This window comes from Pinus tabuliformis, chromosome J, assembly GCF_031772625.1.
Source record: "Pinus tabuliformis cultivar Carrire ecotype Pingquan chromosome J, CPIR1, whole genome shotgun sequence".
In the NCBI taxonomy this organism is placed as follows: Eukaryota; Viridiplantae; Streptophyta; class Pinopsida; order Pinales; family Pinaceae; genus Pinus; species Pinus tabuliformis.
The window spans coordinates 762,228,566-762,300,654 of NC_142295.1; the positions used below are offsets into that span (position 1 = coordinate 762,228,566).

Consider the following 72,089-nt stretch of genomic DNA (forward strand, 5'->3'; position numbering starts at 1 on the left):
GGTTCATAATCACCAAGAAATTTATGAAATGCTATCAGAAAAGCTTCGAGTTTGGAACACTTTTTCCATCGCACATCTCAAACAAATGTTTAAATTGCATTATAGACTGACATAAACGTATCACCATGATCTGTGCTCATTTGTCAGCATTAGTTCTAGACAAAATTGAGACAACGAATGCAAAATAGTTTCTGCCTCTTAAAAACATTTTTGCAAGTGCTTCTAAACGCAAGTGCATATCCTTCATATACATATAAGCATATCTTTACCACTAAGTTTACACGTCTACATGTCAATTTTTGTCATGATTTTTACTATGTCATGACTTTGACAACAAAAGGAAATCTACTCCAATGCAAAGCGATGTTATAGATAATAATCACGGGCAAGGAATGTACCAGGAGCCCGGGAACCAGCCTGCGAGGGGAAGCAATCGGCGGTTGAACAGAGCTCTTGCGTTTCGTCCAGGCGGGTTGCAGAGGCAGAGTATTTTCGAACGGGAGTCCGGATGGCGAAAATACCATTTTGGCGCGAGGTCGCTGTTGTCAAAGGCAAGACGGGGCGGGCTCGCGGTTGGTGGGTCCCGCGTTCGTTGCCGGAAACGCAAAGGTGGCCGCCGGAGTTACAATGCATGGAGATGGATGCGCCCCCATGACCCGCTCGACATCCATAGATGGGCCAGCCTCCATAGGGGCATTTAATACCCTATGGTAGGCTGGTTAGCTCTTGCCGACCAACCTATCCACAAAGCACCCACATGCAAAGCCGTTGCAGATCTGGTCAGTGTCAGGGATTTTGAACAACTCGTGCCACGATAGGGTAGTTACCATGCAACAGAGATATAACCAAGTCAACAGTTTATCCAGGCATGGATTCAATGCATGGAGCCAAGGTGGCTATGTCAGCAAACAGGTGGATTCAACAGAACGAGGCTACGTGCATCATCCAAAGTCTTATCACCGGCACGAAACTTGAAAACATAATTATATTAAGGTTCTGATTCGAACTATGATGCAGGCAGATAAGTCAACCAACAATGTGGCTTCAATCATTAATGTATTTCGAAAATCATGGTACTGTTACAATTCGAAATATTTTGAAGCTAAGGTCTAAAAACATACAATTTAGATAAATTTAATGCATTTCGAAAGTCATGGTATTATTTGCCATTTGGAATAATTTTGAAGTTAAGGTTTAAAACTATAGGAGATAGTTTTGCGCTATATTGATATTTATGATAAAGTTTGTTGAAACTAAATTCATAATGTATCAGCACCGAGATTTCTAATTGGACCACAAAGAATTTGTTAAAAAACTCCAAAGTTAGCTTTGGATTTTCATATAAAAGGAGGTGAAAGTCCAACCTTTATACAAGTGAATTCAAGGAAGTAGAGTTCTTTGAAGATAGGTTTTAGAAGCCTTTGGAGGAGGCAGAGATTTGTAGAAGGCAAATCCAAGGGTTCACATTTGTGAAGTGGAGATCACATTTTCAGTGTGAGAGCACTTTTTGAAGCCTTGGCAAGAAGAGAAGAGAGGCGTTTCAGAAGTCCATCAAGTCTTTTCCATTTCCAGAGGCGAAACTCTTCAAGAAGGAGGTTGCGCTTCATTTTTCAAGCAATAGTTCAGTGAAAGAAGCTTCAGAGTTAGAGTTTCGACATTTGTCTGCAGATTCTCTTTTGAGCGTTTCCTAGCCATCCTTGGGTCTATTCAGGAACGGAGATAGGCGATGGAAATCTGTTGCGGACGAATTTCTTTCTACAGTGACCAATAGTGCCTTCAAGCATAGATCAATTGGTAAAATCACATGTAAAGAAACTCTTGAAGCACTTATAATAGAATAGTCGCACATTTTGAAGTAGACCTGGAGACGTAGTCCAAGAGGGACGAGCTCTGCCACCAAATTATTATTGAGTTTGCATCTTTGATCATTGTTTCTTATGCGTCATTTACTTTTGATGTTAAAAGCTTACCGTCTATTTATGTTGAACTAAATCAACTGCCTGGCAGTTCCATTTAGACTTGCATTTGTAGAGAGAAGACGATCTAACTTCCGCATTTCAGATCACCTAGACTTTATGACTTGATGACAAAACCTAAAGGCTCACAATGGGAGCCTTTACTAAAATAAAATTCCTTGCTCATGAAACTCATGAGTCAAACATTAAAAAAAATAATTTTATTTCTTCTTCTTTACATCAATTACATAAAATCATAATTACATATGTCATTATGAAGACCAAACCTAGTTACCTTTTCAACAAGTGGAGATAGTGATTCTCTTGATACTTGCCTTAGGGCTGAAAGATCACCCTTAAAGAGAGATCATACCCTTGGATCAGGAAAACCTTCACTAAAGCTTGGTTCACGTAGTGGTATTAGTCATTGTGGTGCTTACTGTGTGATGTAGTTGATAAATCACGTGGACAATGAACTCCCTCTCTGATATGGTTGACTTGTTATCAATGTGAAATTCCCTTCAGCAAATAACCCCCCTAGCTCTTAATCCAGCTCGGGGATGGTCCATTGCAAGAAATATTTCAATGTAGCTAGCCTATGGTTGGGTGGGAGAGTTGAAGTCCCTCCCTTAGTTGTTAGTCATTCAAGTTAATCTGATAAGTGTTTTACTCCTATATGTACTTGTGCCATGGATGAATAATGATGTTTAATATGTAATATGAAAGTGTGTGAATTTATACTCACAATGGAGGAATGCTACATACTTTGCCACATATTTTAATGCTATCTAGTTAATAGATATGAGTACTGCAATTAACCTAGAAAAGCTTGATTTTGATATAATTAAATGGGTCCCCATATGTGTGTGTGTGTGTGTGTATATATATATATATATATATATATATAAGCTTCAAAGACGATGTGTTATATTTTTCCACCTAACAAAGTTTGTGTTTACATTTGTTTTGTACATCACCGTCAAATAGACAAAGGTCATCGACTGAAGGAATAATGGTTATACACACACACACACACACACAACCCCTTCGGTATTAAACCATCGTTGGCCTAGACTGGGGTTACTGGCCGACTCTATGTGGCATATTTTTTACATATGTATATAACTCCATCCATGTACACACACACACATAGCCCCTTCGGTATTAAACCATCGTTGGCCTAGATTAGTGTTACTGGCCGATTCTATGTGGCATATTTGTTACATATGTATATAACTCCATCCATGTAGGGTAGGGGTTTCTAAAGTGTAAGGGACATATCCATCGTTTTTGACCCAAACTGAGGCTACGAGGCCAGTGGTTGATTATATGTGTTAAATTTATCAATCGTCGGCCCAAACACACTAAATTGTTGTTGTCCACGACAAAGGTCTCGAATGGCCATGTTATGCTGACTCTTGTCATCTTGATCATGGTCGACCCTAATGCACTAAAACACTAACTTGTGGAAAAGTAGATTTAAGTGAAGTTACTTGGGACCCATGAAGGGGAGTGAGGTAGTGGATGCCACTATAGCTATTATAGTTGCGTGATAGCTCCGTGGGCTTCACAATATGCCTCATGGGAATAGAGGATCCAAAGATCCAGGCGGTTTGTGGGTGTGAGAAATATTGCACTATGGAAAAAGTTGTGCGCCCAAAATTTTCCTTTGAAATTAGATATAAAGAGTAGCAACGCAAGAATTGCAAGATCGGGTCTGGTGGGACCGATGGCCCTGAGCCTATGTGGACTCCATGAGGTAGTGTGGTGTTAATGTGGCGACATGTGATTGATCGAACTTTGAACACATATATCTTTCAATCCGAGAGTCAAATTGAGATAAAGTTTCTATTGCCTAAAAGCTCTCGATGAGCTGAATATGTTGGTGATATCAGAAATTCATTCCATAAGCTTTGGAGAAGGAAGATTTTGTAACCCCATATTCATAGTGAGACCATGGAGGCCAGGTAATTAAAATTAACACCTCCCATCAGCCCAGCATGGTTCGAGGGGGGGAGAGAGAGCATTACAAATAGAAATAAACAAAGACAAATATGTCTCAATAATACATTTGATTAATCTTGATTATATATAAAGCTTGGTTTACAAAGATTTACATTTGTAATCAGAAATAAAAGAGCTAGAAAATGAGAAGCTTAAACTCAAAAATAAAGAAGAATAGGGATCTATGAATGAGAAGTGAATCTCTGGAAGGTTTTACTGATCTTTAAATCACAAACAACCTCTGCCACAACATAACCTCTTGTTGCCAACCAAAAAATCTACCTCTTCCTCCCCTCTTTTCCTCTTCAACCTCTGTCTTTATCTTGATCAGATATTGATTTGGTGCCTTGAACTTTGGAACTGAACACTAAAATTAGATTGATGATAAGGCTATTAGAGAAAATTTTTGCACCAAAAAGAGATTCTCTGCTCCACACTTGTCTCATAATATCTTCCTTTACTGGAATTTTGGGGCCAAAATCATTTTATGTGGAAGGCAATTTCTTGTTAATATTTTAGTAAATTTTATTTATTTTTATTTTCACTTACTCAAAACCTCTACATTCTATTTCACAAATTAATATTATATTTTTAACAGTTAATATTATGTTTTTACTGTCTATTAACTTTTGACCTTTATTTAGATATATTATAAACTATTTTACACAACTCAACACTCTAGTATTAAAATATTAATATGTTAATGAACCCCTGTGCCTTGTTTCATTATTAAACATTTTAAAGGTCCATGCCTTTCAACAACTATGATTAATTTCTGGGAGGGAGAGGGAGGTCTGAAGTAAAACAATGGTGGTGAATCACCTGGGTAATGTGGGTGTTCCCAAGGATTACACACCCTTCCCCCAAACCACCGGGTCCAGAAATAGAAACCATAATGTACCCCTGTCTTTAGGGTTCAAATCCTCACTCTTTCATAGTTGTAATCTAGAATGGAGTTTCTACCCCATAAAAAGAATGAAGAATCCATAATTTGGGTCTTTCATGGCAAATAAAGTTGAATGCATTTCTTCGTTGTGGAGAAAGTTGAATGCACCTATTTTACAAATTCATTTGCAAGTGATCAGTGCGTTCATCAACAACTATAAGGAAAATGTATTAATCTATACATTTTGGCCATCATATACAACTATCATTAAAGGGATAGACACCAACTTAGATTGTAAGTCTATACCCTAAAGTTATTATTGTTATAATTCAAAAACCCAAAAGATTGTACAAGGCCATGGATGTGAATTGTAGTTGTTTCTTCTTCCAATCATGGCTTCCTAGATCAAACCTACCCAAGATCCATTTCTTCAACTCTACCTCAATGTTCATTTCATTAATGCTAATTTGAGTGATTGTTGAATCTTTCCCTCCACTCGTTGGAAGAGGAAAGCCGAAAAAATTGAAAAGTCTTTGAGAAAATTTATTAAGATAGATCCAAGCCAAGTGGATAAGCGTGGATTTTTTTCTTTTTAATCCCATGTAAGAGTTTGCATAGAACTTAACATGAATAAAGCTTTATTAGAAAATATCGTAATAGAGTGTGAAGATTTTAAATGGACATAAGGGATGGCTTACAAGAATACGATATTTGAGTATAAAATTTGTCTAAAAGCATACCATCCGAGGAAGTTTGCTTAAGAGCCAAAGTCCCTTATGCAAAAGAAAAGAAGGATAACAAACTTAAAGGATGGGATGACTTGGTGATGAATGACAACCAAACCCTTTAACTAAGCTAGATAATGCAATGCAAATAATGTTACTAAATACAATTTCAAATTAATTGTTCAAATAGATAGAAATAATGAAGAAAGAAATAGAAAAAAAAGAAGTCTATTAATGTGTAAGATCCTTGGCCACGAGATTTAAAAGTACATCTCTCTTTGAAATTGGAAACAATCGAGTTATCATTTAACCTCTTACATACAAAAATTGTAAGTAGTCTTTTTAAACATGGAGAAAGGGTGAAAAGATGAATGTCTTAACCCTAATTTAGAGTTTAGTTGGGGTCAAAATGTTGAATATCAAATTCTAGAAGGGTAAATCATATTGCAAAATTTTTCCACTAGCAAAATATAAATTTTATCTATAAAAAAGCGCACACAGAAATCATACAATCTCACACAGTTAACAACCACAAACCATAATTGACTCGGAAGGCATGACATTGTCAATGCTAGTGCTAGTGCTAGAGTGAGGAAGGATCCACACTAGAAAGCAACTCCAAATCAATAAAGCTTTTTGTTGTAGGCAATGCCTTATACATCCTTCCACTCTCACCACTATGATGTATATGAGATTATTCATAACACACACAATTAGAAAAAGAATGTTAATGTGGGAATAAATCTCAAGATAATGGAAATATGCAACCATGAGGCATAATATTCATTAAAAGAAAAATACTTTATAAAACATGACATCAACAATTTTAATATTAAAGTGAAAAAATATGTTATTATACCGAGTAAAGAGTTTACTGTATTAAAATATAACATTATGGTATCTATTGCTAATATTAAGGGTTTGAGTGGGCCTAATGGCTAAAAGCATATTTTTCCTCCAAAAAAGTCACAGGTTCAAAACTAGACAAATAAAATATATATACCTTGAATCCTTCGTAGAAAAAAAACATTTGACTTCACAAAACTTTTTTATAATTTGGTATAGTGACCCTTGTAGAAGAAAAACATTTTACTTCACAAAACTTATTCATAACCAAAAAAAACATTTTTATTCATAACAAATCAAGGTGTACTTACCTTGCAGAAGGAAAACATTTTACTCCACAAAACTTTTTGACGAAAGGTGAACATTTTACTTCACAAAATTAAAAAGAGATAATGAATGTGTTATACCAACTAACAAATCAACGAAACTCAGCTCATGTTTTAATTTGTTAGGGTGGACGAGAAATAATACACGTATATGCATCACGGCACGGACACGAGCGAGCGAGAGTTTTCCAATCTCTTAATGGCTGATGCCGATACAGCAAGCGGCCAAAGAAATGGGACCTCCACCGTCTGAATATGGTTTAAATTGTTTTGTTTTGTGGTCCCTTTACTCTGCGTCTCGTGCACGTCATTACAACCCATTCATTCAATCTCCCACGTGACCTCGCTCATTCATTCCATCTCCCACGTGATCTCGCTCTCAGTGAGCAAGTTATACTCTCGTTAGTCTCAAGTGATCAGGGATACGTTTTAGCCAAAACTCTATCTATAATAAAATTAGTGAGTAGAAGAAAGAGATAAACCTGTTTATAACTCTGCTAAAAGGCAAGTAGGGTTTAGACCCAAATATTTCACAGTTGATCATTGCATAACTTTAAAGCACATTTTGAGAGAAAAAGGAAGAAGTCTTTTGTTGCTTTGTTGATTTCAGAAAAGCATTTGACTCAGTTCCTAGGGATAAACTTTGGCAAAAAATGGAGGAACTTGGGGTTCCTAAACATTTGAGAGCAGCGGTGCATAAGTTGTATGAAGAGGGGAAAGTCAAAATTAAAACTTTAGCAGGCATTTCTGAAAGTTTTAGAAGTGATATCGGGGTCAAGTAAGGTTGTCCACTGTCTCCTACCCTTTTTGGTTTATATATCGACAAGCTTGAGGAGTGGTTAAATTCGCAAGGGGGTGATGGTATCTATTTGTGCAAGTTTGTTATAAGGTTTCTTTTGTATGCAGATGACCTTATTCTGATTGCTAAATCGGCCCTTGGTTTGCAAGAGCACTTACTATCCCTTGAGCATTTTTGTAGAAGTGTGGGGATGAAAAGTCAATATCAACAAAACGAAAGTAGTGGTCTTCTCTAAAAAAAGAAAACATAACCAGCGTAAGTTCTACTTTGAAGGCAACATTCTAGAAGAAGTTGCGGATTACAAATACCTCGAAATTGACTTGAACAAAAATCTAAGCTAGAATGGTTGTAGAAAGAAAAAAACTTTGGGAGGTTGGAAAGCGTTTTATGCTTTTCAAAATAGGTGTAGAGACGCAGAGTTACGGCACTGGAAGACCATTCAAACTCTTTTTGGGCTTCTAGTGATTCCGGTGATTCTCTATGGTTGTGAACTGTGGGCTAGCAGTACCTCCGACATGCAGTGGAGACAAATTGAGAAAATTCAGAAGCGTTTGATTACAAACAAATTTAAGATTAAAAGTGCAATTCCTTATGATATCTTGTTAAGTGAAACAGGGACTGCCCCTATTGAAGCAATTGCTATGGTGCGAGTCAAAAGGTATTTAAAAAAAAATTGAGCAAATCGAAGATGGTAGATGACCTAAGGTTGTTTTTAATGATAGATTGTGCAAGAGCAAAAAAACTTGGATGCAACAAAATAACAAATGGTTTAGTAAATGTGGTATTTGCTTGAACACGTGTTTCATAAACAACAAAGAGATAAATGCTTTTGTTATGGAAAAGTTCTACAAACGTACTTGGGATAAGGAGCTAGGAAGAAAGAAAAATTACTATATTGAAGTGTTTAATCCCACTCATAATCATCAACCAAAAGCATACATAGAGGCCAATATCTTTTGGAGAGCCAAAATTATTATTGCTCATTTAAGGACTAATTTTCATCAACTCCGTTGTGACACAGGGCGCTGGAAAAGGCCAAAGGATGTGTGAGAGGAAAGGGTATGCATTTTTTGTTCTTCCGGAAAGGTAGAAACAGAAAAACATTTCATTTTTCATTTTAGAATATGAAGCCTTCAAAGACAACAGATAAAATTATGCAGATACGCTGGCAACTAGCGCTTGGGATAATCTATTTAACGAGAAGTTGGGAACATTTATTGTGAAGCGTCACAGAAAAAGGACCAAATACATCAATCACATGAAGAAGCAATCTGTCCCATAAACTACCATAAACTATCTTTAACGTTATACACATTAAAATAATTGCTGTCTTTCTATATATCACAACAACAATTACAATTACAAACTGCATTCTTTCACTCTCCTCAATGGCGCTCTGCACATTTCCAGTGATATGCAAGGCTGCTGTATTGCACGACTTCTTATCCCTGCATTCCACACCTCTTAAGAATGGCCTCTGTATCGACCCAATTCCCCGTGGACCTGCGCAATTCTCTACATTGACGATGAATAACACTGCGTGGGGCCTTCTCAAATACAAAGCCATGGCTCAAAACGGCCAGCCTAATCGAAACTCCGCTGTCCTCGCCACTTCTACAAGAACGGAGATTGTTCTGTCACCGCGTTCTGCATCGGAGGTTGTGAGGGAGTTCTATTCTAGGATCAATAGCCATGAACCGGAGCTTGTTGGGGAGCTCATAGCAGAGAATTGCGTATATGATGATCTCGTTTTCCCGCAGCCATTTGTCGGCCGAAAGGTATGTCTCTCAGCTTACAGTCAACCCATTCACGAAGTTCAGTGGAAGAATATGAAATCATGAATTGGGTTCGACTATATTAAAATTGGAGGTCCTCTTGCGGCAATTGACTAGTCTGGTTTTTTGTTCATGTGGGAACCAGACCTATTCCCGTGTTCTTTTTCTTCTTGTAGTTATGAGAAAACAAATTATATTACCGAATTGCAAAAATAGATGATGTGCAGGTCGGAGATTGGTTCCCACATGCTCACTAGGTGCCCCATAGATTCCGAGACCCTACCATAGTTTAAAAGGACACGATCTTTGGCATCTATTTGAAATGCTGAGGCTTACGATCCTTCTACCTACTTTCGGCCATGCTTGCGGGGCAAACCTGCCACTTATATGAGTTTTGAATTCTGGCGGGGGTAAAACAATACCCTGCTTTAACCGACCCTGTTAACCTCTCGTGGCCACCCCAAGAACCTCTAAAAGACCTCCTTGCTACCTTCAAAAGTACATTTACAACAATTAAACAGAAGAAAAAAGACTCTTCCATCTAAAAACAGAGAAAAAACGCTGAAAGGCTGCAGCAAATAAAGCTGATTCACCAAGAAGAACTGCCCTCCACTGGGCAGGGCAAAAATGGAGGGAGATGCCAACAAGGACTCAGCAAATCCATAGTCCCAAAATATATGCTTGATGTGTTGCTGTCTCCCATACTGCACACAAAAAATTGTCCTGATAACTTGTCTTCATTAGGAAAAGCTTGAATAAGGACGAACCATCCAGTTACTCCGAGTATAAAGTCACTCATACATCTGCATATACATTGACTATTTTTAGTCACCGATCTTCTTCGTCATTTAATTTCCATCGGTGATTTACTTGGTCAGCAATTGAATGTCGCCTGATCTACCAATGAAGTGCATGCATATGATGTTGTAATTGGATTTGCTATTAGGCTGCATGCTTTCTTTCCAGCTGGCATCTTTACCATTTGAAGCTACCTTAAATCTATCTCATGGGTCAAAACTGAGACAATGTCTACGATAAGAGTTATTAGTTTACTACCTTGATAGATTCCCCCAATGGAAGCAATCGCCTCTCTGCTGGTCCCAAATATCTTAGCGTAAAAGCACACCCTTTGGCAATGTCTACGATAAGACTTATCAGTTTACTACCTAGATAGATTCCCCCAATGTAACCAATCTCATCTCTGTAGGTCCCAAATATCTTAGCGTAAAAGCACACCTTTTCTAGGAAGAAACTTTCCTTTGGTCTTAAATCCCTCCAGAAGATTTGAATCCCAAAATTAATATTAGAAAGGCATTTCTATAAAGATCTTGCTTAACACCCGTGCTCAACAATCGTTGGAGAAGATGACGAAATTTAGCACAAATTTGTGTTGCTAATGTATGCATAAAGCATCAAACGTCTATGAATACCCATGGCTCATCAGTCGTTGGAGATGTATAATGCTACTAAACTTCTCCTATGAAATTCTGGTCAAATCTCTCGCCTTGGATTTAAGCATGTCCTGCCTAAGATAGTGTGTCCAGAAAAACATGCTTCATCCAAGGTTGCTTCATTTTGGATAATGCATGTTACAGAACCATACCCAAAGGGCAGCAATCTGTTCCAAAAGCACGTTCCCTTGGGGTTTGTTTTAGCAGTGGTCCAGGGTGCATGCTCCCAAAATGATTCTGTCTTTTGAGTGTTCCTGGAAGACCGCTCCCAATGCTTTAAAAATCATCTATGTTCATTGTCCGAACTTCGATCGGGAACATACTCCCCCATGCTCCTACCTCACTCTCGGCCTTGCTGTCAAATGCTCCTGGTCACATTCCCTCAATGCTTCCGAATGCTCTCAGAGAATCCAAAAGATTTTCCCTTTTTTGCTTTTTTGTTTTTTAAAGACATTATGGGGCCTACGGGAAGGCCCAATTGGCACTTGAGGTCAGGGCAAAAGCTGAGGAAGTGTTAAACCCCTTCTTCGTCATGTTTGTTATTCCATTTCATCATTCCATGTATACAAGGCTCTAGGGTTCTGACAGAGGAGCTTGCTGGTTTCTGAGCAAAGCATATTGGTGAGAGCTTGGAAGAGATCGAAGGCTGCTATATTCACATTCCACTATTCTTAACAGTTAGAGAGTTGAAGAGGTGAGCTGAAACCCCATTATTTGGATTTTATTTTTATTTCTTTGTGTTGGTTTTTTTTTTTTTTTTTATGGATATGTTCTCTTCTATTCTTTACCATTTCTTCTTCTCCCTCATCCTATTGCAGGTTTGTCATCCAAGACTTGAAGAAAATGTTCTTCATTTGGTGTATGCTTCCATTTTTTATGCTTATGGTGTTAGTAGGGAATAGGCATGATAAGAAAGAATAGGATGATGTTCAGAATGACCGGACCCATTCTTTAAAAATGGTGAAGGTTTGGAAGGGGATGAAGGAAATGAAGGTCAAAGTGAGGATGAAGTTACAAACAAACTTGATTCAACAGCCTTATGGAAGTATGTGACAAAACTTGGTAAAGGAAAGAGGGCGAAACTACAAAATTTATGTACAAAAGTGATTGTCATGAGGGCAAACCTTGCACTGGTTCATATGCTTGCCTGGGGATGTATCTTTGTGGGACATCGCTGGCTGACAAGGCCACTGTTGGCGTAATTAAAGTTTGCCCCCTAATATCAAATGAAGAGAATATATCAAGGAAGGGGAAGCACACAAAATGTGTCCTAAAAGATAAATATTTCAATTTGATGCCACATAGGGAGTGTTTGACCATTCTAAATTTGCCACATTTAGTTCCCTTGATGCTAGTCACTAGTGGGGCCAAGGGCTCACATGTGGAGGAGGGAAGTACAAGTAGAACCATATCAAATCTCCTCGATGTTGATGGTAGGGATGATGTGGATGCAAAAGTCATAACTTTACCCTATTTATTTGGTATACCATTTAATGTTCTTCTCTCCCTCTATGCACATGCTATGGTTAAAGCCATCTGTAATGGCCTTAAAGAATACAATAGTTGTGGATATGAGAAAGATGGAACTATATTGCTAGATAAGGAAAAAGCTAAAGTCTAGAGAACTCTAGGGAGTGGATGGATAGCAAGGTTTTTGTTGTATTCGACGTTTGGACCAATGTTAAAAGGCAACATTTAATAAATGTTCTTGGTGCGTCGTTAGTGGTGCAATGTTCCTTGCAACCCATGACTCCTCATCATTTGTTGCATCTTATAAATTTGGAGACCTCCTATTAAAAATCATGGGTCATCCAATGTGATTCAAGTAATTACTGATAATGTAACCGATTGTAAGTGAGTTGGAAAAAATTATTGAGTAGGTACATCCTCACCTTTTTAGGTCTTGTTGTTTGGTTCACACGTTGAATTTTTTGATGCATGATACTGTGAAGCATAAATAGTGTGATTGGATCAATGCCTTGTAGGCTAATAATGTGGTGAATGATTCATAGGAGTAGTTGAGGATGCATAATACATCAGACGGAGATAGTGCTTCTATGGTGCAAGCTACCATTCTTGAATCCTCATTTTTGGTCACAAGTTAAGCATGTTTTGCATTTCACCAAGCCAATTCTTAACATGATTAGATTTTTTTTGTATTCAGGGTTATGTGATCCATAATCAATTAAGCAAAGTCTTTCGGTAGAAATCACATAAGAGAAATTTTTGGCCGATGATGAACCACACTTCTTGTTTCGAAAAGTTGGCCAAAAATTTCTCTTATGTGATTTCTACCCAAAGACTTTGCTTAAATGTTTAGATTTGCAGATTTAGATCAACTAATGATTATTAGCATATGAAGCCTTAAATAATCATGAAGTCAGAGAACAATACTTTATGAGTTGTAACTTGTCATCCTTATCCTTGATGATGTGTCATCCCTATTCTTGATGAGGAGTCATCCTTATCTTTTTATGAGTTGTCAATGTCTTGGCACTCAATGTGATTACATCCATGTACTATATATTGATATCATTGAATGAATATATTGTTGGGATGGCTAAAGCTTTTTTCCATCAGTTCTTGTGTCATGTCTCATTGAATAGTTTAACATGGTATCAAAGCCTCTTGAGTTTCAAAGGCCCGATAACTCCATGGTGGCAATTCATGGAAGGTGAGGTATGTAGCTCCTCGTGGTAGTGATCCATGAGAAATGTAACTTACGGTAAAGAGCATGCTAGTGCTGTTCTATGTAATGAGCTACAGTGGCTATAGTGATGACGTCGCAATGAGAATGATGGATATTGACTGTTATGGGCCTATTGAATAAGGGCAATAGTGAAGAAGAGAGAACCAACGTTGAAATACACACAATCCAAGGAGAACACGTTATTAAAGGGGAAATTCACTATTTTTGGAGTGTTTGTTGGTAAAATTAAGATTTCTCTTTCATTTTTATTTGTTTTCAGTGATTTTAGTTGCATTGGAAAATAGATTCAAAAGAGTACAGAAAAGTATTTTTATAATTTTCAAGATTCATTTTCGATTTCTAGATATTCATCTCGTAAAAACTGGATTATATGCAATCATTGGATATATAGTCATTAAATGTAGATTATAGTCATTATACACAACCAAATTAAGCATACTATGTAGCATTGGAAAGGTCTTTTAGAAATCTATCAAAGCCCTTTAAAGATTGACTAAAAAATCAACTCTAATGGAGAAAATCTCGCTGAAACAATTCACCCAAAATAGAAAAATGAACGTTACAAATGCAAATTGTGTTTTCCTTACTGTAGAACTATCTCTTTTTGAGATAACAATTATGGATAGGATGTTCAAGTGATTATTCAAATGGGTATTTTTCATTTTTTCAACTGAAGTCTTGATTAGTGAGATCATATCAATGAAATTTTGATGGTCTGCCAAAGCTATAGTAAAATAATTTCATGATTTGTAGATTGTATATAGATACGAGGCGATGTGAAGGTGTCTTTAAGATAGTGTCATTGAGATGTCTAATGGGTTATCTTTGTTAATTTTAGTCATTTGACTAAAAACAATTCAGGAAGGTTTTTGACAAAATCATTTGTTGTGTGTGTTTTTTTTTGTAAAATGAGTACAAAGAATTCCTGTAAAAGAAGGGAATCTTGCAAAATAGTTGAAGGCTTGGTTGCCAAACAATGTAAAATGTTTTGAAAAACAAAATTGTAAGTTTTTCGGTAAAAAATGTACGTGTCTTAAATATGCAATTAGATTCAAAGACAAAGGTTGCATAGCCTTATTGAAAAGGGGAAAAGAAGCCTAGTTGAGAGCTTTGCGTGTTACATATTTTAATGAAAAGTATCATTTTCTGGTGGTAGATATGTCCTAGATCTGTCCTATCATTGGAATAAAGGTGTTTAGGACATTTGTGCTTGTGTATGGTGCATGATTTTCTTGGATGCTTATTATGTTTTGTGTGTAGTATTTGACACTCAACTTTACTTTGGCAAACAAAACAAGCATACAATTGAAATTTGCATGCCCTCATTATGTGGATAAACAACAATGGTGCATATAATAGTTAAAAATATTTAAGTTCTCGCAAATTTAACGCTTTTGTGAATTTAAAAACGATTCGGTGACACATCTGTATTATGTGAAAATTGTAGTTCAAAGTTTCTCTTTAGTGAAGGTTGAGTCATTCATTTGTAATAAAGGTGGGAGTTGCAGAGGCTTTCAAAGTAAAATATCAGTTGTGACTAGTCAAAAAGACCCACCTCAAATTGAATAAGGAGGTCTTTTTTATCAAAGTCTAATCATATTAAAAGTACACCTTGGGGTGCATGATTGGTAGTACTCGACACCTTACAGTTTTTTGGTGACAGGTACAAGTAAGAATGACACTAACAAGTGAGTGTGACAATCACAAATTTAAAATGAGTAAAGAATGAAAGCATTTGCAAAATGACAATAATGAAATTAAAGAACTATAAGACTCCTTACATGATTTGTATAATTGGGTTATTGATCTTCACAAGAAAATTGATTTGAAGGATAAACTATTCAAATCACCTCACTAAAAGTAATTGAAAAGGAGCAGGAAATGTTAACAATGTGAATTGAGGACACGGTTGATGCAAATTGTGACATAAATGACCTAATGTAAATGGTTAATGCTGTTTTTGACACAAATGACCTAATGCAAATGGGTGATATAAATGCAACAAATATATGATTGATGATTCTTTAACTGGTTATGAGATGGAATCATTCATTAACAATGAATTGATGAAGAGAAGTATTGTTGAGATGAGTCACTAGCAGAATATGTCAAAGCATAGAGTGATATCAAAAGAAAATATAAGTGAATGCGAACTTGATTTCTTCGTGACGTCACAAAAAAAAACGTTCATGAACATCAACAAGCACAAAATGATCTCTCCAAACTTACTGTTAGACTTCGGGAAAATTGTAATTAAGTAGGAATCGACATGGTTTAGAATATGAAAAAGACATCAACTTTTATATTGTCGATTACTCTAAACCAATTCAGTTTGTGAGTGCCGGGACTCTTGCTAAAGATTCAGATTTTTTTGATGCAAGAGTTAATGGTTAATGATATAGTTAAGGATAAACACATTTGGGAAAGTCTTGAGTGCTAGCATTGTCATCGAGCTGGCCTTATGGAGACAGAGTGTTTTGATCTCCATCCTTGTCTTCATTGTGGGAACACAAATAATCTTTTAGATAAACGTTCAAAGAAGAAGAAAGTTAAAAAGCAAACAATTCATTATGGTTGGATAAGTTCTTAGTGATGGAATCTGTTGAGAAATATAGGGCAACATAGTTAGGGCTTCTTATTAAATTGATTTCTCTTTCACTTGACAATTTCTTGTGATTAGTTCTTATTTCTTCTTCGTTATTATTATGTTTATCATCAAGACAATTGCCAAAACTTCAAAGACAACGAGAGAACACAAGATGTAGGCACTCAGGCAGGGCAAAACCCCTAAGGAAGGGAAAACCTAGTCAAACTCTTCCTTAGTAGAATCAAAATCAAATTGAGACCATCCTAGACCCTTGACCTAAACCTCTCTCCATCCATCAAGTCAAGCCTTTTAGTTGGAGTAGTCTTCTTCCAAAACAGCTCTTCAAGAACAAGGGTTTCGACCCTTTATGTCATCTCTTATTTTTGTCTCCTGCAATCATAGAAACTTCGGCCCTGCACTACCTTTATTCCTCTTCATAGGTATTTCTTCTTTATTGCTTATACAAACTTCTTTTTTCAATAGAATTGTAGATTGAATGGTGCCTGTTACCGCTCAAACTAGCAGGGGACCTAAGGGGGATCCCTAAAGGGAAAATGCTAGGCCAAGGGCAACATATGGAGACTTGGCCCACTGTCACCTTAGCTAAGGCTCCCTTCTATTTACGGACTTTCACCGATGGGAGGAGATTCGATATGTATGGAGTCACTAATGAATGATAAGTCAATGGACATGAGTGACCCAAACCCTTTCCCAAAAAGTTTGAAGCATAGAGCTTGCTTGCTTTCTAAGCAAGGTACTATGTATTTCTAAAGAAAGGAAGAGAGGTTTTTGAGGGCTAGGTTTATGGGAATAGGCTTGTGAAGGAGTTCCCCAATCACTAAAATGCTTGTTAGAATTGGTATCTTGGATGGTTCTTGAAGAATACTCTTTTGAACAGTGTTACTTGGGAGCGGGAGCGAAAGCGGGGAGCGGGAGTGAAAACGGGAGCGGGAGCGACATTTTCAGAAGCTCCCGGTTTGGGAGCGAATCCCGGAGCGTTTTTTATATAATATATATATTTTTTATATTTTGATACATATATGTCAACAAAAACATGTAGATAATGAATTAGATATAAAAAACATATAAAAAAAAAAAAAAAAAACATAGATTGAACCATACAACAACAATCATCATCTAGAAGTTATAATCTTCATCAACCACGTCCACAAGTTAGTAACATAGTAACATACAACATATTGAGTCTCATGATTCATCAATCTTAAAGTTTCAGGCTTTCAAAATTCAATATATAACATTTATTATCATTGATCACCAATGTTGTACTTGTAAGCTAAGTGTAACCATTACAACAAATAATATCTAACATGAAATGAAATGTTATAAAATGAAATGAAATAAAACAACTTTCAACTTTCATGAAGCATCATATTCATAATTCATTACTAATGAGTTATAATTGCCAACTTCAAACTTAAATTGTCATATATTGTTTAAAAAAATATCATAATAATTATGAAAGAGTCAATAGTTATAAAAGCTACTAGAAACTAGAAAAGAGAAGTAAATCTATTATCTATTTCTTATGCTTGGGCCTGTTGCCACCACGAGAAATGTCTAATTTTTTAGTCTTGTTGGAAAATTAGGATCTTCGTCATTAATATCACCCTCTAAGCATTAATATCCAGAGGTATCTTTGTCATTACCTCTGTCTCTGTATAGGGATCTTTGTCATTAATATCACCCTCTAAGCATTAACATAAGATAGAACAAGCATAGCATGTCAAGTCAAGATTTTGTTTGAGTGATGCATACATTTTTAGGAGGTTCATGATAGAGGAGTTCGACAACCAATGTCACTAACATCAAGGTACATAGAGGGATTGGTGCTCTTGATTAAATACGAGTTCCATACCCTAATACATGACAAAATTCAATGGAAACATTGCAATCCCCCAATCCTGAAATTCTGAAAAACTGAGAAGTCTTGGATTTTGAATGAAATCTAAATTTCTACTTTCTCTATATGAAATCCAATGAGGCCGGAACCACTCTCAAACATCCTGAGTCATTTCATGGTAATGTTAAAAATTTAAGTAAAAGGATGAAAATGAATATTAAGGAGAATAGCATATCAATACTAGGGCCTAGACTTGATCATTAAACTGCCCCACTCAAAAATTATTTGTTTCTTTAAAAAAAAATTGCATTTCAAACATTACTACAAAAAAAAATTGCAAAAAAGGCAGGGAGCGAATTTTTTTTTAGGGAGCGCGCTTCCGACCTGCTCCCGAGTCACTCCCGCCCGGTGCGCGGATTGGGAGCGGGATCGAGGGGGGGGGCGCTCCCCCGCAACACTGCTTTTGAAGGAGCGGGACCACACGGGGCCAAGTGGACCTGGTCTAGGATATGAGGAAGGTATGAAGCAACCAATGATATTCTTACCCTAGACAAAGTGGGGAGAGGATCAAGAAAATAATTTCACTAGAAGAGGTTGTCTTGACCCTATGAGGTACTAGCCTTGGGGATGCCAGGGCAAGTTTTGATCCCGAAGCTAGGGCTTGACTTTTCTTCAGCTCCACAGTCAGAATGGCTTCAAAATTGGAGGAGGGGTAGAGGAAAGGCTAGTGTAGGAGACCCTAGGAGATAGAAATTTTTTGATGGCTAGCTTGCTGGGAAATTGATACCCTCGTCACCTCAATATGGCTAGTCTCGGAAGGATGTGAGAAAATGTAGATTTTAGTGACCACCCTTGGTAGATCAGTGCCTTAATATTTGGGAGAATGGAGTCTATGTTGAGTAAGAGTAGGATTTCTTGGTTCCCAGTCAAGGAGGCCTCAAGATCACTTCATTTGCCTTCTAGGTCAAGAAGAAGCAACCTTGCAACTTTTATACTTCGATGTGCAAGAGAAATGGCTTGTCAAGGTCAAATTTTACCCCTAGGAGATTTCGCTCCTATTACATGGCCATACATTGAAGGAAATGCTATAATAGAGACAAATTCTACAATATTAAGCAGTAAATGCATGCAACAATTATGCCCTAGAACAACGAAAATCCCAGTCCAACATATATGACAAAAGTAAACAAGAATAACATCAAAAGCATGTACTTACATGTAATAGAGTATATCCAGCCATTCACAATTGACAATAAAGAAGCTCCAAGAGAAGATAGACCAATATCCATACATCAAAACTCATCCATAAATCTCCAATTCATCCTTAGAAAAAGTGCGAAAATCTCAAGAGAGATAAGAGATCCAAACCAAAGTGATGATGAGAAAATGAGCTCATCTCACTTATATTTATATACAACTTAGGAGTTCGAATTAGCCTCCTTGGCTTACATAAGCCCCAAAAATAAAATATGTTCTAATAATTCAACTTTTGGTGACAAGCCCACCAAACTAGCTCAAAAATGAAAAAGCAAGCCTCTCAAGAGGTCAAATAATAATATATGCATGTCGTAGGGCCCTCTAAGAGGCCTAATGAGGTCCATGGGTGCCACAATGAAGAATAGGACCCTCAAAAGCAGTGGACAAGGGGTTGGCCCCTTGTAATAACTTGTGGTGCTCTAAATGACATGTGAGGGCACATAAGTGTCCTCATGGGTCTCCAAACAAATCGAAGATGCCTATAGATCGCCTGCAAGGGCTAGGATGATGGTGTAGGTGATGCCACATCATCGTGCAAGTCCTGGATCATCTGCCAAGTGTATGGTGTAGATCTAGGGCCAACTGGGCATGATGGATCAGGTGCATCCTCTTCGTCCATGCAGTGAACCATGAGTGATCTCTGAATGACCGTGGGGATCCATGGAGTGCAATTTGCTGCTATGGAGGCCCATGGCTCTCAACGCTCACCTTACATGTGCTAATGTAGCCCTCTGGAGGATTAGGACCCCATATAGGGAGACCAAACCCAAGATGGAAACCATCTGCAATCCTGCATAAGATCCAATGCATCCCCTAGTCTTCCAGTACAACAAGTCATTAGAGAAATCGAGTAAATGAGCTTACCAAATCATGGACCACAGGTGGGGACTTCATAATGGCGTGCCCTTCCATAATGGGTTGCGGGATGTGGCAATGTTTCTTAAACTCCAAATGCAGTTAACCAAGAACCCTATTAGGTGGTTTCTACTTCTAAAGGGGATAATATGTTCAAGGTACATCCTTCAAAAGGTGGTGGCATGTGACAGATAGGTGAATGAAGTAGGGGATGAGAAGGGGCAGCCCTGGGTCACATGCTAGGGTACAAGGATAGCTAATAAGAGGGAAGCCCATACTTGGGTCTATAATGTATAGGAGGGAGCAATCGTGGTACATGAGGTGTCCCGACCTTGATTTTTCCACCCTCCTTTTTATGCCTTTTGCCTTTTTATGATTTTCTTTGATTAACTGCTCGGGGCTCAAGAGGTTAGAGCATGATGTATAAGATATAGCAGTGAATCCCCCTTTTAAGGTGGGACAGTTCAACACCCACCAAGGGTTGGGACAATCATGGGCTCCTATATGATGAAGAAGGCTCATAGAACTTGTAGGAACTAGGGTGATGGCCATGATGATGGGGTAGAGCTCATGTTTTGGCTTTTGCCCACATGCTAAATGTATTTGTCTCGACCATCTTTTGCATTATGTGGTACATTTTCCTGTTGAATGTGGCCATATATGCTTTTATCTTTCTTTTCAGCTGCATCAACCTCCAGGCTTCATTCCAAGCCATGACCGAAGTTGTGGGCAAGGGGAAGGGGAAAGCTAACCCTATGCAGACCCAATGGAGAAATGTGGACCCAGGCAGGAGAAATGATGAATGAGGTAATAATGAATGGAAAGGGGGGTAATATAAGCAGATAACGGAGCGGGATTACGCAACCAAAATCAGGGTTTCCCGTGAAATACCATCGTTGGAACTAAATTGTCAGTAAAAGAGATCCCATAGGACTAGAATCCAAGGTTAATTCTTAAAAGGGGGCTAGGGGACAAAAGCATAGACCTAGCCCATTCTTTCGCCGAATCCCCCCATTAATCCATGCCCAGAAGTGTCCATGATAAGTAAACTACAATACTCAATTTCCAAATGACAAGGCATACCTTTAGATTCGGGAGGCCCACCTTCAAACATACGATCATGGCAGATGGGTGAGGGGCCACATGGCTGGCTCAGGGAGTGGAGAAATGGCACAATGAACTAGCTGGTGGTTGCAAGGGGCTGCTGGTTGTCTGTCGAGGACCGTCTCGGAGAAAAAATTCTCCTAGGGATATTACCCACAAAATGGTGGGTAACGTCTGGCTCCAATTGGGATGTGATCTCTCGAAGAAGTGGGGAAGCTACTCGAACGGGAGGTCACAAGAACTCTAGCAATCTCTTGGTTATCGTAGACCTATCACCTGCACATATAATAGATGGGAAAACACGGGGCAACATGCTTTCGCGACGTCTCATGATTGCACATGCTATATCTTAGGCCGTAAAACCAACATAAAATAAAATATGCATATTTTAATTCAGATGCATCTAATCTACCATGAGAAATATCATATGATCTCAGTTCTAATGTGAAAATAAACTTGCAATGAATCCTACCCTAACATGCATATAGTAAGGCTAATACTAAGTGTAATCATAAAGCAATGCAACCAACATATCATCACATCAATATACATATGCCCGCCAGTATGATTACTCATGTAGCAACCCCCAAATCGAATGTGGGCATAGTCACATGGCAGATGAAGTGGGAAAATATGATCTCCATCTAAGGCAAAGGGAAGTCCTAGGAGAAAGAAAATTGGTCAATCTAGAGGTCCCAGGGTTTCCTTCTAGGTACACAATGGTGGAATGAATGATCACTCTCAAAAACTCCTCATCACAACCATTGTTTGTAATATCATGCTTTGAGGATGTCACACGGTTGTGATGAGAAGGGAACGAAGGGTGAGAGAAAGAAGGAGTGCAACAAATAGGTCTCTCCATGTGATGGTCACGTCGGAGAAGGGAGGTCGCAGAGTGATCATAATCTTGAGGATGGGTCAAAGGGGATAAAGTATATTCAATGAAGAGTTCTTTCTTGACAACATATTCAGAAGGGGTAAAAGGGGCATGGTCACTCGAGGTCATATCAAAAGAGATGAGGGAATTACTTGAGAAAGACTCAAGGTGATGAACAAGAGGGAAAGGCAAAGGGGAGGGCGAAGTATCATATTCAACAGGATTTGCTTCCCCACAATCTAAAGGCTCAAGTGATTTGAATACATAGTCACAAGGTGGGTAGGTGGGAGCCTCATTACTTTCCTCATTATAAGCATCAAAGATTGGGCTTTTGTTAAAAGGAGAATCAATCACTTCCAATTGTCTTTCATGCAAGGGAAAATAATAAATCTCCTTCCCAAAGGTATTGATGGATATGTCATCGCAAGTAATGTCTGGGATAAAGGAAAAACAAATCTTAATCTCAGCTTCCTCGTCAGTATCATAAATGGAAGCACAATCAAATTGGGGCCCAACAATCTCCCATTTCTCCTTTTCAATGCAGAAATAATCTCCAATGTCATTTTCCAAGGAGCTCACGGGATAACCTTCCTCAAGGTTCTCAAAAGGAGAGTCACCAGGACTGATATCCTTTAGAAAGGTAAGGTCAGTCTCGACCTTACTTTCCATAACTTCATTTTCCTCAACACATGTGCTCTCAAAATCATCCTGCCTGTCCTGCAGCCCCAATGAGGACTCATCTTCCAGCTCATCATCGAGATCCATAGACCAATATCCATACATCAAAACTCATCCATAAATATCCAATTCATCCTTGGAAAAAGTGCGAAATTCTCAAGAGAGATAAGATATCCAAACCAAAGTGATGATGAGCAAATGAGCTCATCTCACTTGTATTTATATGCAACTTAGGAGTTTGAATTAGCCTCCTTGGCCTACATAAGCCCAAAAAATAAAATAATGTTCTAATAATTCAACTTTTGGTGACAAGCCCACCAAACTAGCTCAACAATGAAAAAGTAAGCCTCTCAAGAGGTCAAATAATAATCTATGCATGTCGTAGGGCCCTCTAAGAGGCGTAATGAGGTCTATGGGTGTCACAATGAAGAATACGACCCTCAAAAGCAGTGGACAAGGGGTTAGCCCCTTGTAATAACCTGTGGTGCTCCAAATGACATGTGGGGGCACACAAGTGTCCTCATGGGTCTCCAAACAAATCGAAGATGTGTGTATATCGCCTGCAAGGGCTAGGATGGTGGTGTAGGTGATGCCACATCATCGTGCAAGTCCTAGATCATTTACCAAGTGTATGGTGTAGATCTGGGGCCAACTGGGCATGATGGATTAGGTGCATCCTCCTCGTCCAATAAGTGAACCACGAGTGATCTTTGAATGGCTGTGGGGATCCATGGAGTGCAATCTGCTGCTGTGGAGGCACATGGCTTTCAATGCTCACCCTACATGTGCCAATGTAGCCCTCTAGAGGATTATGACCCCGTATAAGGAGATCAAACCCAAGATGGAAACCATCTGCAATCTTGCATAAGATCCAATGCGTCCCCCAACCTTCTAGTACAACAAGTTATTAGAGAAATTGAGTAAATGAGCTTATCAAATCATGGAACACAAGTGGGGACTTCATAATGGCCTACCCTTCCATAATAGGCTTTGGGATGTGCCAATGTCTCCTAAACTCCAAATGGGGTTAACCAAGTACCCTATTAGGTGGTTTCTACTTCTAAAGGGGAAGGTACATCCTTCAAAAGGTGGTGGCATGTGACAGATAGGTGAATGAAGTAGGCGATGAGAAGGGGCAGCCCCGGATCACATGCAGGGGTACAAGGGTAGCTAATAAGAGGGAAGCCCATACTTGGGTCTATAATGTATAGGAGGGAGCAATCGTGGTACATGAGGTGTCTCGACCTTGATTTTTCCACCCTTCTTTTTATGCCTTTTGCCCTTTTATGATTTTCTTTGATTAATTGCTTGGGGCTCAAGGGGTTAGAGCATGATGTATAAGATATAGTAGTGAATTTCCCCTTTTAAGGTGGGGCAGTTCATCGCCCATTAGGGGTTGGGACAATCATGGGCTCCTATATGATGAAGAAGGCTCATAGAACCTGTAGGAACCAGGGTGATGGCCATGATGATGGGGTAGAGCTCATGTATTGGCTTTTTCCCATGTGCTAAATGTATTTGTCCCGACCATCTTTTGCATTTTGTTGTACATTTTCTTGTTGAATGTGGTCATATATGCTTTTATCTTTCTTTTCAGCTACATTAACCTCCGGGCTTCATTATAGGCCATGACCCAAGTTGTGGGCAAGGGGGTGGGGCAAGCTAACCCTATGCAGACCCAGTGGAAGAATGTGGACCCAGGGGGGAGAAATGATGAATAGGGTAATAATGAATGGAAAGGCGGGTAATATAAGCGGATAAGGAAGGGGGACACGCGACCAAAATCGGGGTTTCGCGTGAAATACCATCTATGGAACCAAATATTCAGTAAAAGAGATCCCACGGGACTGGAATCCAATGTTAATTCCTAAAAGGGGGCTAGGGGACAAAAGCACAAACCTAGCCCATTCTTTCTGCAGAATCCCGCCATTAATCCATGCCCAGAAGTGTCCATGATAAGCAAACTACAATACTCAATTTCTAAATGACAAGGCATACCTTTAGATTCGGGAGGCCCACCTTCAAATATACGATCATGGAAGATGGGAGAGGGACCACATGGCTGGCTCAGGTGGCGGAGAAATGGCACAATGAACTAGCTGGTGGCTGCAAGGGGTTGGTGGCTAACAACTGAGGACGGACTCAGAGAAATTTTTTTCTTAGGGATATTACCCACAAAATTGTGGGTAATAATGGCGTCTTCAAGGTTGAATGCTTCTTTATATATAGTCTTCATAAGGTGGATGTGTCCCTTCATGAGGCCAACTAGACAACTGCTTGTGGCCGACTTCTTGTGTTTGATGTCGACTTCTTGTGATTGAGGTTGACTTGATGGTGGAGGGGTTAACATGACTAAAATAAATTTCTTTCTTTAATACAATGAACCCAAGAAGGGTCTTATACATCATGACATTGATTTTTGACATAAGACACAAACCCTAGAGCACACAATGGGTGCTTTTGACCTATTGACCATTGACCCAAGCATGAAACCCATGCTTTAATAAGTCAATAAAAACAATTCTTTTATAAATATATTTTTTTTTTCATGACTCAAATACAATTATGAAGACCGACACTAGATACATTCTTCAACACTCCCTCTTGACTAGGGAGGTATTCATAATTACATATATATAGAGGTACATGGAAGATCTCAAAATAGTATACTCTACGAAGAGTCACAACACATACAATGCTACAGATTAGATACTTAACCGAGGTATCTAATCTGGTTGACCAAGCTTCAACCACTCTAGGTACTATTAAACTTCCACTTTAACACCAACCCACGGATCTAGGTGCGTATCCAAGGTCAAAGCTCTAAGACCAACGCCACCCACCCTACTTTGGGATCTAGATATCATCACAGGCCGACTAGATGTCCCCCCAAGCATCTTGTCGCCCCAAGATGCTTCATCTCTCCTTATCAACTAAACCAGATATATCCACCAATCCAAGCATGCTTCAAACTTTTAACCTCTTACAAAGAGATCCTGCATAATCACAACCTGAATCAATAATAAACTTTCAATATATATACATATATGTTTAGCACAAACCTTTGGGGTTTTTGGTTATTTCGATGCTGCTTAAATCATCATCTTAATTCATCTCGTTGGAAGCTTCCTTTTTCAATTTTCCAACAACACCAAACTTAGCCTCAACACTTTTTAATGTAACCAAGTTTTTGTTTGCAACTTCACCAATCATAAACAACCTGTCTGTAGTGCTTTAGCTATTCTTCGATCTCAAACGTCCTCATGGCCTTTTCTCCTCAGGGCTCAGGCTCCCTCTCAACTAGGGAGATAACTAGGGGGAGCCAATGCTACAACCTGGGAAACTCTACTAGTAGGGAGCCAATGCTCCCACCCGAGAAATTTTGCCAACGGGGAGCCAATGCTACAACTCGGGAAACTCTGCTAGTGGGGAGCCAATGCTACGACTCAAGAAACTCTTCCAACAGGGAGTCAATGCTACAACAGGGGAAACTCTGTCAGTAGACCCAACATGACCCAGAAGAGTCAAGTGGTAGACCACTTGCATCTCTAGCTTGAGTGGGATGCCACTTACCATAAATAGTAAGGATCGTGCCTAACTCAAGTAGCTAGCACCCATTAGCCAGATGGGTGGGAAAGACAGATGCCAACTGGGGTATACTTTGCATAGACCAAGATAGGGGAACAACATCTCCGACCCTATGGGTGACAGATAGGGGTGACATCCTAATGTCCAGAGATCCCTCAACCCCAGGAGCTTTACATCTCAATTCCTCACCCTGGGAGCTCAGACAGGGGGGAAGAGCCAACTCAGTGTCCTCTATCAGCCCAAACCCTTGTTTGAAAGGGTCACATCAATCCATGATGCAATCTGCTCATCAATCTAAGTATGACGAAATCTGGTGTATCCATATAGACTCATATCTCTCTAAGTATATCTCGGACCACAATCCATACTATGCTTAATCACCTGAGGCCTGCTACATGTCAGGAATAGATCATCAATATATAAAGTCAAAGTCAAATTCATACCTTGGACCAATTTGCTTCTTGAGATATTAAGCTTCAACAAGTAGTTGTCAATACGGGGGTAGGCTAGGGGTGCTTGCTTTAAACTGCTAATAAGAAACTTCTTGCCCTGCACATCAAACCTTTGAGATTGATCGATACATACTTCCTACTTGTACCTTTCAAAGCTAATGTCCCAAACATTTTTCTTCATAATTGATTCTTTGGCCATAGTATCCTTCCAAACCTGTTCTCTCATTGCTCCAATATCCTGTTCGGAATTATCAGCAGACTTGATCCTGATAGAGGGGAATGGTCGCCAAGACTTCCTTTTATTTCGGTGCCATATCTTACTCTGATGATTGGTGTCATGGATCTTTGCTAAAAGAGGTATTCCAATGATTCTATACAGTCCTCCCATTCTAAATCCCAAAGTAAAGGAATCTTTCATACGAGATCCCTTCAGCCAGGAGAGAACCTTTCCATTAATGAAGGCTATTCTCATTCCATTATTTTCCAAGGCAGAAATAGATATCAGGTTCTTCTTTAATTCCGAAACATACATTACTTCATGAAGAATAATAGATTTCCATAGTCCAAATCAAATCTGACAGTACCAAAGCCCATCACTGAATATGTAGAGTTGTCCCCGAGAATAATCTTCAAACTAGTCTCCCTCTCAACCAGATTTGAGAGAACTTCCTTATACCCGGTGAGGTGTCTAGAAGCCCCACTATCAACCAGCCAGCTATTGTATGAATCTGGAGGAGAAGAACTAGAGAGGGCTGAAATAAGAATGTATTCAGATTGGATAGTAGCTACATTACTTTCATACCTGGAGTTTCTTGACTTCTTTTGAGGACGAGGACTTTCTTCACGATCATTTGGAGTATCTCTTCTTCTTCGATCATCTCTCTCTCTTCTATCATCTCACCTTCTTTTATCATCACTTCTTCTTCGATCATTGCTTCTTCTTATATCATCATACCTGTTGTTGTACTAGCTTCGATTAGATCTTGGAGAATCTTTCTTTTTTGGATAGTCTCGGGCATAGTGACCATGCTTGTGACAATTGAAACATTCGACATCCCTTAGTCTTCTATAAGAGTCCCTTGAATCGGGAGAGGACCTTTTCGAACTAGATGATCTTCCGTTTCCCCTTTTTTTTTTTATCTTGAGTAGCAAATGTGACGGGTTCTTCTCCATATGATTTTGAATTCTCCCTCATGAAATCATCTTGGATTCTTCTTGAGTGAGCTTTCCAACAAGTTCATCAAATGACGGAAAATTGTTGTTGTTGCTAATGGTAGTAATGAAGGTTTCCCAAATAGAAGGGAGATCTCTAAGAGTCACAATAACCAATTCCTTGTCAGGTACAGTTTCTCCAACTCTTTGCAATTGATCTTCAAGATGAGAGATCCTCATGATATAGGATTGCATAGTCTCTCCTTTATTCATTTTTGTGTCTTTCAGTTGATTTTCAAGGTGATGATTTTGTTCAAATTGTTGACTTCATACAAGCCGACCAACTTATCATACATATCCTTAGACTTATTCAAATTCCTGTTGACCCCTACTGGTCAACTTCCCATGCAGTGCACCCCGTCTTTTCTTGACAAGAAGAAGCAGCACCTGATCAGCATGTCCGTGCCATGCCATCATCAGCAGTTTGATCTTTCTGATTGTAAACCCAGTCTGCATGTATTAACTGTAAATAATCTTAGCAGACATGAAGTCATGTATGTAATTTGCCTAGGTGGACCTAACTTTCTGATGATAATCTACGTCCCGGAAGGTTTTTTGTCTCACCGATCCACGGATCGGCAGAGTTTTCCTTCAAACCTGACCCCAAAGCCGGGATTGATTTTGTCATTAGAACTTTAGGAGAATCCTAGTGTGTTGATCTGCTAGATTATCGTTGTGTCGCAGAGCTGGGTGTTTTGTGAGGGTCTGTATTAAATGGGTTTGTCCCTTAAGATGTAATTTTGTAAAAGTCATGATGTAATGTGTCCTGAGGGTCGAGAAATGTTGTAAATCCCCTCATGAGTCCTAGGTCCTAGGTGCTAGGTGATGTTTCCGAAGGTTTAGTTCAGTGATCCATTTTAAAATGAATTAAAATATTAAAAAATGAATAAAAATAATAAAATAATGAAAAATAATAAAAAATTAAAAAATCAAGCAAAAACCCTAACTAATAAAATAATAATATTTTAAGTGAATAAATCGACGGATGAGATCAAGAGATGTCTTGATCCTCATCAGCGGTCGAGATCATTTCTACATGGATCACTCGAACTAGCCGTTAGGATCATTTCCTTTATATAGGGTCTTAGGGGGTCATTTCAATTCATTCGATCTGTGAGTCTAAGACTGAAGAAGCTCTCTTGTAAATCTGTTTCTGGTTAATAAAGAAGACTTTGGGGTCCATATCTTGCTGGTGTTACTCTCTTAAATGCTGTGAGATTGTTTTAGTTTCTGCATATTTTACTTTCAGTCATCGATAATAGCTTTTTTTTAAGAGTATTGTGAGCACAGGTATCTTGTTCACCTGCTAGGGTTTGGGTGCTGTTAGGGTCTTTGAAATAATGGCAGGTATCTCCATTATTTCCTGAGATCTAGCAGCATTCTCTCTCTCTTTGCTGATGGCTGCTTGAGATGTGCAGGAAAACCTTTTAGTGAAGAAGATTTGGTGGGCGTTAGGGGAAGTTCTCGGCTGAACCAGCCAACTCCCACAAGCGTTTTTTGTTGAGCCCAGCTGGATTTGATCCTGGGTCTATCATTCGGTTTTATGTTTTAGTTTGCATGAGAAAATTTCTGAAGTTTCTCACAGTGACAATCTGAAATTTCTTATCTTTAAAAATTTTCCTGTTCTTATTGTTAAATCTGGCTGTTAAAGGGGCCAAATCTGTAAATTTATTAGCTGATCTAGGGTTTCAAATTTTAAATTTCTACTTTTCATAAATTTTTTATTAGGGTTTGTTTTCTTTTGTTTTTTGCAGGTACAGGTTTTCTCTTCAGGGGTTTATGAGCAGAAAGTTTTATGATCACATCCCTGTCCGCCAAAACAATCCACTGTATATTGGCCAGAAATTTTCAATAACTGCAATACGTCCGTCATCCTCACCATCGGGCCAGGATTTTCTGCGGCAAGCAGTGGCTGTGGTTTCACAAGATACTGTCTTGTTTAATGACACAATTTTCCACAACATATTGTATGGCCTACCTACAGCTTCAGAGGCGGATGTAATAAGGACTGCTAGGCAAGCACATCAACATGAAGCAGTGCTGCAAATGCCTAAAGGATATATGACTGTTGTTAATGAGCGTGGTCTAAAGTGGAGGAGAAAAACAACGAGTCGCAAGAGCATTTCTCAAAGGATCACGGTTTTTAATTTGCGATGAGGCTACTAGCGCATTAGATTCATCCACAGAGGCATTGATCTTCATCCTTCTATGCATGGGCATGATTGAGTGTGATGCCAGGACAACGTCAAACCGATTCAAGTTCCTTTCTGTCCACCATCACAGAAAATACGCCAGCAAAATCCGTGTTTTGAGCTGCGTCCTTCCACATTCACGCAGGCCTGCAAACACCGTGATATTTCATTGGAATAGTGTGTGGGTTCGATTCAGGTTCGTATTTTTTATAGAGAAGACCGTGGCCCCTTGCTGCAGACGAGATACCTACAAAACAACGAGAGAAGAATTAGCTCCAATCCTCATACACGCCAGAGCATTTCGAAACAAGTTTCAAATCGTCTTTGCTCATTCACCATTGACTGCGTAAGCTCAGGTACGCGTTTTCATCGTCTGCTTGACAATCTGGTTCACGTTTCTGACCTGGGCATTTGCATTCTTCATTTTTTCAATCTTTCGTTCAGGGCTACGATTTTATCATAGTGTTTTGTCCTCCTTCGATTTGTGCCATTGACGCCCAGGCTCAGCGAATAGTCGTTTTGCTGTTCTGCGTGGTTATTTTTATGACGGCCAGGGTTTCCATACGATACCTGTGCCCTCACTCGAAATTTTTCTGAAGCGATTCCGTTTTGGGCATATCGTTTTCGATTTATACGTGGTTATGTATGCGGCTAGGGTTCACTGTGAGACTCGTTGGCATTTTGATTTCATGCGTTCCGCTTTTTGTTTTTTTTTTTTGTGTTTGTGATATGCATATCGTTGTTTAGACTTAGGTTTAAGTTTCCATATAGTTTTGTTTAGATTTTAATCTTAGCTTTAGGTTTAGCTTTAAATTTGTATAGTTTTATGTTATTTTTAGATTTAACGTAGATTTTAATTTATGTTTAGTTTAAGATTGTTGTAGTTAGATTTTAATATTTAGTTCTTTTTATATCTTATGTTTTAGATTTTATTTATTTATTTATTTTTTTTTAAATAATAAAAAATAAAAAAGATTTTATTAGGTTCATCTTTTTGTATAGTTAATTTTTAGATTTTTTAGAATAGATTTTAAAATTTTAATTTTTTTAGATTTTTAGATTTTCATTTTTATAATAAAAATTAAAAAAAAAAAAAAAAAAAAAAAAAAACTTTGAAAAAATAAAAATTTTTGTGGAAAATTATTTTGCGAGATTCAGTTATTATCATGCTATATCTTTCATGCTGAATATTCTGAGTCGAGATACGAAATTGATATCTGGTTTCTCTGTTGTTTGAAGCAATTTATTTCTTTTAAGTTGCTGGATATCGTTATTTGAAGAGCTTTGTGGTTTACTAGATATTTAAAGCGTTGCTCTCTTTATCTGATGATTGCTGTCTGTGGCTCTCGTTCTTATATCATCCAGCTAGTAATCATTTAGATCTTCTTAGGCACTGGTCTATCAAATAAATAAAACCATTTTAGTGCATCTCTTCTCCCTGCCCAGCTGTTGTGGCAGTTGGCCTTTATCTTTCCTCAGGGCCTACCCCCCTTAGCCGTGGGAGACAGGCTTAAACGGAGAGACCGGGGATCAGAGTGACAGCCCCTGGTCTGAGCGTTGTCGTGTCAGTTTGCGCGACAACAATTCCCAACATAAGAAAGTAAATGATCTTTTAAACCATCAACAATAATTTGTTTTTCTTTTAACTCACCTTTCTTGTGCTTGTTCTTGACAACAGCAGAAGCATTCTTCGGGGGCTGAGGTACTTTTCCTTGCATGAATTCCAAAACATCATTGTTATTAGCTATGGTTTCGAACCTGACCTTCCATGCATCAAGGTTTGATGAGTCGCCCAACTTCTCATGTTCCTTGAAGAATGAGGAAGACATATTGACTTGATTAGATAGGCTCCTTCAACTTTCCAAAGATGATTGCTTCAACTCTTGTCTCCTTATGCGCTTGTCCTTCAGCTTAGCTCTGATACCATGTATATTTTTACACTGCTCTATTCTGTATCAATTACTTTAGCCCAATTCAATTCTTCAATTAACAATCTTTTCAACAGTAATTAATTCTTCCATTCATCAACAGTGATTGAAGATAGAACAGTAAATGCAATGACAAATAGGAGACAATCAACACATCAACAAGAGACATCAGTTTGGTCAAAGACCAAGGAAAAACCCCACAAGGGGGAAAACCCTTTGTAATTCTTCTTCTATTAGATTGTCATAAAATGTTCAGCAGAGAGTACAATGAGCAATATCTATCAACAAGAGTCAAAGTCAAAGGCTTTGACTATCAACCAAGTCAACCAACTATAAATACAATATACCAATGATGAAAAGTCAAATCTGGTCAACTGTCTCAAATCTGAAATTCTGTCCAAGTCAACAGCAGTCAAAGTCTGCCCTAACCAGTCCACAACAGTCAACGGTCAACCCTCCAATTAACTTGGTCAAAGCAGCAATAAATGCGGCCTTGAATGCTGGTCAAGTTTAGCCCAAAACAGTCAAAGATATCCCTGTCAAAATCGGTCAAAAGAGAGAGAAAACTGCTGTCACAGTCTGCAATTTCCTGCAGTCAAAGTCTGTGGTCAACACTTGGTAAAACTGCCCAAATTTTCTCGGTCTTAGTGCCAGTCAACTTGGCCTCTGAAAAACGAAATTTTCACACTCAAAGCAAGTCAAAACATGAAGGCAAACACGGTCAAACTATGGTCAAAATCTGCAATTTCCTACGGTCAAAGTCTGCAATAGGTCTGTGGTCAAAGTGCCCAGACTTCCTCAGTTTTTATGCCAAAAATTGCGGCCTACCAAGACAGAAATTCCCTCAAAAGATCGAACCAAAATTTAGCCCAGAATGTCAAAGTCAATGTTGGTCAAAGTTGCAGTCTGCTTCAGATTGTGTCCATCCTAAATTTCGTCCTTCTTTTCCAGCCCACACGTGTGAAGAGACCCTGCACTTTGTACAAAACAATGAGGAGAGGAGAGATGAGAAGTTGTAATGATGTGTTTCCAAATGAGTTGGAGGTCACTTGTATTTATAGGCATTGGAGGAGGGCTAATTAGTCTCTCTAGGCCAACTTGCCAATTTGTGCAACTGTGGGCTTCACTTAAAATGCCCAATTTCCCTTGTCCAAATCAAGTGCTTCAAAAGTCAAAATTGGTCCTCTCGAAAAGAGGAATCTAGTCCTATGGTTGGAATTTGTCTCTAAGCTGCCAAAAATTAACACACCGTCTCAACTAGGGGGAAATTCCAACTGCATCATTTTATCATTGTAAGTACCCTGTCATCTCATCTCTGCTCGACTCCATCTGCTAAAACATTCTCAAATATAAAGAAGAAAAATCATAGGAGAGCTTCAACTACCACCCTCTATCCATCAGGGAGCCACTTTCTACCACCCAGAATCATTGCCAACGGAGAGCCAGTGCTATGACCCGGGAAACTTCTATTAGCGGGGAGCCAATGCTACGACCTGGGAAACTCTGCCAGCGGGGAGTCAATGCTACAACCTGGGAAACTCTGCTAGTGGGGAGCTAATGCTACCACCTGGGAAACTCTGTTAGTGGGGACCCAATGCTACAACCCAGGAAACTCTGCCAACGGGGAGCCAATGCTACGACCCGAGAAACTTTGCGAGCGGGAGCCAATGCTACAACCATGGAAACTCTGCGAGCGGTCCCAACATGACCTAGAAGAGTCAAGTGGTAGAACACTTGCATCTCTAGCTTGAGCGGGATGCCACTTACCATAAATAGTAAGGATCGCGCCTAACTCAAGCAACCAACACCCATTGGCCAAATGGGTGGGAAAGACAGATGCCAACTGGGGTATACTCTGCATAGACCAAGATAGGGGAGCAACATATTCGACCCTATGGGTAACAGATAGGGGTGACACCCTATTGTCCAAAGATCCCTCAACCCCAGGAGCTCTACATCTCAATTCCTCACCCTGGGAGCTCAGACAGGGGGGAAGAGCCAACTCAGTGTCCTCAGTCAGCCCATAACCTTGTTTGGAAGGGTCACATCAATCCATGCTGCAATCTTCTCATCAATCGAAGTATGATGAAATCTAGTGTATCCATATAGACTCATATCTCTGTAAGTATATCTCAGACCACAATCCTTACTATGCTTAATCGCCTGAGGCTTTCTACCTGTCAGGAATAGATTGTCAATATATAAAGGCAAAGTCAAATTCATACCTTAGACCAGTTTGCTTCTTGAGATATTAAGCTTCACCAAGTAATTGTCAATATAGGCATAGGCTCGGGGTGCTTGCTTCAAATTGCTAATGAGAGACTTCCTGTCCTGTACATCAAACCTTTGAGATTGATCGATACATACTTCCTCCTTGTACCTTTCAAAGCTAATATCCCAAACATCTTTCTTCATAATTGATTCTTCGGCTATAGTATCCTTCCAAACCTGTTCTCGCACTGCGCCAAAATCTTGTTGGAATTATCATTGGACTTGATCATAATAGAGGGGACTGGTCCACTGTACTTCCTTTTATTTCAGTGCCATATCTTACTCCGATGATTGGTGTTGTGGATCTTTGCTAAAAGAGGTCTTCCAATGACTCTATATAGTCCTCCCATTCTAGATCCCAAAGTAAAGGAATATTCATACAGGATCCCTTTGGCTAGGAGAGAACCTTTCCATTAATGAAGGCTATTCTCATTCCATTATTTTCCAAGGCAGAAATAGATATCAGGTTCTTCTTTAATTCCAGAACATGCATTACTTCATGAAGAATAATAGATTTTCCATGGTCCAAATCAAATATGACAGTACGAAAGCCCATCATTGAATATGTAGAGTTGTCCCCGAGAATAATCTTCAAACTAGTCTCCCTCTCAACCAGATTTGAGAGAACTTCCTTATACCTGTTGAGGTGTCTAGAAGCCCCACTATCAATCAGCCAACTATTGTATGAATCCGGAAGAGATGAAATAGAGAGGGATGAAATAAGAATGTATTTAGATTGGATAGTAGCTATGTTACTTTCATACCTGGAGTTTCTTGACTTCTTTTGAGGACGAGGACTTTCTTCACGATCATCCAGAGTATCTCTTCTTCTTCAATCATCTCTCTCTCTTCTATCATCTCACCTTCTTTTATCATCACTTCTTCTTCTATCATCGCTTCTTCTTCTATCATCATACCTGTTGTTGTAGTAGCTTCAATCGGATCTTGGAGAATCTTTCTTTTTTGGATAGTCTCGAGCATAGTGACCACACTTGTGACAATTGAAACATTCAACATCCCTTAGTCTTCTATAAGAGTCCCTTGAAACGAGAGAGGACCTTTTCGAACTAAATGATCTTCCTTTTCCCCTTTTCCTTTCATCTTCAGTAGCAAATGTGGCAGGTTATTCTTCTCCATATGCTTTTGAATTCTCCCTCTTTAAATCATCTTGGATTCTTCTTGAGTGAGCTTTCCAACAAGTTCAGCAAATGACGGAAAATTGTTGTTGCTGCTAATGGTAGTATTGAAGGTTTCCCAAACAGGGGGGAGACCACTGAGAGTCACAATAGCCAATTCCTTGTTAGGTACCGTTTCTCCAACTCTCTGCAATTGACCTTTAAGACGAGAGATCCTCATGATATAGGATTGCACAATCTCTCCTTTATTCATTTTGTGTCTTTCAATTGATCTTTCAAGGTGATGATTTCATTCAAATTGTTGACTTCATACAAGCCGACCAACTTATCATACATATCCTTAGACTTATTCAAATTCCCAACATAAGTAAGTAAATGATCTTGTAAACCATCAACAATAATTTGTTTTTCTTTTAACTCACCTTTCTTGTGCTTGTTCTTGACAGCGGTAGAAGCATTCTCCGGAGGCTCAGGTACTTCTCCTTGAATGAATTCAAAAACATCATTGTTATTAGCTATGATTTCGAACCTGACCTTCCATGCAAAAAAGTTCAATGAGTCACCCAACTTCTCATGTTCCTTGAAGAATGAGGAAGACATCTTGACTTGATTAGATAGGCTCCTTCAACTTTCCAAAGATGATTGCTTCAACTCTTGTCTCCTTATGGGCTTGTCGTTTAGCTTAGCTTCGATATCCTGTTAATTTTTATGCTGCTCTATTCTATATCAATTACTTTAGCCCAATTCAGTTCTTCAATTAGAAATCTTTTCAACAGTAATTAATTCTTCCATTCATCAACAGTAAATGCAATGACAAATAGGAGACAATCAACACATCAACAAGAGACACCGGTATGGTCAAAGACTAGGGAAAAACCCCACAAGGGGGAAAACCCTTTGTAATTCTTCTTCTATTAGATTGTCATAAAATGCTCAGCAGAGAGTACAACGAGCAATATATATTAACAAGAGTCAAAGTCAAAGGATTTGACTATCAACCAATTCAACCAACCATAAATCCAATGTACTAATGATGAAAAGTCATATCTGGTCAACTGTCTCAAATTTGCGATTCTGTCCGAGTCAACAATAGTCAAAGTCTACCCTAACCAGTCCACAAAAGTGAACGGTCAACCCTCCAATTAACTTGGTCAAAGCAACAATAGGTGTGGCCTTGAACGCTGATCATGTTTAGGCCAAAAAAGTCAAAGATATCCCTGTCAAAATCGGTCAAAGGAGAGAAAGTTGTTGTCACAGTCTGCAATTTCTTGCGGTGAAAGTTTGCGGTCAACACTTGGCCAAACTGCCCAGATTTTCTCGGTCTTAGTGCCAGTCAACTCGGCCTCTGAAAAACGAAATTTTCACACTCAAAGTAAGTCAAAACATGAAGGCAAACTCGGTCAAACTGTGGTCATAATCTGCAATTTCTTGCGGTAAAAGTCTGCAATAGGTCTATGGTCAAAGTGCCTAGACTTCTTTGGTTTTTATGCCAAACATTGTGGCCTACCAAGACAGAAATACCCTCAAAGGATCGAACCAAAATTTAGCCTAGAGTGTCTAAGTCAACACTGGTCAAAGTTGGTCAAAGTTGTACTTTGCTTTAGATTTTGTCGATTTGAAATTTCGTCCTTCTTTTCCAGCCCACGCGTGTGAAGAGACCCTGCAATTCATACGAACTAATGAGGAGAAGAGAGATGAGAAGTGAGCCGATGTCTTTCCAAATGAGTTGGAGGTCACTTGTATTTATAGGCGTTGGAGGAGGGCTAATTAGTCTCTCTAGGCTGACTTGACATTTTGTGCAATTGTGGACTTCACTTCAAAAATCCAATTTCCCTTGTCCAAATCAAGTGCTTCAAAAGTCAAAATTGGTCTTCTCGAAAAGAGGAATCTAGTCTTATGGTTGGAATTTGTCACTGAGCTACCAAAAATTAACACCTCCATGAAAGGGTGAAACACCAAGTGAAAGCGAATGATAGGGCAAGTAGAGGATGACGATGGAATGAGGAAGCCAAGGCTCATCATGCAAAAATAGGCTGATAGAATGTGAGAATCACGAGGGATAGAGCGTAGAATCCTCCTGGGGTAAGGCTAGAAATATGACAAAGAAGAGGACATGAGGCTCAAATTCCAGGTCATGGTGGGTCAGAAGGAGGGATTTTGAAAGAGAATAAAAACGACTGCATGGATACCAAGACGACAAAAATATGCTAAACTAGGGTAGCTATATACAGGTAGGCTCTACTATCAAATTACGACATGCATAGAAGAGGGCGGCTAATGTTGCAACTTGATGGGGTCGGACTTACGACACAATGATGGCACTGACAGTGAATAATGTTACGGTGATGGCGATATGTGACCTACCCCTATATGCCAAGTTTAAGAGAAACACACCTAAGGTCCAATGGATGTCGCAATAAAAATTCCACCCTATCCTGTAAAAACCATCTAGAAAGACTAGACCCATGGTTAAATCACATAATGAAAGAAATAAAACATGGATGAGGTAAAAACATGACCATATATATTTTTTGTTTTTTGGATTTTATGATTTTTTTGGATTTTTTGGCATATATGATCTACTAGGAAAATATGTGCATCACACACCAAACCAAAAGAGGGATAAAAATATCACACGCACTCCTATGTACAATATGTACAAGCGTAACTCAGGCTAATAGGTCACGTATAGGTGTGCTCGCTACCAGGCACAAGCCAAGGATTCCTATACATGAACACATGGATTGGAGGTATAATACGGCACACCATGATGGGGCCATGCCATAGAAAGTTGAACTGCCCAATTCCTAAAGGTTGATGATGCCAGGGAACACCTAGAACCATAGCATTATCAGGAATGACCCGAGGACATACAAGGTGAGTGGTCTCGTGAGCTAGTGGAGCTCCTTGACAAGGACTATCAAGACATAAAGTGGGTACAAGACACTTGTCGATAGGCAAAGAGGAGTTGGACAATTCATTGGCAAGTTCAGCGTTAGAAACACAAGACTTGACTCAGTCCAAGGGTGGCACTTCCAAAGAGGGCCGAGGAGATGCCCCCTGGGTCGATTCAAGATTTTGTTTGCCAATCTCTACCTTTTCCAAAGCGGGGGGACTGGAGGCATCAAGAGGCATAATCTTCGTAGGAATATGAATGGGCAAATCCATGACATCCAAGATGACTTGTTGAGAAAGCTTGTCATCAAGGGAGTCATGTGGAAGATGTGGAGTGACTACCCGTGTGGGCAAAGGATCCTGATCATATTCCATATTGGGATGGAGTTTTTGACCAACGTCAGGAGGTACTAACGGCACTGCCAAGGAGGCAATCTCTTCCACTAAAGGCGATTTATGCTCACCATGCCGATCTACATTTATAGAAGAAGACACCTCCCAAGGGTTAGGAGACCTATGGGGCCCATAGGTGACAGAAGAGACCATGTTCATGGGAACACTAGTAGAGGAAGAAGGAATGTCAGGTGGGGGTAAAGGAAAGACACCAATAAGGGATGAGCTTTTGAATAAACCCACACCAACACTCTCATAACTCCCAGGGTTATCTCCAACAAGTGGGACAAAATTCTTCATAGCGGTAAGCTGGGTCAACGGTACACAATAGTCCAACTGATCGATCATGACTATCTTGCCTTCATGGGGAAAGAAAAGAACACAAAATACCGAAGACACGACAACGCACATAGCATAAAACCAACTACAACCAAGGAGTATGTTATAGTCCAAGGGAGCGTCGACGACTTCAACATCAATGTAGGTAGTCTTGCCCCCTAGCTCGATGGAAAACTTAGGAAGAACCCCCTGAGGTACAAAATGGTGTCCATCAAATGCCTGAAGAGTGGTAGTAGACTTAGTGAGTGCTGGCGAACTGCGAGCTTTCCAGCATGATGCTAACATAACATAGGTAGAAGAGCCTTCATCCACCAGAGTTCAATGAATATCTGTATGAAAGATTCACACATAAATCTAGAAGGAAACTTGGTGGGAAAGCCTATAACCAGGAGCATCAACATTAAAAGTAATGAGATTAGACTCTGAGATATCTACCCCCCCCCGATTGCAGTCAGCAAGGCTTTGCGTTGCTGAGGGTAGCTCTGCAAAACCTCCAAGGCAGACAGGGCACAAGGAGCATGGGCTAAATCCTTGACAATATTGTAGTGTTGGGCTGGCTGTGCAGATGGATTATGTGTTGACTTGCGAACAACACCCTTAGGTGAGCGATAGACGGGCTCCATAGGCTTATCTAGCGTGAGAGGTTAAGTGAAAGTAGTTAGGGTGGTTGAGCCCTTAGATGAAGAACTTGACTCAAGAGTATCATAAGACTTATCACACGTAGTCACATTAACTTTCTCTTGGCACATAAGGACAAACACATTATTGGCAGGATGAAAATATGGCCCCTCATTGCCCCCTTGTGGAGGTTGAGGAGCTTGGGCAACCATTTGTTGTTGAGGCTGTGCAGGGAATGGATGAGTCAAGACAGTTGGCTGTTGAGTAGTAGGTGGTGGTGCAAGAAGTTGGTGGACTTCATCCATTCGAGGGCACTCGTGAGTCAAATGCTCACCTTGACAAATATTACAAGGGAACTTGATCTTGCAACATCGTTCAATTGTGTCCCCACCTTGATTAGATGGATTTGGTTGAGTCTCCTAAGCATGTTTATTCTTTTGTTTATTTTACCACCAGGTTGCTGAGTGTTCTTGGGTGCTGTGGACTTCACCGTGAGAACCTCGACGAGTTGCTTAGAAGAGGGTGCTTTTTTAGAGCCAGACGCACTTGCCGGGGCTTGCGATGTAACAATCAATTTCCCTAGTTGGGCAGCAAGTTGGCTCACGAAATCAAATACAGAACCAATCACACCATTAGAGTGTGGTCCCGGGGTAGGTTTGGGTGGGTCTGTAGAAGGGTGAGGAGCATTAGGAATTATGTCATAAAGCATGCCCGACTGAGAGTAAATCAAATCTAGTTGTTGGGTAGCTAAAATAGCTTGTTCCTCAGTAACAACCCTGAACATAGACACATCCTTGGCTATGGGAGGTAACAACGATCGAATGAACCATTTACGAAGAATCTCATTAGGGAGCTTGGTTCGAACTAATCTTTTACGTCGTTGCCACTTGTGGATATGATCAGAAATTAGAGTGAACTTGTCTTGTTTAAAGTTGGACAAGAGGTCAGAATCAATGTCGCACCTCATTGGTAATGCCCTGGCCAAGGAAGAAAAATCATTGAAAGATGTTGTATCCAATTCAATATACCATTTAGCAACATCTCCAGTCAGGGTTCATTGGAACATACACAATTTGATCGAATCATCCACCAAAGAGTTTGATGAGCACCAAAGATGGTAGGTGGTGATATGTGTCAATGGGTTCTCTCTAGGCTTCCTTTCAAACTTAGGGATATCAGATGGCAACTTTGCAGGCATGGGTGGCCACCAAGGATCATTACGGATGGGGTCATTCGTCAGCTTAGCTAAATCTGAAAGATTAAGAGAAGATAGGAAAGGATTATGTTGTTGACTGAATGGGTCATAGGAGGAAGAACCCCCTGACCAACCGTGAGGCCCCCCATACCCTGGTTCTGAGTAACAGTCTATGTACCATGGTTATAATTCATCTTAGTATATTGAGGATACGGGCTAGTATGAATGGTTAAAGGATTTTGCTCCCCAAGGTAAGTGCCCCTAGAGAGTGAAGGACCCCCAAGAACATGGCTGCTAGTGGGGTTGTACCCGACAAAAAAAGAAGGGACTCCTTTCACATAAGCACCAACAAAGGGAGGATAAATCACATGGCTGAGCAAAACTAGGAGTAGATATTCTCGATCCTATAGGCTGGCTAGGGTTTTCTCCCATGGCCGGAATAGATGAAGAAATGGGCACAAAGACACTAGGGAAATCTGTGGGAGTCATAGAAGCAATTGGTGGTATGCCCCAAGAGGATGTGAGAGGTGTTGAAGGTGTATATCTTTCCACAATCAGTGGTGGCAATGTGTCATAGCAACAGAAACGGAAGATGCAAAGGGTAAAGGAGAATTGAACTCACTAATAGGTGGTGAAAAAAAAGGGCTATAGACGTAGGCATGTGTTAAACCATTTGGATTCAACCACAATAACTCTGGTCCTAATGGGTCTGTCAAAGGTGGATTAATAGGAGAGACATAATTGTCCGCAAGTGTCTCGATATATATCAAGTCACTACTAGGAGGACTAGGAATATATTTCACAACTAGAGGTTGGTCTAGGTCTTGAGTCCTGACAGGCACCCTACTAGTAGGAGTCAACAATTCACCTCTCAGGAGGTAGACCTCGAATTCTACATGACTGATGGCGACTGGGTTCAACCAGGGTGAATAAATGTGTTTTATCCAAATTAAGTTAGTACAGACACCCCTATGGCCAAACTACTGACTTAGACCAAACAACACACACTAGAAAAGCTCTAAAAGGTAGTCACATGTAAACCAAAAACAAAGAAGCTGGCGGTGGGACAGTTATACTAGCGACTTGCTTCCCAATCGCTTTAGTCGCGAACTTGGCCCATGTTCCCTTATAAGCCGTGGGTTACCCGCTGAGAGGACTGGGGGAGTATGCCTAATATATGTTCCGGGTACAAAGAAGATGAGCCCCTGTTCGTCACCTGTGTATGAGCCCTAGAAAAATGACCACTAAGGTCACCACTAACAATAATACGTCCTAGGGGACAGTCGACAACTTGCTTCACATGCAAGGACAGGAAACCAAAGTCCGAAACCCCCTTGAGAGATCCCTCAAATCGAGGTATAGTCCTCCCAAGTGGCTCCCAAGTGCCACAAACAGTGCTAGTGAGACCATTTGTAATACGTGCAACCCCCAAGCAATACTCACCACCTAAAACTAAGCAAAATGGGGAATGTCACCTCACCGAACCCCATGTGTGACCTCATGATTAACCCTCTTGTTAGAAGGGATTCCCAGACCACACTACCGAGAGTGGATTTTCACTCCCTACCACAAGCTGCTAAGTTGATTTTGTGGGTCTTGGAGCAGTTTACTCACACCTAGCTCCAAAACCCTAGCCTAATCTAATGTTGGTGTGCTACTAGAAAAAATAAAAGACAAGTCTGATAAATATTATTAGAGCGTTTATTTTAGTGGTTGTTTACTCAGTTGGGTAATGGTGTGAAACACAGAAGGTGTGATGGACTTCTGTTATCAAAACCCTAAATGCAGCTACATAGAGATGCACTCTTTTTATTTTTGTTTTTTACAATTCAATGAAAACTAACTAGAGAAGGGGCAAGAATCTTTTCACTTTTCAAAAGCAAACAAATGCATACCAAATGCACCTCTCACTTATCCTAAAATGAAATCCCCAAATTTATAAAAATCCAAACCCAAAAGACAATTCAAAAAACAAAATCCAAAAAGAGGTCAAAACGTACCCAAGCTAGAACACAAAGCACTCAGAAAGCATCAAAACTCGGAATCAATGTCAAAAAAACACTCTCAAGCAATTGACAAGAAAGCCAAAAAGTCGAAAGAGGGAGGCAATGCAAACAAGTTAGGGTTGTAGCACAATGTCTCAATGAGAGGCAATGTTCTACATAGTCAAAACCAAACCCTAATAGCAGGAAAGACTAGGAAAGATTGAATGGGAGCGACAAAATGTGAATCTGAATAAGGAACAGACAAAACACACCCAAATCAACTTTTCAAGTCACAATTTGCACAACCACAAACTAGAAATACCACCTCTTGCAAACAAAGGTAAGCACACAAGAAAGAATGCCTCACTCAATCAAAAGCGACAAGGCAAATGAAGCCAATATGGTTGCAATATTGGAATCAAAAGCAAATCTTGGCTGTTACTTGATCAACTAAACATATATGAAAAATTGGGTCCAATTGTTTAGGACAATAGCCCCAACCAAAGCACACTAAAACTCCAAGAAAAACCCTAGAGTAGTACCAAAGGAAGAATCCAAAACGAACCAACAAGAGTGCACTTAAATTTGATATGTTTCACAACTGAAAGCAACAGTAGCAAACATATCCAGAAAGCCAAGAATAGTTCAGAGAGAAGGGAGTTGGAGTTGAAACCAAATCAGCTAGCCAAGAAACCGTAACAAGACAAGCAAACAATTCCAACCCAAATAAACAGAGATGGATTAGATTTGTGACAGATCTGGACTTAGAAAAGAAGCTGAAGAACAGAGTTGATTAAAAAGACAGAGTCCTGTAGGATCTCTCAGAAAACCTTAAGATTCCCAGCACAATCACAGGTAAGGAGACCTGAACAGTGCAATTCTGTAAGGTACAGTCGCAGGGAAGAAATGATACACCCAACGATTTTGGCATAATCGCTCTGTAAGCCCTTATGTGGTAGCAATTATGGAAGAAAATTTGGTTTTTTAAAAGGCGCAAGAAACAAAATGAAATCAAGGTTGAATTGCAAGATTTATAACTCAAAATAGCTCGCAACTGTACAAAGAAATTTGGGAAGACCACAAAAATCAGTTCCAAAGCGAAAGAGAAGAGATGTAAAGACAAACAGGGCAGACTCGCCAATGGAGTCGCCAGTTTTGCTATGGCTATGTTTGCACAGCTACTAGGAGCTATTGTTTCGTAGTCTTGGCCCTGACAAGACTACCAGACAAAGGAGTATATGGAATGTGACAAGAAGTGTACAAACAAATAGATCCTTAAACCATACAAGCAAATCAATTATCCATGCAGGTTGATGGTGAGTGTTGGATCCGATGCAAAGAAATCTCGCTCCAACCAAGAGATCATGTCCTCTACACTAGATCTGAATCCTGCACACAATCACTATCAAACAAAGCACACAAATGGACTTCCACGGAGGACCGTTAGCTCAAAATAATCAACATGAACAATAGATTATAAACATAGATTTAATAGAAGGGAATCTTTACTTCTATTGATCACAAAATGAAATAGATACAAAGAGTGTTATACCATCACATATGGATCTTCTCCTCCAGATCTCGATGGAGTCTCCCCTTCTCCAAGCAATATGACCTTGAGACCAAAATAGCTCACAATCTCTCGCAGAATCAGAATAGCAGAATGACTCTCTAACTCTGGAACTAGCTTGACCCTCAAGGGTGGACCAGTATATAAAGACCCAAAGGACTTCCAAGGAGGGTGAATGTAGACACTTAGGGTGAAGAGAAGTTAGGAAGCTTCTCTAATAATGCACCCAAGCCAACTTGATGGGATAAGATACCATGTGGCTTCAAATTGATCTCCTAGGGAAAGTAAGCATCTATAACATGAGCTAGGGTTGCAGGGACTTAATTGAAAAACTTCGACCCCTGTCTCTATTATGCTAGGGTGCACCATGCGACTCTAAGGCTAGGGTCACTCTGTTAGACACTGGGGCCCAATGACTGTGGACAAAACTAGGTCAAAAGAAAGGTCAAATCTCAGACAAGTGGTCAACAGTAAAAGGACTCATGAGTACTGACTCTAGGGAGCAAAATAGGCTGATAACAACAACCATAAATTAGAGAAGGCCCACAAGGCATGACACCAAAACTGCTAGTGATGTTAGTACTAGATTTGTTTGAAGTAGCTTGAGAACTAATTTACACCTGCCAAAATTTAGTTCAATCTAGTGAAACTTATTCTACTTAACTATTAGAGTATTCCTTACTAGATTGCAGTATTATAAGGCAAGTTTAGAGATTTATTGGTAACTGAACTAGGCACAGTTTGCTGGCCAATCCAAAGTAGCCCAAAGGTTATCATGGCTATGTACTTTAGAAGAGGAAAATAGAACCTAGGCCTCTGAACACAATAGGTTTGACCTGACCTGAAAACTCTGAATGCCATTGCTTCTCTCAAACCTTTCTCGTTATAATCCAATCTATTGGATTTAGCATGTATATATGTATGCATGTATGAGTTAAGGCCCTAACTTTGTTGTAACTACGTACTTCAAAGTTCAAAGACACGTTTCTAGAGAAACATAAGGATTAGATCGTCTTTTGATACAATAGTTGTAGGGCAAATGAGTTTATAAATATCTGCTGAGATAATGCTATGTTCATAAATCCTCTAAGTTGTGTTTAGACTTTAAAGTAGGATGTGAGAATATTTAATGTAAACCCAACTTGAGTGGATTATTGGACTGATGGGACTGCTCGATCAGTTCTTCATTTATGACTGCCACTTTAATGGTTATTGCAGTCCCACCATTTGGGGTCTTAGGGATAAACCTTAAACCTATTTATTAGTGAGGCTTTAGTCTATGACATGCACAACATGCACATTGCATACCCACAACGCATTGTTTTCTTTGTTATCTTCTTACAAAGATGTGCTTCATTGTTTGAAGGTGTTTTTGAATGTCATTTCTCACTCAGATACCATGGGTTCATCTCAAAACCCTAACCATACCTGTCCATGCCCTTTTAGATTGGATCTGGACTTGGAAGGCTACCATGAGAGATGTATGCAATCAAGAATTCTTCTCCTATTTTGCGTTTACTTTGAATACTTCATCTTATTTGATTATTCTATTATTTGGATACACATTCTCTAGAGTGTAGATTTTCAATACGATATTCTATTGGTTCTGTTCTGGGTATCCATGCCATATTTAGTATTTACTAGTTAACAGTTACTGATCAGTGGCGGACCTTGTCAGACCATTATGGCCATATATAGAATTCGCATGTTTTGGAAAATAAAATAATAGATGACAGTTAAACTTGATCAAATGCATGGAGTGCTAATGAATACAAAAACATGCTACAGGCACCTGTCACATTTTTTATGAATTCCATTTTCTGGTTCAGTAAGTCGTGTGAAAGCAAAGTTTTTTATTAGCCTTTACTAGCTGAGGATTCTTTTGAAATTTACATGTAGTGTATGGTAAAATAAAATTAAGCTAGATGCTACGGAGCATTGTCCTGTATCAGTCATCATTTCCCGAGAAATGTGGTGTCTTGTGCAGTGGGACATGTATGGCTTATGACTACTCACAGAGGAGTACATAATCCTATTGATCAAATTCCATCCTCTGGAATCTGGATGCATAAGTCACTTATGGAGGGGAAGATTGATTTGTCTCTCAGCTTGTTATAGCTGAGGGTTTTCAGAACATGAATGAGAATAACCATCTCCAGAAAACTCACCCAAGTTTCTAAATAGTCATGATATTATGAAAATAGCCCCAGCAGCAAGAGTACTTTACAAACAGAGTTTGTGTTCTTCATGCATTCTATCTTTTCAAATGAATTAAACTGTACTGTCTGTTTGAACTTTGAAGTTTGTGAAATTTGCACTCTTATAACACATAAAAAGCAACACACCTGCAATAAAAGCTTTTGTGTGTCTACGAAGGCATGCTAGAATGCAGGCCTATGAAGAATGGAGAATGCATTTGAACCTTCAGTCTATACAACTAAAAATAAAATATACTTAGCCACACCGTTGGTACTGTATATTTGCTAAACAAAAAATTGAAAAGAGAGATTCTGAAATTATTTTTAGCTCCAGCAAGAATTCTAGGTTCTTCATATGAAAGGCCAGTTAAGGGCTCTAAAAAATGTATTTTTTGAGACATAGTTGGGAGGTTTATTAATGCTGCCTGTGATAAAAATTTCAACTTTATCTTTTCATTTCACACTGAATTTTGAAATTAATCCACAAGAACTAATGTACAACGTAGAAAGGCATCCCCTGGTTTTAGGCTTAAGTGCAAGTCAAAACATATTACAAATTTCGTTTGAAGACTCTGGGTTGCTCCCAATATAGTCAACTACCTTAAGTGCTTAGTCTTACCCTTGGAGACCATTTTAGTTTTGAGAGGATTAGCCTCCCTTCTAGCTCTCCATGTGATCATCCTCTAAGAATTAGGAGTTAAACTGATCAAACATCTGCGTGTTTTCAGCGGTGCTGTTTGAATGTCATATCCTAACAACTTGTTCTTGATCATTGTCGAGTGATTAAATCACTTGTATTGGGCTTGCTATGTTAAGGATAACTCAGAAACAGAAAGCTTAGTAGAATTTCAATCGGGATCTCATTTTGGTTCTTCTGTTTTAATGATATCTCAGGAACAGAAAGCTTAGAAGGGTTCTCCTTGGAATCTCATTTCTTGGCTATTAGTTTTGGTTTCATAATATCTCCAAAAACATAATCCTATATATTTTTTCTTGTTTGGTAACAATAAATGGTCCTATGTTTTAACGAAGTGAACTCTACCTTTAGCTTAAATGCCATGGTCACGGGGTACCTATTCCATCAAAATCACCAAGGACTTGAATCTGGTCTTATCACTTTATGAAACAAATGCAACCGTGAGCCATCAAATTTTGCTAACTTCCACCAGGTCTTTGTTGTGAGAACTGTGGAGCTTGCTTTGCTGGTAACAGTACCTGGGCTATTTATGCAATGTGCTGCAACCTGCAAGTTGCCACTGGACCACAGCCTGCTTCCCGACAGACATACCAGTTCTATCTTTTATAATTTATGAATAATTATGGTGAATGGTAGGGCTGCCGATACAAGAAACTGCCTAAGATCATCTTTAGTTCAATACTGCAGTTTCTTTCAGCCATTCAAGAGCATTTTCAGGCTTGCTGGTCTGTCTTTTAGTACCGGTAGTTTTGGAGACTCTCTAGTTTCTTGGTGTTGGGTTTTCATAGCTTTATCTTTAGCTTTTCTTGTGCACTCTTGGTTTTGTCTTTCAGGATTAGACATTTTATGTTGCAGGTTATTATTGAATTTTTCAAGAAGTTCACTGATGCTACGAGTACAGACTTACAATTTGTCATTGATGATATTACCAGTCAAGATTCAACTGCTGTCGGAGTAACATGGCACCTAGGTAGGTATCCTCTTCCTGCCATTTTCTACATGTATGAGGAACTTGAGTCATGCCTCTGCTTGTTTATATGAAAAAAAAACCTTTTGAACATCAGAGTTCTATCTATTCAATCTTCATTTTATTTTATCCCTAATTTTTTAAGCATGTAGCCTTACCTAGGAAACCTATTAGGAACAATCTTTGCATAGTTGCGGTTAACTACATTCACCTGTTTTCTTGCTTTCAGAGTGGAGAGGAAAACCTTTTCCATTTAGCCGGGGATGCAGCTTTTATCGCTGTGAGATATTTAATGGAAAACAACAGATTATGTGAGCCTGACCTATGCTTGTTTCTACCCTATTTAAAGCTTGATGCATCAGCAGTTCAATATGTTGTTTATATGCTAGGAATTTTAATCTTTGTTCCAGAAGCTCTTTTAGGCATTACCTACTGTCTGTTGTGTTTTCATTAGATATCTTGATTGAAAAGAAAAATTGCAACATAATTCTCAAATAGAGTTCGTGTTTACAGCTATGGCAGAGATAGTGTTGAACCTGCCACAAAGCCTGGCGACATGGCATTGGTATATCAGATTTTAATCCATTCCTTGTACTGAAGTACTTTTTAAACAGATTAGCAAACAATGATAGCTACTGTGATCTAATCTTTCATCCTGATTCCTTACTCTAATGTATGGGCAGGTTGCTATCAAAGCTGTGACTTCACTGTTGGACCGTTTCCCTCAGCTAGCTGACAGGCTTTGACGTTCACTTCCAAGCCTTTCTTCTGAAGAGGTTTCTTATTGCCTACTTTGTGTGTGTGCCAGTCAGTGGTTAGTTTACTTGCATGGAAAGTTCCTTTGGAAGATCACTTGTTTTTCGGATGTAAAGCTCTGAGCAACCCATCTTATTGTAAAACAAAAATTGAAATTCCTGTGTATATGACTGCATAGCACTTTCATTTTGAATATGTGAATTTATAGGCCAAGTTATGGCTACCTGTAATTATAAAATAGTAACTATACGAAGAAAAAAGGGCAATCGACAACTCCTATTCAAAGTACTTAGTATTTTCTTGAACGTCATGCACATTGATAAAAAAAAAATTAAGAATTCCTAGATATAATGAATATTGGTTCTGAAGAACCAGAAGATTCAAGAGCAAATGACTGGAAACAACGGTTAAAATCTTATGGTGCGTATAATTTATTTTTACAGTTATGGTTTAGAATAGCACAACAAAGATGAAGAAATAGAGGAGTCATCTTATTTGTGCTGATTATTTCACATTTCTGAAAAGTTTCTGTTTAGGGAATCAAGTTTTTTTCAGTATATGAACTTCTCAACTTCCAATGTATTTTAAAATTGCTTGTATATTACTGCATTTAATCATTACAGTTTTGAGCCAAAACATGAGAATTCATACACTGATATTAAGTATTTGGAAATGTTACCAAAGCATAAACCTATTTGCTTGATCCTTTCATATGATACATATTTCTTTTATTGTTATATAATTGATTCGGATTTCTTACCCTTAGCTTCTAAACGTCCACAGAAAAGACGCCATAAAAAATGGTTATTGTCAATAATGGCCATGATTTTTTTTTCAAAAAGCAACCCCAAAGAAATCTTTTTCGGTTCCCATCAAGTTCATCAACGAGTCGAATCGATTTCAATGCCCACATAAACCACAGGGAAAATGCTTTAAATTCCATGTTCTCTTCAAGAATACATCAAGCCTATAATGTCTTGACATGTTGATCCATAGCTTCGATTATATCCCTTTGTTTTAAGAACAATGTATGCAACTCCACAAGATGCCACCCATTTTATACAAAATCTGTACCATAAGACAGACAGCAGAAGCCACTTAGATCCATACTTTTGATTCCTCTTAGAACTACTTGCAAACTCCTCCAATTTTTTTTTTAATGGATGCATGGAATTTCCTTTACGGGCTTTTCAAAAGATAGTATCCTTTTTCATCGAAAGCAAAAATTGTAGCTTTGCCCTTCAGGTGGGAAGAATCCCAAGCATTCACTTGTGTTCTTTATGCATCTGAAACTACCTTTAATTATACATTACTAGTATTTTCTATTTATCGTTGTTTATTATTATTATTATTTTATTATCATTATTTAGAGTTAAACAAAGTATTTCGGAATCACAGAAGAGAAAATTTTTCCGACGTGTTTCGAACCAACAAGTGTGGTTCATCATCATGATTAATCACATCATGTTTTTTGACTTGATGTTTCGAACCACCACTGTGGTTCATCATCAGGGCATAGCTGGAGGACTCATCTAACAAAATAAATAAATAATGACATAGCTAGAGGACTCATCTAACAAAATAAATAAATAATGAGGAGATGCTCGAGGAGATTCAATATAACAAGTGCTACATAGTAGCTAGTACTTGCTGCCTAGTTTTAATATAGCTAAATTAAAGTAAAAAAACAATAAAAAACTACAATTGCCTATAGTTTGAATGATGTGAAATAAATGTGAAAATTATTTATTAAAAAAATCTCTGAAAATTAGAAATGAGACCTAGTTAAAGGGAAGAAAAATCATTAAAATTAAAAAAATTAAAATCGAACCATTCTTTTCATAGATAGATATAAGAGATCTGTGTTAACTTGTTTTGTTATGTGTAGTTTCTCTTGTACAAAAAAGAGTCTTTTTTGTAATGTTCTTCTAAAAATAATATGTTAGAGTCACAAACCAAATCTTTTACTTGTCGAGAGACCAAACACATATTGGTTAGAAAATACTACGATATTATTAAATAATATAATTTAATGTTGAATCTTCAATGCATATGGGAGCTCTTTTACTAATATCAACACTTTCAAGAAAGAAAATCAATTTGTTCAACATGTTCGAGCAAAAAAACATAAAATATAATCATGCTTGTTTGCATAAGAACATAACATAATAATAAACTAATGAAATTCATAAAAACCCAATACAATTATCAGCATAAACAATATGATTTCCAGCAGAAAACACATGCAAAAGATAAAAAAATATGTGAGGAAATAGATCATTGGAATTTCTGCAATTAAAACCCTGCTATATCATATAATTTCCAGTTATTAAAACACATTTTCCAGCTGAAAAATTATGCATAATTTCAACAATGTATAATGAAAAAGATGACTGAAAAAATCTGGAATCAACCCATGGTTGTCCCATGAAATCTCCAATTTCAAATGAGAGCTATAGTTTTCTATAAAACAAACTATGAAGACAAATCATTGTACTAATAATTATTATGTAAATTAATAATACTACTTATATTAATGCCCAATACATAGTGACAACTTGTATAATATTAAAAGAGGTGAGCTCATTGAGATCAACTTGTGCAACACAAAATGATACTAGGTTGATTTGTAACACACACCCGCCTATTGAACAATTTTTATAGGGATCTATTACTTCACAATTTTGGATGGGTCTATGATGAGCATTCAGGAACTGACCCTTGAGGGATTGTGCTGTTTTTAGAGGCTTTATTTCCATTTAAATACAAGCTATCCTTCATAGGAATTACACATTCGAAGAGAGACTTGGAGAACTTGTGAAGAGGCTAAGCTTTGGCCTTTAACTTGCTTATGAGTTGGAGATTGAATTTGTTGAGTGTTGAGATTGTTCTAGAGAGAACAAGCATTGTAATTTCATTTTGATTTTCCAGATTAATACAAAACATGTAGTGGGATTTTGAGTTGTGGCTTTCCCTGGATATTTATTGTGTTATGTGCCTTTGATTATCTTTCTCTATTGATTATTGTTTGCTCGATGTTTATGGGCTTCCACTGTAAAAAGTAAGTAGATTCTTGTCTCTTGCTTTAGCAAATTGCATTAGCTTGTGAATCTACATTATTTTCTACATGGTATCGGAGCTGACAACAGTATACTAGAGGAGATTTTGAAGTTTTGAGTTTTTGGGTTACAGGGGAAAGTTGAATTTGCAATACATACTTCAAGATCGACAGATGGCGTTCCATGGGTTGAGGCTTGAGTATTCCTTGGAAGGCAACTCGAATTTCATAGTCTGGAGGGACAGGATGGAGGCTATGCTAGAGGACAATGGCTTGAAGGAATTTGTTGAACAAACAATTCCTAAGCCAACAACGATTGATGCACAGAACTTGGCCGAGTGGAAGAAGTGTTTGGCGAAGGCAAAGCAGATAATCCTTGAGGGAGTTCGAGATTATATTGTTTCGAGTCTCCATGGAAAGGAAACATTGACGGACTTGTATTAGAATAGTAGTGATCAAAGGAAGTTGGCACTAAAGGATAAACTTCGTAAAATCAAGATGGAGAAAGGCAAGACGATTCCAAAGTACTTGACCAAGTTCACTCAATGTCGGGATGAACTTGGAAGTGTTGGAATCACGATTGTCGAGGAGGATATGGTGAGCCTTGCTCTTCTTGGACTCCCAAAGAGTTGCATAGTTATCGGGACTCTGTCAATGGTCGGGAGAAGCTGCTAGATTGGGAACGACTATGGTTGGATTTGATACAGGATGAGATCAGGAGAAACACCAGGGATTGCTCTTCATCAAATTCTTATGATGAGGAGAACTGTGCCTTAGCAATTAAGGCAAGGAAGGGGAAAGGTAAACTTTCCCATTTCAAATCAAATTCTTATCATGGAGGTAAGAAGAAGGACATGATGAAAGTTAAATGCTTTCATTGTCACAAGATGAGACACTTTGCTACAAATTGTCCATTTAAGAAGTCCAAGGAGAAGTCCTCAAGAGGAATGGCGGGTGAGGCTTTGGTCTCCCAATTTGAATTAGACTTTTCCCTCATTGCATGCATGGTGTCTTCAATGATGGGAAGTGTCTGGTAACTTAAAAAATGGAGCTTCATTCCACATCACTGGTGACAAAGAGTTATTCAGTGAACTAGAGGAAAAAGATCTTAAGATGCATATCGAGATGGGTGATGACAGTAAGTATAGTGTTACTAGTGTGGGAACTATTATTTTTCAGAGGGAGCATGTGGCTCCACTCACCTTGAAGAATGTTATGCATGTACTCGGACTGACGAAGAACTTGGTATCCATTTCCATGTTTGAGGATAGAGGCTATGATGTGATATTTTCGAAAGGAGAGGCGTTCCTTCGAAACATAGCCACGGGTCAAGTAAAGAAGATAGGGATTCGAGTTCAGAATCTCTATAAGATAGAGGTAGAGGATTGTGTTTCTTTGAGTTAAAAGGCGGAAAATATGATGAGTCGAGATGTCAGCGAGTGTGGCACAGGCGATTGGGCCACTTGCATCATGGGGCTTTGAAGATATTGCAGCAAATCTCTACCGGTCTTCCCAAAGGTACACTTGAGCAAGTTGATACATGCAAGGGTTGTACTTTGGGAAAATACACCAAGTCTTCCTTTAGAGACAGAGACAGTCGAGCAGAGTCTATTCTGGAGAGAGTCCATTCAGATGTGTGTGGACCATTCTCGACAACATCCACGGCCAAACACAGGTATTATGTTATATTTGTTGATGACTATTCTCGTAAATGTTAGGTATTTTTTATGCAGAAAAAAGGATCAAACTTTCACAAAGTTTTGTGAGTTCAAAGCATTGGTAGAGAAAGAGTCTGGAAAGAAGGTTAAAGCTCTACGAAGTGATAACAATGGTGAGTATGTCTCCAATGAGTTTAAGAACTTTTGTGCAGCGGAAGGGATTAAACGAGAGTTGACGACACCCCATAACCCTCAACAAAATGGGGTTGCTGAGAGGAAGAACAAGAGCATAGTAGGGGCATCAAGGGCGATGTTGCATGATCAGGGCCTACCACTACACTTGTGGGTTGAGGCATGCAACACAACGGTTTATGTTCAGAACCATAGCCCACATCAGATACTTGAGATGAAGACACCAGAGGAGGATTATTTTGGTAAGAGGCCAAATGTTGGTCACTTCAGGATTTTTGGGTCATCGGTTTATTGCCATGTGACCAAAGATGCACAGAAGAAGCTTGATCCAACAACAGAGTTGGGGATCTTTGTGGGGTACACTGATACATCCCACAACTATCGAGTGTACATGCTGACCAGTCGGATGACAATGGTTTGTAAGGATATCAAATTCGATGAGGAAAAGGCCATGCGAGTATCCCTTGAGAGGGAGCTTGAGCTACAAGTAGATGAGGAGGATTTAACTCCTAAGGTTGAGGGGCCTCAGATTGATGTGGAGCAGCCACATGCAGAGGTTCAGAGGGTGGAGACATCTAGTCAGGCAGAGTCTTCCAGAGAGGGAAGAAAGCACACTAGAGATGCTGACAAATTGTTGGATGATGCACAGAAGAATGTGGGAGCACCCTCTTCTCAGTGTAGGCAGAGGAGGTCACCAGAGAGGTACACTGGATATATGGAATTTATGGGTGCATGTGTTGTGACAGAGCCATCTTCCTTTCAAGGAGCAGTGCAACAACCGGTTTGAGTTGATGTGATAGTGGAGGAGTATGTCTCCATAGTTCGAAACAATGTTTGGGATGTGGTCCTGATACCATAGGATAAGTCATTTGTGAGCTCCCATTGGCTTTACAAAGTAAAACAAGTTGCAGATGGTAGTGTGGAGAAGCATAAGGCCAGATTTGTGGCCCGTGGCTTTTCACAGGTAGAGGGGATTTACTATGACGAGACCTTTGCCCCTGTTGCAAGGTACTTGTCAATCAGATCTATTTTGGAAATATCGGCAAAGATAGGTTGGAAGATCCATCAGATGGATGTGAAGATTGCCTTCTTCAATGGCATGATTGAGGAAGAGGTGTACATAGAGCAGCCCGAAGGTTTCAAGAAGAGGTGTACATAAAGCAGCCCGAAGGTTTCAAGAAGAGGTGTACATAAAGCAGCCCGAAGGTTTTGAAACCTTGGACCATGAGTCGCATGTGTGCTGACTCAAGAGAGTGTTGTAAGGGTTGAAGCAAGCATCCCGTGCTTAGTACACTAGGATAGATAACTACTTCACTGGGATGGGCTTCATGAAGAGTGAAGCGGATGAAAACTTGTATCACATAGTGGTGGAAGGTAAGATGTTGATCATTGTACTTTATGTAGATGATTTGATACTGACAGGTGATGAGGCTCATCAAATCTTGCAAGGAGGAACTTGGAATAGAGTTTGAGATGGACGTGGGGCTCATGCATTAATTTCTTGGCATGAAGGTATGGCAGGGAGATGGGGAGTTGTTTGTATCTCAGGGCAAGTATGCCAACGAGATACTCAGGAGATTCCACATGGAAAGCAATAAACCCATGGAGACTCCTCTAGCTGGTGACTGGAGGAAGGAGGATGTTACTTCAGGGGAAGTAGTGGAAGCTACTATTTACAGACATCTTGTGGGTTCACTCATGTACTTGGTGAAAACATGACCAGATATGTGCTATGCAGTTAACTAGCTTAGTCATGCGATGGTTAGGCCTACCAATCTGTATTGGAAGGTGACAAAGCATGCATTGAGATACTTCAGAGGCACCACTCAGTTTGGGTTATGGTACAAACAGACAGAGGGAGTGAAGCTTCAAGGCTTCAGCGATGCAGATTGGGCAGGGAGTCCATCCGACAGAAAGAGCACATCAGGAGGGATCTTTAGTATTGGGTCAACTATAGTTTTTTGGTACAACAAGAAACATAGATCAGTTGTAGTTAGTTTGATAGAGGTAGAGTAAGTGGCTACAAGTCAGGCAACATGTGAGGCTATCTAGATGAGGAAGATCCTGGTTGTTTTGTTTGATCAACAGATGGATCCGACAATGATTTATTGTGATAATCAGAGTTGTATTAAACTCTCTGAAAATCTAGTCTTTCATTGTCAGTCCAAGAATATTGATATCCAGTATCATCATCTAAGAGATTGTGTATTGAGGTGGATCATGTTGTTAGATTACTTTCCCACAGAGGAGCAAGACGCTGACATCTTGACGAAGACATTGTCAAGATGAAAATTCGAGTTTCACAGAGACAGGATCAGGGTAGTTGCTAACCCCTTTCTTGTTGAGAGGGAGTGTTGAGAAAAGACAACAAGAAATTCTAGTTTAATTTGTCCTTGAATTAAACTGTGAATTAAATTTGAATTCTATTCTCATAGAAACTTAAAATTAGTTAATTAAGTTTATTAAACTTACTTAACTTAGGAAATTCAAGTTGGAAGTCTTTCTGTCGTCATGTGTATGTTCTCCCTACTTTGTAGGAGTCTAGTGTGAGTTAATTGTGAGTTGTAAAATAGAAGACTCAGTTTCATGAGTCAGTTCAGTTAAATTAGTTCTCAAACTGATTGAGAGAACTAATAGTGAGTTAACAGTCAGTGTTGTCACTAATTAACTACACCAGTGCTACTTTAGTTAACTGAATATTTATTCATGAGAAACTCATGCATGTCGATTCTGAAAAAGACCCAGTTGAGACTAGAGTGTAGGGACAATGTACTATTTGTTTTAGATTTTTTTGAGTTGCACTGATAGTACATGCATTCAAGAACTGACCCTTGAGGGATTGCGCGGTTTTTAGAGGCTTTATTTCCCTTTAAATACAAGCTATCCTCCATAGGAATTACACATTGGAATAGAGACTTGGAGAACTTGTGAAGAGGCTAAGATTTGGCCTTGAGCTTGCTTATGAGTTGGAGATTGAATTTTCGGAGTGCTGGGATTGTTCTAGAGAGAACAAGAATTGTAATTTCATCTTGATTGTCCGGATTAATACAAAACAGATAGTGGGGTTTTGAGCTGTGGCTTTCCTCGGATATTTATTGTGTTATTTGCTTTTGGTTCTCTTCCTCTATTGATTATTGTTTGCTCGATGTTTATGGGTTTCCGTTGTAAAGAGTAGAAGTAGATTCTTGTCTCTTGCTTTAGCAATTTGCATTAGCTTGTGAATCTGTAGGATTTTCTGCACATTTCACCTAAAATATAAATAACCACAAAAAGAGACAACTAAATCCTCATAAGCACAGATGAAAATATGAATATGTTAAATATTTTTCTAAAACATACAACATAGAGATATAAATAAATATGTTTTTAAAACATACAACATAGAGATATAAACCAACATAGATCCATCTTAACCATGGATCTAACATGAGCCGACAGAGATCAAATTTCTTAAGTGCAAACTTCTTTTAGAGTGCAAAAAACAATGTTTAATTTTTTAATTGTTTAAATTGTATTTTTGAATATTATAAAGATTACATAACATGTGCATTGCGTCATTTTATTAGTGCACATTAAACTAATTTTTTTGTTATTAATATATTTTTAAGTATACGTCAATATTAATTCATATTAAAATATTTTATTGCGTCCAGAGGCTTATTCTACAACCCAATATGACCTCGAATAAAAAATTAGAAATCTAATTAATGTTTATGTTCATCTTTCCAATAAATAATAATAATGAAAATAGAAAAAATTAATGTTGGCCCAAAATAAAAATGAAAATAACCATATAGAAAAAAAACTACAATACAATTATCTCGTGCCTTTAGATAAAAAATTAAAATACAATTATCTCATGTATTTAATAGTTCTTTTATCATATACGTTGAATTTGAATGGATCATAAATTTACCTTCAACAATTTTTTTACCACATTAAAATTCCAAATTAGGTAAAATTCTAAATATCTTTACTCTTTATTAAAGCCACTACAATTTCTTAAATCAGAGTAAAAAGCTTAATTCAACACAAAGGATAAAAAATCTTGTTCTAAATTTTTTTAATATTTCTTTTAATTAATTATTTGTAAAATTAGTCTTTAAAAGGAAAACCATATCCTATGGATATATTAAAATCTCTATACACATAAATAAATATTTCCTCATCAAAGTTGTGATATTCCAAAATATTCATATTAATATTATTATTAAATCTAGTACTAATATTAATTTTATTCAACTTAATAACTTTAAATTAATACAATATTAGATTTATTATATTATAATGATATATGTTAACTCTAGATATATATGAGAGGGAAGAACAAATACATAGAGTGAGAAAGGTGGAGAGATATAGGGAGTGAGAAAAGGAGGAGAGGGAGGGATAGAGAGATGGAGTTGGAAGAAGAGAAAGGGAGGGAAGAAGAAAGACACAGAGATAAAAGTGGAGAGAGAGAGAGGGAGTGACAAGGAAAAGATGGAGAGAGAATGTTTATGCTTGGGGTGAGATAGAGAGACAAAGGAGAGATAGAGAGAAGGGGGGAGAGAAGGAGAGGGGGGGAGATAGTGACAGAGTTGGAAGGCAGAGAGAGAGAGAGAGAGAGAGTTGATGGGGAGAGATAAAGGGAGGTGCGAGAGAAAGGGAGAGAGAGGAAGGAAAAGGGCGAGGACGTGAGCGAAAGAAGGAGAGAGGAAGGAAGAGAGCGAGGATGTGAGGGAGAGAAGGAGAGAGGAAGGGAGAGAGAGAGGAAGGTAAAAAGAAAGACACATAGAGAGAAAGGTGGAGAGAGTGAGAGGGAGTGATGAGGGAGATGAAGAGAGAGGAGAGCAGGAGGGAAGAGAGATAGAATGGGGGAGAGAGGGAGAGAAGGGGAAAAGAGAGAGTGAGGGAGAGGAAGAAGGAGGGAGAGATAGATATGGAGAAAGAGTGTGTATTTTTTGGAGGTGATATAGAAAGACAAAAGAGAGACATAGGGAGATAGAGATATATATGGAATGTGAAGAGAGGGAAGAAGATAGAGATAGAGAGAGGGAGAGAGATAAATATGGAGAGAGAGGGCATGTGTGTTCAGGGGGGTGAGATAGAGAGACAAAGAACGAGAGATGGAGGGAGATATAGATATAGATGGAGGGGGGAGGGAAAGGAAGAATATTTCTTTTGTTAGATGCATTGATTTCAATGTAGATGATGATTTCTAATCCTATTTGATTGCTTTCACTGAACTAAATTAGAGGGGAGAGGAGGAATGAAGAGAGAGAAGGAGAGGAGTGAGAAAGGGTGAGAAGGCTAAGAGAGAGATAGAAAGGCACTAAGATGGAGGGGGAGAAAGGAGGGGAGATGAATGGAGAAAGTGACAGGGTTGGAGGGCGAAGAGAGAGAGAGGGAGTGACAAGGGAGAGATGGAGAGAGTGTGTATGTTTGGAGGTGAGATAAAGAGATAGAGAAGGAGAGATGGAGGGAGATATAGATATTGATGGAGGGTGGAGAGAGGGAAGGATATTTCTTACACTAGATGCATTTATTTCAACATACATGGTGTTTTCTAATTATACTATTTGCTTGCTTGAACTAGATTCATTGATTTAAGTGTAGATGTTGATTTTTAATGATATTTGATTGCTTGCACTAGATGCATTGATTTAAGTGTAGATGTTTATTTCTAATCCTATTTGATTGCTTGCACTAGATGCAATAATTTCAATGTAGATGTTTTATAATTCTAATTGTTTTCTTGCATTAGATGCATTGATTTAAGTGTAGATGGTTATTTATAATCCTATTTGATTGTTTGCATTAGATGCATTGATTTCATTGTAGATGGTGATTTATAATCCTATTTGATTGCTTGCACTAGATGCATTGATTTCAATGTAGATGTTGATTTCTAGTGATATTTGGTTGCTTGGACTAGATTAATTGATTTCAGTGTAAATTTGATTTTTAATCTTATTTGATTTCTTGCACTTGATGCATTGATTTTAGTGTAGATGTTTTCTAATTCTATTTGATTTCTTGCACTAGATGCATTGATTTTAGTGTAGATGTTGATTTCTAATTATATTTGATTGCTTGCACTAGATGTATTGATTTTAGTGTAGATGTTGATTTTTTATTATATTTGATTTCTTGCACTAGATGTATTGATTTCAGTGTAGATGTTGATTTCTAATCCTATCTGATTTCCTACATTAGATGCATTGATTTCAGTGTAAATGTTTTTTTAATCATATTTGATTGCTTGCATTAGATGCATTGAATTCAATGTAGATGTTGATTTATGATTTGATGTAACTAGATGTTTGTTGGTACATTAATTTTAAAGTGATTGGATTAACAGTGTGATTGATTTTAGTGTATGTAATGTTCCAAACTTAAATAAACAATGATATGCAAAGCAAAACCGATTTATACACATAAATTTTCAACAATCGGTAAATGCTCATACAAACTCCAGAAATAGAACCAACTGAGCTATTTTATTAATCAATGGAGAAAGTACAATAGTATGGAGGAATTCACCTGGGATTGTCTCAATGGAAATCATGATAGAACCCAGGTGATGAGACAATGATATCAAGTAATGGAGAATGACTGCTCTAATGCTTTGTGCTGCCTAGAAGACTACACTGTCGGCTAGAAAGGAATTGCAATAAACTCCACTTTCGCTGCTCTGAAAATGCTACAAAATCAGCCCCAAGCGCCTTGACCAAAACCCACAAAAACCTAGAAAGTGTTTGGTATGAATCCAACCTCCCAAATTCGGCCTTGGATATGCCTTGCGCCCTCCAAACTACTCAAGAATATGGCTTGCAAGAAATACAAGAAAAAACCTCTTCCCAAGCTCTGGAAATGTAGCAATATCCTCCACAAATTCTTCCCTTAGCCCCCCCTACAAATTTCAGCCTTAAAGACTGATGCTCTACCTCCCACATGTGCACCAAATGCTACCTCTGCGCTGGCCCAGGAAGTGTGAAAGTCACACTGCCAAGAAGCACTCTCCTCCAGCTCCCAAACTCTCCAAAATGAAAACAAACCTCCTATGCCTCTTCTCCTAAAAATCTCCCAACCAAACTCCACTGCAAGACACCACAAGCAAAATCGGCCTCCTCTTCACTGCGTCCTCTAGTAATACACACCACCTGGAGATGAATGCAATTGCTGGAAGCCACAATGAAATCCTCCTCTAGAAGAATGAAGAAAAACCTTCCTAGGGTGGCACTCGAAGTCCCCCGAAGAAAGGGTTAGACCTTTTCTTGAAGAAATCTTGCTGAACAACAAGTGACTCGGCTAAGCAGCTCGAGCAACCAAAGAGAAATCAATATGCCAAAATGAGGAGAGTTGCCTTATATAGATTTCATGAAGCACTTTCCCCTCTAATTTTACCTCCATCATGGGCCCTCACTTAACCATCGAATTTTCCCCTCCATGCAATTCGAACTAGGGAGTGTGTATTTCCCTAGTGTGGGTGCCCCCCACATGGAACTTAACCACAAAAAAACAACTTTTCCTAAGTCTAATATCCTAATAAAATCGAATGGGCCCCACTATCTCCAAAATTGGCCCCAAAATGCAATAATTAATCTTGTTCCAAATTAATTTAGGAAGGACATGACAGTGTAAGCACAAAAAAATTATTGACAATGTGCATTGATTTTTGTGTTATAGTAATTCAACTTATTCATATTGGAGAGCAAGAGAGAAAAGGTAAGATGTTTACTACAATAGCTTGAGTTAAAGATTTAAATGGTTTATGATTTCAACTGCACTTTTCATATAATTGATATGAAAATATGGAAAAACTAATAGGAGTGACAATAAAAATAGTTGAAGAAAATAGTTGAGCTTGATCACAATGAAGACTATTTGTAATTGACTACATTCTTATTATTTACATTTTTTTCCATTAAACACTATGACATTGTCAATTTGCATTCAAAATTTTTATTTCATCATTTTTCATAATTAAAGTTATTAACAATATCTATCATCTCAACAGATTGAGATAACTCAACAAATTTAAAATTAAAACTACTCTTCAAGATATATTTAGTAATACCTAGAGGGAAACTATTAAGAATTAATTAGTTGTCAAAAATTATGATACCTAAAATTAAATGAAATAGATGTGCAATATCAATCTTCTTGCGAGCTATTGACAAGATTGTCTTCATTCTGTTAAAAATATACAACTGCGGTCAAATTCCACTCTGGACTACTCATTTGATGGAGATGATGATGGAATTTAATTCCTCTTTTCGAGAGGACCAAAATCGACCTAAAGATCACATCGTTCGGACAAGTAGAAGTTGGTTTTTGATTTTGTGCAGCCACTCATGGATATTAGATCAGGTTAGCCTCACTCTCATGCAGGTCGGCTTCAACATCAAGTGGACACTGTTGAACACTCCTAGAAGCCTATAGATACAGTGACCTAGAAGCTCATTTAGACATCATGACAACATAAAGCTTCTCCTTCTCTTCTATCTGATTTGGTTCGGCACATTGGCGAAGGAAAAGGTCGTACGAAGGTCTGAAGTCTTAGATCGAAGCTCGCACAAAATTAGGGTTTCTGTTCTAGATGCTAGCAGAGAATGGGGAAATTTCGTCTTTGGATGCACACATGCTATGATCAAGGCAACATCTAGGAAGTTACAAACACACACACGCTAACCTGAAGGGAGAATCTAGGGGTTTGACTATAGTTTACCATCATCTGAAGTTTTCTGAAGCTGTCTGAAGTCCGAATCATGTTCCCTCTGATATATTTTGCCACTGTAAACTGGTTTCTGAAGTTTTTGGGTTGTATTATGGATCATATTGTATTGCGATCATTGTACTCTTTGCTGAATATTTTATGACAATATAATAAAAGAAGAATTTCAAAGGGTTTTCCCCCTAGTGGGGTTTTTTCCACGGTCTTTGACCAAATCTGATGTCTCTTGTTGATGTGCTGATTGTTTTCTTTGTCATTGCATATATTTCTCTATCTTCAATTACTGTTGATGAATGGAAATACTAATTGTAATTTGAAATATTGCTAATGGAAGTTTGGAATTGGCCTAAAGTAATTGATACAACATAGAATAATCTAAAAAATTAACATGGTATCAAAGCTAAGGTGAAGGACAAACCCAAAAGGAGACAAGCCTTGAAGCACTCTTCTTTGGAAAGTTGAAAGAACCGATCTAGTCAAAGTCAGATGACTTCCTACTTCAAGAATTATGAGAAGTTGGGTGACTCATCTAATTTTTCTGCATGGAAAGTTAGGTTGGAGATCATGGCTGATAACAATGACGTTTTGGACTACATTCAAGAAAAGGTACCAGAGCCTCCAGAGAATGCATCCATTGTTGTCAAGAACAAGCACAAGAAAGGTGAGTTGAAAGAAAAACAAATTATAGTTGATGGTTTACAAGATAATCTACTTGCATATGTTGGGAACTTGAGAATTTCTAAAGACATGTATTATAAGGTAGCCAACATGTATGAGGTCAACAATTTGAATGAAATCCTCACCTTGAAAGATCAACTCAAAGACACTGAGATGAAAAAAGGAGAGCCCATACAATCCTACATAATGAGGATCTCTCATATTAGATATCAATTGCTAAGAGTTGGAGAAGTTGTGCCTGATAGGGAACTGGTCGTCATGACTCTTAGAGGTCTCCCTCCTATTTGGGAAACATTCATCACTACTATAAGCAACACAAATGTCCTCCCTTAATTTTGTGAAATTGTTAGAAAACTCACTCAATAATAGTCAAGGATGATAGTAAGATTAAGGATTCAAAAGAACGAAGAAGGAGAACCCGTTGCATACATCGCTCATGACAAGAAGAAGAAGAAAGGGAAAGGAGGTCCATCAAATTCAAGAAAGCCTCCTCCTCGAAATTCTGGTGGAAGAAAGGAATATGTGAACATTGAATGCTATAATTGTCATAAGAAAGGGCACTATGCGCAAGATTTACCTAAGAAGAACAATGGACCATGTTATAATACTAGAAGCAACAACAAAAATTTCAATAATCAAAGAAGGAGAGATGGCTGAAGCAATGACCACAATGGAAGAAATGATAGAAGAAGAAGATATGCTCCAAGTGACCATGAAGATGATCATCGCCCACAAAAGAAGTCAAAATTCTCCAGGTATGAAAGTAACATTGCAAATCAATCTGAATATATTCTTATTTCCACTCTTACTAGTTCATTTCCTCTGGATTTGTGGGATAGTTGGTTGGTTTATAATGGGGCCACTCATCACTTCTCTGGTTACAAAGAAGTTCTCTCTAACTTTGTAGAGAGGGAGTCAAGTTTGAAAATAATTCTTGGATACAACTCCACTCATCCTGTTAAACGTTTTGGATTTGCCCAATTTCATTTGAATTATGAGGAATCATTGTACCACATGATGTAAGGTATGTGTCTGGGTTAAAGAATAATTTGAATCAAATGAACGGTTCTTACTTGGCCTGTTGGATCACTTATGAGGATGCATTCACTTTGGAAACAAGATATGAATGACTCTACAGGGTCACTGGAATACCACTACTAGCATTGGTTCACAATACAAATCATCTAAGCGAATTATGGCACTGAAGGTTGGCTCATATTCATTATGATGTTCTTCCAAAATTGGAGAACTTGGCCTCATGGATTCCAAAGGTTCAAGCTCAACATGATGGAGTATTTTCGGGATGTGCTAGTGGAAAAATGACAAGGGGACCATTCCCCTCTAGTGAAAACAAGACCACTGACATCCTCCATCTCATTCATTCCGACATATGTGGAGCGATTCTCATGCACTCTATTAGTGGATATATCTACTACATCATATTCGTTGATGAATTTTCAAGAAAGACATGGATATACTATTTGAAGCATAAGGATGAAGCCTTCGAAACATTTAAGGAGTTCAAAGCATTGGTTGAAAATCAAACAGGGAAGAAGATAAAAATATTCAGGTCCAATAATGGTGGAGAATACATGTCAAATGAATTCATTTACTTTTGGAAAAAGGAAGGTATCAAGAAGGAAACAATTGTGCCATATACTCCCAAACAAAATGGTTTAGTTGAAAGGAAGAACAAGTCTATAGTAGAACCCACTCAAGTGATGCTTCATGGTCAAAAGTTGCCTAAATTTCTTTGGGCTGAAGCTTCAAATGCCGCTGTATATGTTCAAAACAGGGTGCCTCATCAAGCTTTGGTAAACAAGACTCCCGAAGAAGTCTTTTTCAGGTGTGAAGCTCGACATTAGTCATCTTCGCATATTTGGATGTCCTGTATATTTCCATGTGTCGAAGGAAAAAAGGAAAAAAATGGAGGCCACAGGAAGAAAAGGTATGTTTGTTGGGGATTGTGAAAATTCTAAAGCATTTAGAATAAATATTCCTGGTCAAAGGAAGTTTGAAATTAGTAGGGATGTTACATTCGATGAAGATGCTGCTCTTGGAAAATCAAGATACCTTCCTCCGCCTCCTCCTCCCAAGAAGAATGGTGATATGGATATATTGGATGGTCCGTCTGTTTCCGAATCCGAGACTGATATTGTTGATGATCCCATGGAGCCCATGGATCCCTTTGATTCTCCTCCTAGTAATCCTCCTACTAGGAAGAGACCACTTTGGCTCCATGACACTCTTTAGGATGCTTGTAGTCATGTGCCCATCCGAAGATCGTTTATAGAAAGGAAGAAGCCATGCATGTAGTAGGGATATGGTACAACCATGAGCACTATGATTCAAGCCGAACCTTCCACATTCGAAGAAGCCGTAAAATAAAAAGTTTGGAAATATGTTATGGTCAAGGCATATGAATTATTATGAATAATCATGTACGGGATGTTGTGCTGAGATCAAAGGGGAAATATATGGTAACTTCGAAGTGGATATTCAAGATCAAGCATGAAATTGATGGAAGCATTGAAAAATACAAGGCGAGGTTTGCGGCTCGAAGATTCTCCCAAAAAGAGGGAGAAGATTATGATGATATACTTGCACCCGTGGATCGATATACAACCATTCATTTGATAGTTTCCTTTGCCACAAATCAACGATGGACCCTTCATCAGATGGATGTAAAGACCACATTCCTCCATGGCATGTTACAAGAAGAAGTATACGTTGAGCAACCTGGGATTTGAAGTAGAAGATCGAAAGACACACGTTTGTAGATTGAAGAAGGCATTGTATGGTTTGAAGCAAGCCCCAAGAGCATGGTATGCTCATGTAGACAATTATTTGGTGAAGCTAGGATTCACAAGAAGCAATGTCGATCTCAACCTATACTTCAAGGTAGTCCTCGGTATGATGCTGATTCTGATTTTATATATTGGCGATCTACTCTTGAAAGGTAGTGAGCCCCTAATGATCGAGTGTAAGAGGGAGCTATCCTTTGAAGTCGAGATGAAGGACCTTGGACTCATGCACTATTTTCTAGGCCTTGAGGTGTGGCAAAGGCCCATTGAGATTTTCCTTTCACGAGGAAAATATGTTGTGAAGTTGTTGGAAAGATTTGAAATGATAGAATGCAAGTCCCTACCCACATTGATGGAAATGAACTTCAAGGAGTTATGTGGAGAAGCTTCAGGACCCGATTTGGCGAATCCATACAAATATAGACAGTTGATTGAGGCTCTGATGTTCCTTGTGAACACTTGTCCGGACATATGTTATGTAGTGAACACGTTGAGTCAATTAATGACTGAGCGTCTCCATTGACATTGGACCGCTGGAAAACACATTTTGAGATATTTGCAAGGAACGATTGCACTTGGTCTGAGATACTCTACCGGAGATGTTCGACTTCATGGATACATTGATGTTGACTGGGTGGGAAATGTTATCGACAAGAAAAGTACGTCAGGATGTTGTTTTAGTCTTGGATATTCCATGATATCTTGGATGAGCAGGAAGTAGAAGTTCGTAGCATTGAGTAACGCTGAGGCAGAGTTTATTACTGCTAGCATGGCTAGTTGCGAAGAAGTTTGGTTGAGGAAGCTCTTTGGAGAGCTATTTGAGCAGGTTCTAGACACTACAATGATATATTGTGACAAGAAGAGTGGGATCCATCTGGCATAGAATTTTGTGTTTCATGACAAGTCCAAGTACATAGAGATCTGATATCACTTCATTTGTAATATGGTACAGAGAGGAGCCGTTTAACTCCATCACATATCAACGGATGAGCAGATTGCATATATTCTCACCAAGGCTTTGTCGAAATGGAATTTCTTGGTCTTCAGGGAGAAGCTTAGACTGATGGATGTGACCCCTCCTAATAAGGGGCACCAATGATCAAGGACACTGAGCCATACTCTTCCCCCCTGTCTGAGCTCCCATGGTGAGGAATTGAGATAGAGGGCTCCTGAGGTTGAGGGAACTCTGGAAAATAGGGTATCACACCTATTTGTTACCCATAGGGTTGGAATAGTAGCTCACCCTATCTTGGTATTTGCAGAGTATACCCTTGTTGGCATCATACCCACAAAATGGGTTTGTTGGGATTATCCCTCCCTGTTTGGCCAATGGGTGAAGAGGCTTGGGGGCGTGAGATCCTTACCTTTGGTAAGTTAGGTATCTCACCCAAGATAGGATTATGATGAAGGTGTTCTACCACATGAATCATAAGGGTCATTGTTGGGAGGATTGATATGCAATAGGATGGTTTGAGTAGTAGCTCCCCTACATCACCTATCGCTTGATATGGGTTGAGTTGTAGCTCCCCCATGATATTTTGGCTAGTATCCCAATGACATAATTTCGGGTAGTAGCCCGATGACACATTTCCGAGTGCTAGCGCACTGACAGATATTTCGGGTTGTGGCCCGTTTAAAGAGGGTGGTAGATTTTACTCCCCATGATTCTTCTTGTCTAGATTCAAGAATTTTTCAACAGACAGAGCTGATAATATTTGTACACATGATGATAGGATGACACATTGATCGATGGATAGGTTTTTCAGGTGGAATTCTCAATAGTTGAGAGGGAGTGTTAAAAATACGCAATTGTGATCAAATTCCACTTTGGAATACTCTTTCGATGGAGATGATGATGGAATCGAATTCCTATTTTTGAGAGGACCAAAATCGACCTAAAGATCACCTTGTTTGAACAAACAGAAGTTGGTTTTTGATTTTGTGCACCCAGTCATGGATATTGGATTAGGTCGGCTTCACTCTCATGCAGGTCGGCCTCAACATCAAATGGACATTGTTGAAAACTCTTAGAAGCATATAAATACAAGTCACCTAGAAGCTCATTTGGAAATCATCACAACATAAAACATCTTCTTCTCTTCTATCTGATTGGCTTCGGCACATTGGCAAATGGAAAGGTCGTATGGAGGTTCGAAGTCTTAGATCTGGAGCTCGCACATAATTAGGGGTTCTGTTCCAGACGCTGGAACAGAACGGGGAAATTTCGTCCCTAGATGCACACATTTTATGGTCAAGACAATGTCTTGGAAGCTACAGACACACACATACTAACCTAAAGGGAGGATCCATGGGTTTGACTACAGTTGACAATCATCTGAAGTTTTCTGAATTTGTCTAAAGTCTGAATCAAGTTCTCTCTGATATATTCTGCCACTGTAAAATGGTTTCTGAAGTTGTTGGGTTGTATTGCTAATCATATTGTATTGGGCTTATTGTACTCTTTGCTGAACATTTTATGACAATCTAATAAAAGAAGAATTTCAAAGGGTTTTCCCCGTAGTGGGGTTTTTCCTTGGTCTTTGACCAAATCTGGTGTCTCTTGTTGATGTGCTGATTGTCTTCTTTGTCATTTCATATGTTGTTCTATCTTCAATTACCGTTGATGAATGGAAAGACTAATTGTAATTTGAAATATTGATAATTGAAGTTTGGAATTGGGCTAAAGTAATTGATACAACATAGAACAATTTGAAAAATTAGCACCTTCTTCATCACCAACTAATTACTAATAGAGAATTACATAAACATATAGAAATCTAACACAAAAACTGTAACATTCACAAATATTAGCATCCAAATCCAAACACACAAACACACAAACTACTCAAAGCATCTAAACACAGACACAGACAAACCACTCAAAACATCCAAACACAGACGTACAAACCATTCAAGGCCAACATCATAGACTAAAAAAAAGAACATAATTATATGACCATGTCAAGCAAAGAAAACATAATGTAAATTTCAAAGTATGAAGTTTATCTCAAACATATACATATAGTCTAAAGATATGGCATTGCTTCCCTAAGCTGGAACCAACCTAGATCCAAATCTGAATCTATCATGTGTTGAGAGGGATCAAATCCCTCGAGGTGCAAACCTTTCCTCAAATTCTACACTCCAAAAAGAAGGTTTGCACCTCGAAGGTTTGCGCCTCGAGGGATTTGATCCTTCTCGGCGCATGATAGATCTAGAGTTAGATGGATCTAGGCTAGTACATAACCCATATTGCATATTTTATTCTTTACAACATTAAAATATTTTCTTTTAACATTTCTTTTCTATATGAAGTTGATATCACATGTTAAAATATTATAAGGTTTAAACATCTTACATTTTTTTTTACTTCTAATTACTTTACATGAAATTATATTAGGTCATATGGACAACTTATTTTTATTTTTTTTAGCCAACATCACTAAACTATTGAGAGAATAAATTATTTTTATTTTACGAGGGACCTTTCGCACTAGGCTGTAAAATGAGCTTATGGGCTCAATAAATAGTTTTTTTAAAACATACACCATAGAGATATAAATAAAAATATGAATATATTAAATATTAAATTCTAAATAAAAATAAAAATTAATCTCACCTGTATAAGTCATAACAACTATCTTGAATAATAATAACACAACAATCACAAAAATTACATTGCCAACTTTAACTTCACAAGTTTTCATTTTCCAAATGGCTCATATTTGAGTGTTGACAATAATGAAAAGAGGTCTTTAAGATTTGAGTAGAATTAAAAATGAAATATGTATATATAAGACAACAACAAAACATTAAATTAAAATTTTGTTTTAATTCTAATAATTTCTTAATTTTAGAATTGTTTTTTACTAATTTAATTATATTCATTGAAATGAAAGTTTTATTGTATAGTTGGGAAATAATATTATAGAAAAGTGAAGGGAAAAAATGAATTCAAATTTAAAATTAACAAAAAAAAACTATGATTAATGGAATTGGAATTGAAAGTAGAGAAAAAAACCATAGAAAAAGACAAAAAAAAATGCAAGTCAAATTGAAAAGTAATAAAACTAAAAATTTAAAAAATATATATTGGAAAAATTTATTTTATTATTTTTTCCTCTTTAGAATTTATCTTAAATTGAAAATATGGAGAAAAATTTATAATTCTTGAAAATGGAAATAATAGAAAAAACGAAAAATAAATAAAGATAGAAAAGTTAAATAAAAATAAAATAAAACTAAAAAAATAATTAATAACTAATAGAAAAATGGAAGTTACTAAACAACACCCATGATAAGGCCTCAACCAATCACCTTACAAATAAATAAATTTAAATAATAATAAAAAATAATAAAAAATGAATTCGCAATGTTAAATTATAAATAAGCAACATAATGTTTTGGTCAAAAATAGTAATATGGAGTCAAAAGAAAAAATAATGCGTAATACCATGCCTCCAGTGAGTATATATATATATATATATATATATATATATAATACTAGCAAAAGCAACAAACTATATTATATAATAAGAACCTCAAAAAAACCTAAAATATTTTTTATACCTAACCTTTATATTTAAGGTTAAATATATTTGACTTAGAAAGGGGGATATTGGTTAGAAACAAATTTCTATTATTTATTAATTATTTAATTTAATTAGTTTATAAATCTATATTTATGTTAAATTAAAAATAATAATATAAAGAAATGTGTCGAATATTTTGAATTAAATAACTACATATTAATAATATGTATATGATCAATCATAAATTATTATTATTTTTTAAAACATAATGGATACTTTATATTCAAAATCTAGATTACACAACCAGAACCATTTTACATTATTTCAACAAAACTTGCTTCAGTCTTAGCAGGTGCTTCCATATCCCAGTACAACGATGAAATTATTTTCTTTCCCCTAGTAGCCCTGTATAATATGAGAAAAAATTGAAGTCGACCATAAAGTCGAAAATATAATCCTAATATAAAAAAGAAAATGACAATTCATAAGTGAATGTTATCCGATATTGGACTTCCCCTTGTCCTCGCTTACATGTTTGCCTTGACTGCTTGGACCTGCACCAGAGTCGCCATCTCCTCCCTCACTCTGAATTTGAGCCACAACCTCCTCTAGTAGTCATGTGATAATTTCCTTGGCTTTTGCAAATATTCCTTCGCTGACCAACTCTGAATTGGTAGTTAGTAAATTAGTCTCCATCTTCACGATTTTGTGCTCCATTGTTGCCTCCACAGTCTCAAAATTTTCATTAATTCTCTCAGCCTTGGCGGCCCGGTATTTGTCTAGTAATTCCACTCGACGAGTGATGAGGTCGAGTCTCCCCATTACTAGCTTAAACAAGAATTCGACGACCCTCTTCTAGCGTGCCAAGTCCTCCTCGGGAGGATTCCTACCATGGCCTCCCAGCACATCCATATCGGCGTTCCTCCAACTTATACTGCTATCAATTCATTGCACCAAACCTTTAATAATGATTGTCATGGAAGAGGATGATGAGTCCTTATGTAAACCCCCTCCTTCTTGTGCTCCATATTCTGCTGCTCGTGCCATAATATCATGGAGATCCTCGAGTTGGAGTCCCATTAGATACACATTCTATCCTAGGGATCTGGAAAACTAATTTTGCAGACAATTTGCAGAATAACACCTCTCGCCATTAATTCTGCGTTGTTGTTCACAGTCCTGCACATTCTCTGAAATTATGGATTCCTTGCAGCCTCCAAATACTGGTTTAATAATTTCCTTATACCATACAATGGAAATTCCTAGGGATCCAGGAGGACGCCATGCATCCTATCCTTTCTCCTCTTGTCCAACCTTCTAAGTATGTTTCCTGCATCATCCCTCTAATGTTTTTTTTTTT

At 38.3% G+C, this 72,089-nt stretch overlaps 1 protein-coding gene across 1 annotated transcript; it reads left to right on the forward strand.

Moving 5' to 3' along the window:
* Nucleotides 1-8,881: 8,881 nt before the first annotated feature.
* On the forward strand, nucleotides 8,882-49,376 carry LOC149228954 (uncharacterized). Its single transcript, XM_089378430.1, has 5 exons — nucleotides 8,882-9,319; nucleotides 48,221-48,335; nucleotides 48,562-48,643; nucleotides 48,846-48,897; nucleotides 49,016-49,376. The coding sequence occupies exons 1-5, from the start codon at nucleotides 8,930-8,932 to the stop codon at nucleotides 49,076-49,078; spliced, it is 702 nt and encodes a 233-aa protein (XP_089234556.1). The 5' UTR covers nucleotides 8,882-8,929; the 3' UTR covers nucleotides 49,079-49,376.
* The last annotated feature ends 22,713 nt before the right edge of the window (nucleotides 49,377-72,089 follow it).

Bases quoted from the DNA above. Each gene is read 5' to 3' on its own strand.
- LOC149228954 (XM_089378430.1), top strand. From the start codon at position 8,930: ATGGCGCTCTGCACATTTCCAGTGATATGCAAGGCTGCTGTATTGCAC. The intron at 9,320-48,220 runs GTATGTCTCTCA...TTTATGTTGCAG, and splicing joins AGCCATTTGTCGGCCGAAAG to GTTATTATTGAATTTTTCAA. The intron at 48,336-48,561 runs GTAGGTATCCTC...TCTTGCTTTCAG, and splicing joins CGGAGTAACATGGCACCTAG to AGTGGAGAGGAAAACCTTTT.